This window comes from Malus domestica, chromosome 16, assembly GCF_042453785.1.
Source record: "Malus domestica chromosome 16, GDT2T_hap1".
NCBI classification, from domain to species: Eukaryota; Viridiplantae; Streptophyta; class Magnoliopsida; order Rosales; family Rosaceae; genus Malus; species Malus domestica.
Window position 1 is genome coordinate 36,213,062 of NC_091676.1, and position 51,833 is coordinate 36,264,894.

General features: G+C 38.1%; 4 non-coding genes and 1 pseudogene across 4 annotated transcripts; all 5 read left to right on the plus strand.

Moving 5' to 3' along the window:
- Positions 1-15,929: 15,929 nt before the first annotated feature.
- Positions 15,930-16,940, plus strand: LOC103404028 (beta-amyrin 28-monooxygenase-like; annotated as a pseudogene).
- A 3,498-nt stretch (positions 16,941-20,438) lies between these two features.
- On the plus strand, positions 20,439-20,525 carry LOC114822395 (small nucleolar RNA U61). The gene has a single exon (XR_003770473.1). It is a non-coding gene; the product is annotated as a small nucleolar RNA U61 (small nucleolar RNA).
- Positions 20,526-20,610: 85 nt separating this feature from the next.
- On the plus strand, positions 20,611-20,697 carry LOC114822398 (small nucleolar RNA snoR14). The gene has a single exon (XR_003770476.1). It is a non-coding gene; the product is annotated as a small nucleolar RNA snoR14 (small nucleolar RNA).
- A 74-nt stretch (positions 20,698-20,771) lies between these two features.
- On the plus strand, positions 20,772-20,867 carry LOC114822388 (small nucleolar RNA Z101). The gene has a single exon (XR_003770465.1). It is a non-coding gene; the product is annotated as a small nucleolar RNA Z101 (small nucleolar RNA).
- A 97-nt stretch (positions 20,868-20,964) lies between these two features.
- LOC114822357 (small nucleolar RNA SNORD14) lies at positions 20,965-21,090 on the plus strand. The gene has a single exon (XR_003770433.1). It is a non-coding gene; the product is annotated as a small nucleolar RNA SNORD14 (small nucleolar RNA).
- Positions 21,091-51,833: the final 30,743 nt, after the last annotated feature.

Consider the following 51,833-nt stretch of genomic DNA (forward strand, 5'->3'; position numbering starts at 1 on the left):
TAACCTTCCGTGTTGGGGGGCACCGAGATAATGGTTGATATCCATAGGGGTAAAGAGCTCGCGTGTTTGAGTACGCCTAGTTTCGTGAAGCATCTCAAAGAACTTCTCATACTGCTCATGGAGGACCTCATTCTTCATTACTATCTTGTTGTTCTGAGCTTTTAGCTCATCAACTTTAGCTTGAAGAGCAACCCTGTTTCCTTTCTTCTTTCATTGCCTCGCACCAAGTGCAAGAAGGGTGTCATTCTGCATGCTGTGGCTTCCTTCGCTCCCCATGTTGGAGAGAGATGCCTGGTCAAAAAAGAGTGTACGAATGGTGGAAACCAGCTTAACAAAGCTGAAGAAAGTGGGAATAAGTGTCGTTCCCACAGACGGCGCCAAATGTTGATGCACAAAATTAATGAGGACTTTGGTACAACAGAAAGTGTTAAGTTTGTGACCTTTGCTAGATTGCTCCGGTCACTAGTGTGGATAAGTATGTAAATGGATAGGGATAGGGAAGCAAACATATGATGTACGTAGTTCACCCAGATTGGCTACGTCTACGAAGTAGAGGAGTTCACATTAATTGTGAAGGGTTTACACAAGTACATAGGTTCAAGCTCTCCTTTAGTGAGTACTAGTGAATGATTTAGTACAAATGACATTAGGAAATATTGTGAGAGAATGATCTCTATTTATAGAAAAGAGTTTCTAGTTGCATTCTGACATTGACACATGTCGTGTTGTGATTGGCTTCTGATGTTGACACGTGTCACGCTATTATTGGCTTCTAATGTTGACACATGTCGCACTGTGATTGGCCTCCTGGTTGGAGGGAAACTCTTATGGGTCCTTGACGGTATAACGTTGACCAGTGCTTAGTAGTTTCGGGATTGGTCAAGTATGGTACAAACAGAACGTACTTTTGATCACCTAGTTAGTGATAATAGCGGCAGGCTGCCGAATAATTTTGGAGTATTGGACGTACTTTTGATTACCTGGATGGTGATAATAGTGGTAGGCTGCCGAATAATTTTGGAGTACTAGACGTACTTTCGATCACCTAGTTGGTGATAATAGCGGCAGGCTGCCGAATAATTTTTGAGTACTGGACGTACTTTTGATCACCCAATGGGTGATAATAGCGGTAGGCTGCCGAATAATTTTGGAGTACTTTTTTTTTTTTTTAATTTTTTTTTTGCTTTTGCTTTCTCTCTGTTCATTGCTTCTTCCTTTCTCTTTTTGCTTTTGCTTTCTCTTTTCCTTTTGCTTTCTCTCTGTTTACTGCGTCTTCTTTTCTCTTTTTGCTTTTGCTTTCTCTCTGTTTTTCTTTCTTTTGGCAGATGGCAGACAAAAGAAATAATAATAGATTGATTATTAAGAAAGCTTATCTTATTCCTCTCTACTGTCGGTCTGGTCTTCTTGAACTGATTTTAGGCAACTGCACTGGGGACACTCTCCTATGTCCCACTGAATCATTCCCCTTCCGCGGCATTTCGATCATGATGGTCCTTGTGCTTCCACCATCATCGCTGCAACTGCAACTGCCTAATATAATTGTAACTTTGTCATACGTCCCACCGGACACATCAGCACGCAACACAACCTTCACCTGAGGGAAACCATCCAAGTACTGCAACCCATGATACGTCTTGACAAGCCTGAATAGGATCGTACGGGCCACAAGCGACGCGGTGAAGAGATCGCTGAGGAGTACGGATCTCTTTGTGCCTCCGTGGCGGAAGAATCGTTATATGCAGAACAAGTGGTTCAGTCCTTACAAACAAATCGTGAATTTGATGACAGAGAAAGCCTTCTCATGAAACTCGGCCATTTTTGCTCATGTATATGCAGCCAAATGCCGCTGGGTTGGGTTTGACGACGCCGTTTCCAGCTCTACCATCAATAGCCGTCTCTATGTCCGTAATGGATTTGTCCCCCCAGCTATGTACCAGTGGTTTGCATGAACCAGAGTGACAGAGAGACAGAAAGAGAAAGATCTTTTGCTTTTGAGAAAGAAGAGTGGGGAGTGCGGCTTGATGGTTTGCTTGCTTGTCCAAATTCACCACCGTGGAGGCTGGCGGCCTGCTGCTGATTGGGGACATGGCCTTGCTCTGCCGCCGCAACTTTAGTAGGGCTCGGGACCCTCCAGCTCCTCCAGCTGCTGGTTGCTGGATAATCTCGCGAATTGAGAAAATGGGTTCTTCTCAAATCCTCAACACACCTGAAAGATGTCGCATTTCTTCCAATTTTTCACCGCCAATTCTGTATCCAGTGATATTGATTGTGTACATTAAGTAAGGGGGAGGCGGATCTTCCTCTTGGGTGTGAAAAAGAGAGAGAGAGAGTTTGGTTTTTTTTTGTGACTTGTCTGTAAGAGGATAACAGAGTGAGAGAGGGCTGGAGAGTTTAAGGTTTGTGAAGGTTTTCTGGAAAAGGCCAATGAGGGAGGTTCTGGGTTCTTGGGTTGTGCAGATTCACGGTGGATGAGATGAAAAAAATGAAAGAGAACCGACATAGCTTTTCATGTCGATTCCCACAGACGACACCAAATGTTGATGCACAAAACCGGGAGGTCTTAGAACAATGTAAATCCGACCGTGAATCTGTAAGAAAGTAAAAAACACAAGATGTATCGTGGTTCACCCCAATGTTTGGGTTACGTCCACACTGATGTTGATTGTATTTCTCTGTATGAATGTATGGATTACAAGTGTGAGAGGGAGTCCCCCAGAGAAAGAGAGAGTTTGAGAGAGTTTCTCTGTTTGTGAGCCTTGTGGCTTTGTAATGTGAGAGTGAGGCTTGAGGATTGTGAGGGTGAGGATGCCCTTTTATAGACTAAGGGCTCCTCCCCTTTTACATGAATCATGGGCTCAATGTCTGGAAGCCCAGGTAACGAGGCCCAATATAATATGGTACTAACATATACTACAAGGAACATAAATTTGATAAAGTATGGTATTCCAAAATATTCTCAGTAAGCATGATAATCATAAAGTGTAAATCTAATTTACTCATGCTTTTCATGCATGCATTTCTACTGCTAAAACATGCATTTTAGAAAGGGTCCACTCACAGATACTCCGTCGTCGATGAGCCGTGCAAAATAGGAATGACAGAATCACCGCTAATTGTCGCACCTTGCACAATGGTTAACTCACCGTGGTTTGGCCGGAAAACGCCTCGAAAGTGGCAATGCTCGTTGAAAAATTTGAAAAAGCTACTCCAAGCTATTTTCAACGTCGTAAATCATGAAACACGTCGGGGAAGATGATGAATAGTGACAACATTGTTAGAGAGTTCCTCAGCTTGGCACGGGGTTATCGAGCTTCTCCGCTCATGTGGTGGTGATTTGGGGTTGCTCTATGTGTGTGTTTCAGAGAGGAGAAGGAGAGTTGTAGAGAGAGGGCTCAGGTAAGAGGGGAGAGAGTTAGAGAAAAATGGAGAGAAAGTGAGAAGTAAGGGAGAGAGATAAAGTTTGATATTTTTAGAAAAGGGTAGGGGGACTCACGGGTCCAAAGGAAAAAAAAAGAAAAAAGGTTGGGGGGGAACCAAAAAAAGGAAATGGGCCCCCATGTGGCATACATAACAATGTCACTAAAGACGAAATATGAAAATATCTGAAAAACGTCCGACGTTTGGAACGTAAAATCTTCGTTATAACTCCAAATTCGAATCCATTCGCGCCTACGCGTTCGTGGTGATAAGTACGATACAAATAACTTAATTAAATTAAAACTATGTGTTTCGATGATACGATCAACGAAAGTCAACAACTATGCCTCAAAGGCATTTTGGTAATTTCATAAGTTCGTTATTTATGAAAATACATTAAATTTGGGACGGGGTTTCATAATCTACCCCCCATAAAAGAATTTCATCCCAAAATTACAATCTTAAATGAATAAGTACGGATACTGACTCCTCATTAGCTCCTTTGTTTTCCACGTCGCTTCCTTGATTGCATGGTTCCTCTACAACACCTTCACCAGCAGAATGACTTTGTTCCTCAGAGTTTTATCCTATCGGTCAATGATCGCCACTGGTTCCTCAACATAGCTCGCATCTTGACTCAATTCTAATGTTTCTAGCTGAATATTGTGAGATGGATCCGGTACATACTTCCAAAGCATGGAAACATGGAATACATCGTGATTCTGCGACAACTCTAGTGGTAGCTTTAAGCTATAAGCAATTGCACCAATCCGCTTAGTGATCCGGTAGGGACCAACATATCGAGTACTCAACTTCCCTCGCTTACCAAAGTGAACCACACCATTTCAGGGCGACAACTTCAGAAAGACAAAGTCATCAATGTCATACTCACGATCCTTGGAATGTTGGTTCACAATACTCTTATGTTGATCTTGTGCCGCTTTCAGATTCCTCTTAATCAATTGGATGTTAGTATTAGTGGTGTCAACAATTTCTGATCCCACTAACACTCATTCACTGACCTCTCTCCAACACAACGGTGTCTGGCACGCCTTCCTATACAATGCCTCGAATGGTGCCATGCCAATACTAGAGTGATAGTGGTTGTTGTAGGAAAATTCGATAAGAGGCAAGTAGTTATCCTAACTACTATTCCACTGGAGAATAGACACTCTCAATATGTCATCCAAAGTCTGAATCGTTCTTTCAAATTGACCATCGGTCTATGGATGATAGGCAGTGCTGTACCACGGCTGAGTATCTATGGAATCATTGAAAGCTCTCTAAAACCTAAAGGTGAATCTTGGATCTCTGTCTAAAACAATAGTGACGGGCACACCATGAAGTTTAATGATATTGTTAATAAACAATCGTGCTAACCTCTCCATTGTGTAGGTCTGTCGAATATGTAAGAAGTAAGCAGTCTTAGTGAGTCGGTCTACAATCACTTATATGCCATCAAACCTCGACCGTGTGCTCAGCAAACCACACACGAAATCCATAGTGATGTCTTCCCATTTCCACGCTGGTATAGGGAGATTCTGCATTAGCGCCTCAGGTCTCTATCTGTCCACTTTCACCTGCTGGCAAATAATACATCTCTTCACATACTTTGCCACATCTTGTTTCATCCCATACCAATAGTAGAACGGACAGATAGTGTGATACAATTTGGTACTCCCCAGATGCATGGCATACGCTGAAATATGGGCTTCATCAAGAATTTCCTTCTTCACCACTTCATTGTCCATAGGCATAAATAGCCTATTTCCCATCACTAAGGCTTCATCTCTCCGGATTTTCAAATCTCACCTAGAGTCATTCCGCACATGTTCCTTTAGGTCTGCACACTGTTGGTCGAGCTCTTGAGCTTCCCGAACCAAATCCACCAACATAGGCCTAATCTGGAAGTGTGCTAACAATGCTTCCTGTGAATCTGGTGTTACTGCAATGCCAGTCTCTCGAAGAGAAAACACTAGCGGAACATGGATAGCTCGGAGGGAGGCAACCTGTCCATAGGATTTCTGGCTAAGTGCATCCGCTACAACATTTGCGTGACCAGAATGATACTCAATACTACACTTATAGTCACTAATGAGTTCCATCCACCTTCTTTGCCTCAAATTTAACTCATTATGGGTGAAGGCATACTTCAAACTCTTGTGATCGGTGAAAATGCATCACTTTTCACCGTACAAGTAATGTCGCTAGATTTTTAGAGTAAAAAGCACTGCTCCAAGTTCTAGATCATGAGTGTGGTAGTTTTTCTTATAAGTTTTGAGCTGCCTGGAAGCATAGGCGATGACTTTCCCATGCTGCATCAGAACACAACCCAAACCTGACAATGATGCATCATTGTAAATTTCAAACTCACCCCTATAGTTCGGAAGAGCAAAGACGGAGGCATTAGTAAGATGCTGCTTAAGCTCCTAAAAACGCCATTCACAACTCTCATCCTACTTGAATTTGATCCCCTTCTGGGTCAACTTAGTAAGAGGCAGGGCGATTGCTAAGAAATCCTGTACAAAATGTCGGTAATAGCGAGCCAATCCCATAAAACTCCTTACTTTAGTAACGTTCCTCGGCTGTTCCAACATAGACACTGCAGAAATCTTCTAAGGGTCTACATTAATTCCCTCAACATAGACCACATACCCGAGGAAACTGATCTGGTTTAGCCAAAACTGACACTTACTGAACTTCACATACAACTGATGTTTTCTCAACCTCTCCAACACCAACTTCAAATGCTTCATGTGCTCGGCATTACTTTTGGAGTAGATCAGGATGTCATCAATGAACACAATCATAAACCCATAAAGATACAGTTTGAAGACTCTGTTCATCAAATCCATGAAAACTGGTCAACCCAAAAGACATGACACGTAACTCATAGTGTCCATACCTAATGCAGAAGGTAGTCTTCGGTGCATCTTTGTTCTGGATCAGTAACTGGTGATAACTCGAACAAAGGTCGATCTTAAAGAACACCTAAGCACCCCTCAGTTAGTCAAACAGATCATCAGTCCGAGGCAGGGGATAACAATTCTTCATCGGCACCTGATTCAATTGCCTATAGTTGATGCAAATTCTCATCGACCCATCCTTCTTCCTGACAAATAATACAGAAGCGCCTCAATGAGACATGCTGGGCTGGATGTAGCCTTTATCCATGAGCTCCTGAAGTTGAATCTTCAATTCCCTTAACTTAGCTGGTGCCATTTGGTATGGTGCCAAGGAAATGGGGTTGGTACCTAGAAGTAAATCAATGGTGAATTCGATTTCCCTCACAGGTGATAACCATGGTAAATCCTTGGGAAATACATAGGTGAATTCATTCACCACTGGCATATCTCCAGCACACAGAGAAGGTTCATCCTGCGTGACTATGTGTGCTAAGAATCCCACACAACCCTTTTGTAATAACTTAGTCGTCTGGATGGCAGAAATGATACTATTTGGGAGGATCCGTCACTCACCCTGAAATGTAATCATTGGTCATCCAAGCCGATTAAAGGTCACAAATTTCCCCCTACATTCGACATAGGCATTGTGCTTAAACAACCAATCCATTCCTAAGACGACATCAAACTCCACAAGTTTGAAAAGAATCAAATTGGCCTCTAAGGTTTCCTCTTCGGCAATAACTGGGCAATCCTTATACTCCCATTGTGCACAAAATAAATCTCCAGGTGGCAATTGAATGAACATATCAAATCCGAGCGATGTAGGTTACGGGTGTACAACCCATGCAAATGGTGATTATATAAAAGAATAAGTGGCACCCAAATTAATCAGAACATGAGCCCAGTTACCACAAACAAGTAACATACCAATAATAACTGTGGGGTCATGTTCCGCCTCCTATTAAGTCATGGCGTTGATACGCCTATGGACCTGATGTCCCGAATCATTGTTACGATCACCTCGAGTCCTAGGACCCTGACTGTTGCGGCCTGCTCGATTCCCTTGAGTACTACTACCTGAAGCTGTTCCAGAAAACTGATGTTGCTTCTGAGCAGGGACCTGAGTACTCTGGTTATTACTGCCACCATAACTCTGAGTAGTCGAATAATTACCCTCACCGTAACTCAAAGTACTCGGGTTATTTCTCCCATCGTAACCTGAACTAGAAGCAAAATCGTCATATGAAGATGAAGTATCGCAATTTTAAGCTATGTGTCTAAAGTCGCAACACCTGTAACACTCGACCATATTTGCCGCACTCGGATTATAATGGCCAAAAGATCGCCTCACCGAATCATTGCCTAAGCCCTCACTAGATGATCCCGAACACTGACCTTGTCGCTTGAATGACTAAGAGTGTCTAGGGCCGAAGGAATTAGAAGAAGCAGAAGGCTCCTTCATACTTCGAGATCAGAATCCACGACCCTACTGATTCTGGTTTCGAGTCTAGTTCTGGTTCTGAGGCTAATTTTAGCTTCGAGGCTAATTCTGATTAAGTTTGCTCCACCTCCTCTGTTCAATTCTCAAAGCTGCCTTAATCATCTCCTCGTATGAGGTATGCCTCTGTGGTGCCAGAAGCTCACAAAAGTCCTAGTTCATAGCAATCTGAAGCTAAATCATCATCTCCTGCTAGTTCCCTCATGGTGTCTTGACAGGCGCCGAAAAATGTTATCAAACTCGGTAATACTCATATTACCTTGGCAAAACTCTAGGAACTCATGTCTCTTCCTTAACTGATAACCGGGGCTCAAAACGTGTGCGCTGAAGAGTCTCTTGAACGTATCCCAAGTCATCATAGTTACGGGGGCGAGAGCCCATCACTGACTTCCACCAATATCTCGTATTCCCCTTAAGGAAGTAACCAGCGGTATTCGCCCATTTAGACTTTGGGCATCTCATACTCTCTAGGGTGTCCTCCATATTTTCTAAACAATCATCAGCCTCCTCACAGGCTCCAACTACATTAAGTTCTGTAACATCGTGGCTACGTGCAATCTCCATATATGCACGACTCGGCCTGTTACTATCAGGAAAAGCATTTCATAGCGCGGAGGTCAATTGCTAAATTCTTCCCATTAGACCAGAATGAAGTCGTCGAGGTACATTCCCACCAGTATGATCCATGATTTTGATAAGAGGCAAACAAGATTTAGAAGGACGAAAGATCATGGCCATAAGAAAGCTTATGATTACCATATGGAAGAATGAAGTCCTAAGTATGCTTTGATACCAATTTGACACACCCCAATCCCGACGTCCGAGGGACATCGGGATGGCCATATGCTAGCTGACACCCAAGGGTGATGCAACCCATTTAATGAATGCATATGCTGAGAACATGTGAAACATACATGTAAATTTCACGCGAACTACACAATGTAATATTTCAACATAAACCTTATAAAATAATATAATAATATTCAACTGCCAACAATGATAATGATAGTGATAATGCATAACATGTTTAAAGCATACATCTAATTTAGTATACAAGCGGAAGGTGTTATTATAACGATGTCAAAGCAGAAAGGATGGCACGATGTCATTGGTAGGGGAATGCCTCGTAGCTCGGATAGTAAGCCTCGTTCCTATGTCTTGAAGGGGCGCAAAACAAACATTAGTGGAACATGTTGATATATAAGTAGTACAAACATAGTTATTCAACAACGTACTAACCTCCAAAGTTTATGAAAACTAATAGCATAATATGTAATAGGTTTCCGAAAGCTCTAGTATGCCATAAAACCTTTCATAAAACATATATAGTATATAATGTGCTAACTAGTGGTATCAAATCGCCCGAAGGCTCTCCATCACGTGCCTGTAGGCAAGACATACGCCTGTAAGCAGAACATACGCCCGTAGGCAAGACCGTCACGCTCTTATAGGCAGAACCATCACCTGTAGGTAGGACATACGCCCATAGGCAGAACATACACTTGTAGGTACAACACACGTCCGTAGGCAGGACATACGCCCATAGGTAGAACATACACCTGTAGGTAGAACATACGCCTGTAAGCAGGACAGTGACCACTAGATACGCACAAAAACATTGAATATAATCTTTCCAACATAAGTACATATATCTCAAAACATCTTCAGAGTATATAGTCATCCATCATATATACTACAAAGAGTGTAAAAACATGTTCATAAATAGTATATAGTCATCCATCATATATACGACAAAGAACATAAATTCGATAAAGTATGGTATTCCAAAATATTCTCAATAAACATGATAATCATAAAGTGTAAATCAAATTTACTCATAAAACTTAACCATTAAATCATGCTTTTTATGTATGCATTTCTACAATTAAAGCATGTGTTTTAGGGAAAACGATGAGCCGTGCGAAATAGCAATGACAAAATTGCCGCTAATAGTGCACTTTGCACGAAGGTTAACTCGCCGTGGTTTTGCCGAAAAACACCTCGAATGTGGGTGCTCGCCAAAAAATTTGGAAAAGCTACTCCAAGCTGTTTTCAACGTCGGAAATTATGAAACACATTTGGGAAGATGATGAATAGTGACAACGTCGTTAGAGAGTTCCTCGGCTTGGCATGGGGTTTCCGTAGCTTCTCCGCTCATGTGGTGGTGGTTTAGGGTTGCTATGTGTGTGTGTTTCAGAGAGGAGGGGGAGAGTTGTAGAGAGAGGGCTCGGGTAAGAGAGGAGAGAGTTAAAGAGAGAAAGTGAGAAGTGAGGGAAAGAGAGATAGTTTGATATTTTTAGAAAAGGGAAGGGGGACTCACGGGTCCAAAGGAAAAAGAAAAGAAAAAGGGGTTGTGGGGGGCAGGGGGCGGGGGAAACAAAAAAAGAAATGGACCTGCATATGGCACACATAACAATGTCACTAAAGACGAAATACGAAAATATCCGAAAAACGTCCGACATTCGAAATGTAAAATCTTCGTTATAACTCCAAATTCGAATCCATTCATGCCTACATGTTTGTGGTGATGAGTACGATACAAATAACTCAATTAAATTAAAACTGCGTGTTTCAACGATACGGTCAACGAAAGTTAACAACTATGCCTCAAGGGTATTTTTGTAATTTCATAAGTCTGTTAATTATGAAAATACATTAAATTTGGGACGGGGTTTCACAATAATGATATTACTCACTAAGGCAAATTATACCATCCATTGGTATTGAGTACATCATTTATGCTTTACCCTTCCAGGGCTTACTTTAAGCAATTTGAATCCTTCAGGGATTTTCTACACTTCATGACACATTACCCTTTTAGTACTTATATAGAGCAATTTGCTCCCATGTATACTTGAGGGATTTACTTATGGAGATATGATGTGGGCGGCTCACAACCCTTCATACATAATTTTCCATTCATATGAACTCGTTTACAGAAGTATAATTTCAAGTTTTAATTAGTAACCTTGTGTCATATCATGTGAGTGCATTTCACTGTATTACAAATGCCCGTATGTAACCTCCTTGGTTCAACATGTTTTGGCTATTTGTATTATATACATATATAGGTCCATTTTTCCACGTTCTTACAAAATTGTAATGGAATTGCCCTTCTCCAATTTTGGCCAATAATTTTTCCTTTCATCGACAAAAAAAGAACGGGACTCAATATCAACACAGCTCATTGATGAATTTAGTAGCTACTTGTAAAAACTAAAATTACCGTTGGTTATCATCAACCCGTGATTCCATATTCTCATGTGCATGCCATATTCTTATGTGCATACGCATGCATAAAAGCTTTTTCATTTCTTTGGATATCCATTACCTCTTCAAGGGTATTACACTATCTCTTATAGGATAGTCATACTTTTAGAGAAAGCAGATCATAACCTCTTCTTGAGTGTTATAAAGCTTGGATTTTAATATCCACTTCTGGGGGTTGAGTGATTGGAACATATACGTCTATCATGCTTCATGCATGAGAGATCAACATTCCCATGTCCATGGATTTTCCTTTCTGGGACGTGTATCCATGTGGTGACTGTCATGCTTCCGGCATGCAACAATTATGCTTTGGGAATGCAATAGTTTAGTAGTGTCATATCCTTCTTCTTTCAAAGGATTAAATCTTTTGAGTAAGAGGGTTTACCCTTCAGGCGTGGAACAGATAAATCATTTACTGCCACATTATCTTGTCCAACAGGGACATGAATTTTTGTAGGCACATTTGCAACTAAAGTATGTGATTTTATCACTTTCGTTGCATCATTAAATGCATCTGGCATTTGATTGGCACATCGTTGCATCATCCAATTATTCTCACTTCATTTTCACATTGATTGCTTCGTGAATCAAATAAAGACAAGGTGGATACATCCGTTGTTCTTTTGGAACGGTCTATTCTCGTCGTTCTTTTGTAACGGTATTTTCTCATCATTATTCTAGAATGGTCTTTTCTCCCCCTAACGGTGAGAAAATTGTTTTATCAAAATGACAGTCCGCAAATCGCACGGTAAACATATCCCCAATCAAGGGTTCCAAATATTGAATGATAGATGGTGAATCAAATCCATAAATTCCCAATCTGCGATGATGCCTCATTTTATTACATTGTGGCAGTGCAATAGGCACATAGATAACCAAGGTTCTAAAAAACACTAGGCGCTAGTCAAGTTGTGAGTTGGGGCCTAGCGCCTAGGCGGTTTTGAGTATACTTATTATAAATGAATTAAATTTACCATATGATATAAAAACAAACATGGAAAATATGTTTTTTTTTTTTTTTTAAAGGAATGGTATATGTGATGTTAGAGTTTTAAGCATAGTACGATGTGGTCTTCAAGAGAGGAAAGTCTCAACAAAAAAAAAAGATATTTTGAATAAAATTAGTATTTAATGTTTTTTTAAATCCCTCCACCCAACCTCCTTCACATCATCCAAGGTTCCAATCTGTGGAGCCACACCAAAAGATTCATCCCACGGTTCCCACCTCTCTCACATAACCTAAGGCCCCAATCTATGTGAGACATAATGTAAAAAAATTTAAAAAAATTGAATGATAAGAGTTGGAATACACACACTAACACATTTGACGCATTGGAAAGCTGAACTCCTTTATTTTGGTTTTTTTTTTAACGTTTCTTCTTCATCCTCTCTCAATTCTTCATATTATATCTTGCTTTTGCTTTGTAAATTTCCTCCTCTAATGTGGTGCAAGTTTGCAAACTTAATTGTTCTCTCTCTCCCATCCTCTCTCTTCTCTTTAGATCTTTCATTTTCTGCTAAAGATACAACACCAATTGGAAACGAAAGATGCGACGCCGACAACCACTAAAGACCAGAGATTCAATTCGCCAAAAAAAAAAACTACCGCCTTGGCCACCACCTAGGCCGCCATCTAGGCCGCCTAGACCACCTAGAGAGTGTCTAGGTGGGTGCGTAACTCCTACCCGATTCAGTATGATGATTTGGCCTAAATCGCGGCAACACTCCATCGCCTAGGCCGATTTTTAGAATACTATAGATAACACAACCTAAAAAACTCATAAATGTGTAATGTTTGGCTGGTGCCCAAACATGAGTTGTACTGAGAAGTATTAATGGTTAGCAACATGTCTCAATGGAACTAATATTGTATCATGTAAAATGGCATGTCCCCATGTAGAAAACTTGGCAATTTCGTTTTCACGAGTAGAGCGGGTGTAATCAATTTCATCCGCTTAATAAACGTTTATGCTAAACCATTTTGAGTATGAACATGAGGAACATGGTGTTCAACATCAATGCCCAGTGACATGCAATAATCATAAAAAATTTGAGATGTAAACTCTCTAGCAAATATGCATGGATTATATCATCATTTACATGAATCAAGGAACTTCTGGTCCTTATTTAATAGTCTGTAGACGGAGACTCTTATGGCCTTTATTACAATTAAGTTGTGGCACTGCGGAACTTCAAACTTACGGTACTCATCAAGGAACTTCATGTCCGATCTTGAAGATCAAGGGACTTCATGCTCGATCTTTTTACATGATGTAACTTCGGGTCCAATCATTTTATATGATGATGATCAAGAAACTGCAGGTTTTGATATGTTCAAGGAACTTTGGGTCCTGTATATACTCATCATAACAAAAAAAAATACAATAAATAAATTAAAGCAATAGGCGATAATTCCAGCCATGGTAAATAAATTGCTTTTAAGTAAATAAAGCTTGTGACAAGGGCTTTAATTCAACTCCATTCACATAAATAAATCAAAACGTAAAGCAGCTTGTGATAAGGGTTTTAATTCAGCACTATTCACATAAATAAATCAAAACTTAAAGCAAAGGGTGATAATTCCACCCACTGTAAATAAATTACATTTATGTAAATGAAACTTGTGAAAGGGCTTTAAACTAGCACCATTCACATAAATAAATCAATAATAGAAAAGGGTGATGATTAAGTTTCCATCATTTTTTTTTCTTTTTCTTTGTATGCCACTTCCTTTTGTTTCATCCCTTTTATTTTATTTTTATTTTCACAACTCTAAGTCCTTTTAGTTACTCGGGAAGTAATAGTAACAATAAGTCTCAACTGGTGTTCCTCCTCCGGTGAGTTTCGAAAGAATCGAAACGGTTCCTATAAGTTTTGGAGTCAAGAGTAGTGCCTACAACTTATGAGAAGATCCAACCATTAGATTTAGCTCAAAGTTTAGTATGATATGGATAAGAGGATACCAAACAACTTCCGTGAAGAAATAGTTTCGATTTGAGCTACAGAAAAATGAGTTTGGGTACTCATAAGGTGGCTGTCCATTTTTTTGCGAAAATTGGAAACTGAGTTGGTGTTTTAGATATCTGCGACGATAGTACCGTTGGAATTTTATGGCTATCAGATTTTCTACAGATTTAGATTTTGAGTCTGTATCATTTTGCTTCTGCAAATGATGATATACAGTCATACAACAAGATATATAGTTGCTTTAGGAAAATCAATAGTAAAGAGATTTGAACATGAAACGAAAAGATTTTCTTATTTGTGAGATTCCAGTTGATAGAGGTGAAAGGTAGGTAGTGCTTCACCGGATTTATGGCATTGTGCTTTCCACTGACATTAGATCTTCTCGTGCTGATAATGTGTTGTAAAATCGATGGTATGTGTGCAATGGAATAAATGAAACAAGACATAATATTTAGGAGGTTCCTCTACAGTTAGTGTGACTGGAGTACGTCCTCGGGGCAGCAGTGTATTCAAGTCATTTCCATCAGTTTTCCCATTATAAGAGTTCCATTTGCATCCAGATATAGTTATTTTAATGGACATGCTATCATTAAAATCAATCAAGAACCAAGTAAATGACTTAAGGGGATCTGAACTCCCCCCATTCGAACATACAAGACTATGAACTGAAAGTCCTTGTTCGTAAGGCAAGAAAAAGAACTTAATATGGACTTAACCCATTCCCTTAATGTGGACTTAACTCATTCACGACAATCCTTTGCCTTTGATAACAAGAAGTCCGAGTAACTTGGGGTGCACAATCTTGTTCTACATCTACTATACTGAGATAGCAGTGGCACGCCTAGCACTTGGTTAGTTTTGATTGCGAGCCTCAAGGCCTACAACTACGGCCCTACCAATGCACTTTTCAAAACTAACTTTATCCTCTTCTTGCAGCACAGTAGCAGTCAAGAGCCCAACTACATATCCAAAATGCCAATCCCTTGGGGAGCTGTGCTGAAAGCCAAGGAGCCCTCTCCGGAGAAATCTTCGCCCGAACAAATATGTTATAAGCTTTTTAGCCAAAATGGTCCCTAAAATTTCCATAACTCATTACTTTGATCCCTAAGATTTGAAATCAATAGAATTGGTCCATGAGTTTATCAACCACCAATCATTTTGGTCATTCTTTGAAAAATTATGTTAAATAATGACTAAATAAAAAAAATACTATCAATTAAATAAATAATGGGCAAAATGATTTGACAAAAATTGAGAGTATTTTGGTCATTTTATCCGTATTTAATGGAGATTTTTTAAGGAATAACCAAAATGATTGATGGTGGACAAACTCAGGGATCACTTCTATTGATTTCAAATCTCAGGGACCAAAGTGAGGAGTTATGCAAATCTCAGAGACCATTTTGGCTAAAAAGCCTATGTTATATCATTCAGAATATCAATCTCTTGATCAGTATTAATTTGATGAAATTTCATTTATATAGGTCCTATTAATTTTATTGGGCGATTAGCAAGAATGGTAATTTGTTTAATTATAGTCTGAAAACACACACATATATATAGCATGTCAAAGAATGAAAACATATTAATCAAGGGAACTGTTATTAGCACTCAAAAAGTCTCATTCTACACTCCTCACAACTGTATTATTGGAATGCCAAACGAGATTTTTGGAGTGCTAATAACAATTCCCTTAATCAATTATCTTATAAATATACTTTCTAATTAATCAATTATCTTACAAACACACACGCGCGTGCACACACACACACACACACACACACATAAATACAACATGTAAATGCTACTATTATTGTATATTACATGTTTATACTTAATATTACTGCAACTACACCTCGGCGACCGCTACACGTTTGTTTCTTAGCCTCGAGGACCAAAAGGACATAGACAAACTAGGCCACTCTTTGTATCTGGCTAACGCTGGAGTCATATCGATGCCTATTGACTTACCTGGGACCCCGCTTCGCAAAGCCATCAAGGCCTCCAAACTCATCAATGGGAAGTTGACAGAGATAATAAAGCAGAGGAAGGCTGATTTGGCTGACGGCAAGGCTTCTCCAACACAAGATATTTTGTCACACATGCTCATGACATGCGATGAGGATGGAACCTACATGAAGGAATTGGATATGGCTACTAAGATTATGGGGATGTTAATTGGTGGTTATGAAGCTGTCGACGCTGTTTGCACCCTCATTGTCAAGTTTCTTGCTAAACTCCCTCACATCTACGATGCAGCCTACAAGGGTACGTAATTGCACCAAATGCTCCATAATTTAGGCACTTGGGTTAAATGACATCCAAATTACTAAAAATAATATTTACGTTTTCGTTGTTGTTGGATACTAAATCAAATACTAATTATAGAGCAAATGGAGATTGCAAATTTGAAAGCCCCAAGAGAGTTGTTGAACTGGGATGACATTCAAAAGATGAAGCACTTGGGGAATGTAGCTTAAGAAGTGATGAGATTGACACCACCAATTCAAGGATCCTTCAAGGAAGCCTCAACTGACTTTGTCTTCAATGGATACACAATTCCAAAAGGTTGAATATTATATTGGAGTTCGATCACAACGAACAAGAGTGTAGAATATTTCCAGGAACCCGATAAATTTGATTCGTCGAAGTTTAAAGGAACTGGGCCAACACCATACACTTATGTTCCATTTGGAGGAGGGCCAATGATATGCCTCGACAAAGAGTATGCTCGGTTGGAAATACTTGTGTTCATGCACAACCTGGTCTAGAGGTTCAAATGTGAGAGACTTCCTCCCCAAGAGAAAATTGTATTGGACCCATTGGCCGTGCCTACCAAAGGACTTCTAATCCACCCTTTCTCTCACAATCACATTAATTGAAACCACTGTTGGAAGTATGCCCACAAAGCCACTCATTTGATGTAATAGCTTTTTTGGAATACTTAATGTATTAAACTTTTATATGTTTAATGAAGGGCAAAGCTTATTGTTAATCATTATTTATTGTATCATGTGTTTAAGCAATAAGGGAATCCAAGGGATGTATTTGATCTAAGAGACAAGTGATCTAAGTGAGTTAGATTATCGAGACCATTCTTTTATGTTCATTCCTAAAACGTTCCTAGCCATAGGATTGCCAATTGGGCATTGACAATCCGCTAAGGTTAGTATGTGTTATGTTGACTCAAGCGTGAGTATGACTAGTCTCAAGTCATTTGGTGTTGGACACTAAGACAAACACATAGGTGCTCGAAAGAGTAATCGAGTACACTAAACTACGATCAAAAGAGAGTTCGAACATACATGTCATGTATGAACTCTAAAGTTGCAATATGCAAAGTAGTCCTTTGACCTGAGGCATCATAAATGTCTAATGGTTAGGTCCTTGATCTTTGATCATGTCAAACGGCATTCCATCGGAGTGTCCACGGCATTGTTGGGGTCAAGCTATCTAGTCATGTAGACATATGAATGCACAACAAGGGATCTCTAACCTTCCATGGTGGAAGGAGAATACTCTAAGATATGATTCTAAAGTCTTTGGCCAAAGCAAATGAATATGACTTAGGAAGTTTGTTCCAAATCATATTCAAGGGAATCATATAGGAAAGTATCACATTGGATAGTAGACATGAAACAAACTATCACTTAAACAATGTGATTAAGAGTATTGTATTAGAGAAGGACCGTATTGCATTGTAGTTGTAACTGGATAGGTTCTCCAACCAATTCTACTTAGCTTGGGTAACCATGATATTCTGCTAGGCGTCACTCATGGTTTGTGGAAGCCCTAATGGTTAGCAAACACTAATCAATAAAGGGAGAATTGAAATGTGGTTTCAATTCACAATCGATCGTTAAGAGTAACAATCGCCCACTGCCTCGTTAATTGGAAGCTAATGGATCGTACACCAAGTAAGGATGTATGTGAACAAATCAAATGAAATGGATAAACAATTAAATGGTTTAATTGAAGAATTGTCAAGATTAATTAATTAGTTAATTAATTTTACGAAAGGTTCGTGTTGGGCTTATATGTTGGTTTTGGGTTTCGGGGCTCAAAAGCGTTTTGGTCCAAAAGGCCCATTATGTTTAAGTTGTATGACAACTAAAACAAAATGGGCAAATAGCCCAATAACATCAAAGAGGCCGGCCATTAGGGTGGATGGGCAAACTTGGATTAATTACAAGTTTGCCACTCACTTGTAATGAAGTATAAATTCAACTTTATAGCTTTATTTTCATTTAGGGTTTTCTAGTTGAAATTGGGTGAAACATTTTCTCTCCATTTTCTTCCAAGAGGCCGGCCACTAAGGGAAGGGACATCTAGCAATCTCTTCTTCCCTAAGTCATCCATATCATCTTCACAAGATACATCCTTGGTGAAGAGACTTAGAGACATCAAACTTTTGGTGTTTTGGAGAACATATCCTCATTTCCTCAAATCATCAAAGGAGCACTAAAGGAGGAAAATCGCAAGGAATATTCAAGGAGCTTGGAGGTGACTTGAAGGCCCTCCACTTGGGTGAATCCCTTATGTAAACAAGGATGAGCTTCAAGGGTAAAGAAACTCTAAATCTTTACTTCTCTTTAATGTTGTTAAAGAGTTTATTGGTTCACCATATACTAGGCTTTGACAGTCATGGGTTTTATGAATTGTTTTTTAATGCATGCCTACTTTAAAGTGTTAATAGCTTGCATGAGTATTCAAATGTTCATACTTGTTCTTAGCTAGGACAAAATTTTTCCTTCAACCACCGTAACCGTCAATTTGTTTGATTACAATGAGATATTAATTTGAATAATTTGTGGTTTTTACCTTGCATAATGATGATGATGTAATAATATGAATGTGAACTACACATTCTAGCAAGAATGTATTATATGTTATGATGATTACTACTAGACAATTATCTATCTTACCAAATAAATTTGAGTAAATTACACATGACTACCTCAACTATCGGTCGAATCACTATCTCATACCATATGTTTTAAACATTGCAATATCATACCTCTACTTATGAATTTGTTGCAAAGTCAGGCCTTCATTAAATTTTCTATTAATTTGGCTGTTAAATGATAACGTGGCAAAAGTAAAGCCTACTTCTTCGCCAACTGGAATAAAAAATTAATTAATTAAAAATTAATTATTATTTTTTATTTAATAATTTTTTATTTTTTATTTTATAATTAAAATTAATTAAAAAAAATTCTCTCTCCCTCTCTCTCCTCAGATCGCCTGTCATCACTTTCGCTCACTCCCTCCTCTTACCATCCCATCCCATCCCAAACCCAGAAAATATAAAATCATACCACATCCCCACCCTCCCTAGTCTCCTCCACCTATTCTCTCTAGCCAATTCCACCATCCTCCTCTCATTCCTTTCCTGGGCAACCATTCACAAATCCGACAAACCAAAACTTTTTGCGCCTCCTTCCTTGCAAATAGGATAAAGATGAGATCTTTCACACCTCCATCATTTCGTTGCTCGGGTTGAATTGGAGTTTAGGGTCGGGAAGTAGGGGGAAGAAGAAGGAGGTTGCGAGTCAGAGTAGGATTAGGTTTGGAATGAAATGGTACGAAGAGGAGAGAGTGAGGGGAGGGAGTGATTGAGGAGGAAAGAGTGAGAGGAGGAGATGACTGGCGATCTGGGGGGAGAAGAGTTGGGGAGATTTTTTTAATAATTAATTAATTTTAATTATTATAAGTAATAATTTTTTTATAATTAATTAATATTTCAAGCTGGTTGGCAAATGAGTGGGTCGCGCTTCTGCCACGTCATCATTTTAACAGTTAAATTGACAGAAAATCTAATAGAGATTTAACATTACAATGAATTCATAAGTTGATGTATGACATTGCTATGTTTAAAACATGAGGTATGAGATTGTGGTTCACCCCATAATTGAGGTAGTTTTATATAAGTTATCTAATAAATTTTTAAAGCACTACACGCACATATATGTTGGGACAATTATAATATTGAAGGGTATTATTACACTAACACTGTATGAAACCTCCTCAGTTTGAGACATTACAATAACACCTCCTAAGATTTTAATTCTCTTTCATATAACCCTTGAGTCAACAATCAGCTAATAAATTTACTAGTCTACCGTTATAATTAAACAAAAGCCCATTTCTAAAGCCCAAGGAAATTATTTGTGCGGCCCAACGTTTCAGCCCATAGGGTTTAGAAAGAAAACTAGGGTTTCCTCCTAGGGTCTATAAATTGCCTCTTCCCGGTCTCTCTCTCCTCAACTAGAACCGTCACCTCTTTTTTCCTCTCCTCGCCTCCTCCAAATCCAGGGCCGATTCTCCATCCTTCCTTTCCCTTCATCCTTTCTGTCTTGGCATCTAATTCTCTGTATTGATGGCGTTGATGAAGCTCTTTGTGCCAAAGACGGCAGCTTTCGAGCTCCGTCGATGACGGTCACAACCCTCTAAGAAGTTCTGAGCCTCCTTCCATTCTATTGTTTTCATGTTTTAGTTGGTTTTATAGTGATTTTTTTTAATTGTTTTAGGAATTGGGTTTGATCGAAGAAAGCGAGGTGACGATAGAAATTCATGTCTGTCAATCCACTGACTGGTAACAGTGTGATGTTACTGTGAATCCCGACAGGTTCCGATCGCTTTCTTTCTAAATTTCCATTGTTTTCGCAATTCAAATAAAAACCATAGTTTTATTTTTTTGTTTGACAAGAATGTGGGGGCAGGTGATGAATCAAATTGGTATTTATGGGTAATTTGCGTCTGAAATTCATTGATGTTTTATCTATCACCTTGGAGAACTGATGCCCTTGTTCCTTTTTGTTTTTTTACTAATTTTACTTGTCTGCTTCTTTTATAAATGCTAATTATTAAATCATTGTGATATTTTTATGAAATTTGATAATTTATTGTCTGTGATGACAAATCCGAAGGCTTGTTTCTCAAGAACATTCGCAGTGGCCGACTAAGAGCTTTCGCCTTTCGCCGGGCTTGAGAGCTTATGCTGCTTTTCTCCTTCCTTGGATGTCTGAGACACTAACTTTGATAGATGCATATAACTACAATGTATGTTGTTTAAGTAGTTTAAGATTTGAACGTCATTAATGATTAACTCCCACTTGGATTACCGAATTTCCTCATCAAATTATCTTCAAAATTCGACAAAAAAACTATCTTCAACTAATCTCACGAGTTTTTTCATGGTGTTTTATGATTTTTTATTTTTATTTTTAATGTGGTGCATATGTGTATGCAGTTGTGTATAAGAATGTGGTAGGTTGTGTAAATTTTTGTTATTTATTGGAATTTAAATGTTTTAAGCTTAAAAATGCCCATAAAAAAATTAAGCTAAAATTCTTTGTAAATATGCTCTCTTTTCAACTCTAGGTGGTACTATTTACGCAGATCACAACGATTTCTAATGAGGATTATGAAAGAGGCATGGTTCTGTATATAATATGGAGATTGCTATTCAAGTTACTATATGGTGAAAAATCGGGTTTCTGTTCAAATTTAAGGTCTCTTTGGTGTTGCTCAAACATTAGGCTACGTCAGACCTCCACCAACAAAACCAAAGTTTTATTTTACCAAGTGGGATTGGCTTTATAAATTCTACAACGGCATTGTGCTCTATTTGGTGTTATATTTTCTGTTAGATTCAAGGATTAAAAAGTCTTTTTCTGTAGTCCATTTTTAAGTCTTCGTAGGACTTTGTCCCACATATGGAGTGGAGAAATCTTTCATGTTCTCTACATAAGTTCACCTGGAATTCCCAACAAATAAGGTTGTGACTTGTAGCCATTTCAGTAAAAAAATTGTCAACGGCCTCCGATAAAAGGGCATTATTTTTTCAAGTACTGGAACAATGAAGTTTAGACACGTAACATCGTGATGTGGTTTTTTTTTTTTTTTTTTGAAGTAATTGAGACCGTTAGGCCATCTTTTAAGGTTAGGTCAGAGGGTTTTGAAATCTGGGAGGGTCCTACAGAATCGAAGAGGGTTGGAGGGTTGGTTGCATGCAGCCAGCCTGGGGTTGGCAATTTTTTTATTTTTTTTAATGTTTTGTTATTTTTGTCAGTTATAACCGACAGAAATAATATATACTATATTATTAGTGTCGGTTATAATCGACACTAATAGCAATGTTAATATAATATAATAGCAATGTTAATATAATATCAGTTTGAATAGTGTCAGTTAAAATCGACACTAATTTGAATTCTAATTTGAATTCCAACGGCTAGCTAGTCACTAGTCGTTGTATTCAATTTTTTTTTTGTTTTTATGAATTTAAACCTTTGTTTTTTGTATAACTAACTTTTTTTTCTATAACTTATATTTTACAAAATTTGGTTCATGTTTTTTTTAAATTTTATTTTTTTCCTATAACTTCTATTTCACAAAATTTGTTTCATATTCCATTTTTTTCTATAACTTCTATTTCACAAAATTTATTTCATATTTTTACCGAGTTGGGGTCGAAGTAGTTGTTCAACAGATTAGCATGCGTCATCGCTCTGTGTCGTGGTTTGTAAGAGCGATCAGCAATAGAGCCATCCCATTGAGGTTGTTCCTCAGTTGGCTGACACATCATGGCTGCAGCCATGGTTGTTGCTATGTTTTGTTTGTTGCGTCTTACTTGAACTTCTTCATCAAACTCCTCATCTTCTCGTCTCATTTGTGCCCATTTTGCTTTTCTTTTGGAATTGGATGAGGACTCTCAGTTGGAATCTAAGGAGGATTCAAAGTTGGAATTCATTGCAAACTTGAATTGAAAGAGATTGAATTGAAATGGATTGAATTCAAAGTTGTGTGAATTATATCCTAATATCCATCCTATTTATAGCAAAAAAAAAAAATCAAATCCAACAACTAGCTAATATCCATCCTATGTTTGGCCTTATGGCCCTTTGGCCCTCGGTTGGAGACGATTTTTTGTGACAAGGCTAAAATGAGTCATCTGGCCCTCTAGCCCTCGGTTGGAGACAGAGACAAATATGGTCATGTAATGTTCATTAAAATATTAATATCTTGGAGAATCTTGGGGGACCAGAGGGGCCATCGGTTGGAGATGGCCTTAGATGTTTAAAAAAAATTTGACTTAGCAAGTTTAAGTTTTAACCCAGAAATAATGTTTTTGTTCCTACTCTTCTAAGTTAAATTTTTAGCCGAGATTATTAAACAATGAATCTAGGATAATTTATTTTTAAAGTAACTTAAAAAATTAAATATTTAGACTATTTTAATTTAATTTTATGAACATTTTAATTTAAAAATATTTAAATTTTGATAAATATTGAAAAATCACTAAATCGACATCATAAAACTCGTGTAACACTATGAAAGAATATGAAACACATGAGCGAATTATTTTTAATTACTTTAGCTATTGAATTTAAATTTGAACCATTAGATTTTTTTTTTACTGTTAGATTTGATCATATTAGATTTTAACCGTTGGATTCAATGAATTTATAAATATAAATCTAAAAAAATATACACATATATAGTGACCCAGTCCACTAACTTAAGAGAGAATTGTGGCTTAAATTTGCTCTAGAAATGAGTTTTGGGTTAAACATATATTTTCCCTAAGACCATCTTCAATCCTTGGTCTAAAACCTAAAATTTTTAGCCTAAAAATTTAGGTTTTAATTTAGAAACAGCTTTTCTGCTCCAACCCTTATGGCTTAAAATTTTAGTCCTAGATTATTAAAGAATGAATTTAGACTAAATTTTTTTTTATAGTAACTTTTTTTTAAATAAAAAATTATGTAAACTATCCTAATTTAATTTTATGAACATTTTATCTTAAAAATATTTAGATTATAACAAATACTAAAAAGTCACTAACCGACACTATGTGACACACCCCGAACTAGAAAGGTCAAAGCATGCTGGCCATTACCATGAGGTGACGTAACCATAAGGGTAAGTGATGTAAAAAGTGAGTAAATTTAAAACTTATTAGAACTAATTATACTAAATAGTGAAAGAGTGCGCAATCGTAGGAAAAAACCCACTACAATTATTCAGAACTGTCGAGAGGTTCCTCGAGTGCCACAAAGAGTACATCTATCTAGGTCCTGGAGGGGCAAAAAACAAAGTTGAGTGGGTCAACAAAACAATGCTTATACGAAATCCTTTATTTTCGAATATACTAACCCCTTACCGTAAAACAAGTATAGTTTCCTTAAAACATACTACGTAGGTATGTAAACGATAAAACAACAATATTATAACCAGAATATGCCAAGTCATGATGTATCAAATGCCACAATAATATAATCATGTGATAATCAAGTATAGCTAAGTGCTCATCTGTCTAGGCTGACACACGAGTTCGAACAGATAATTTCTGACACAAACAAGACTAGGTGTAATCAATATGCTCTAGTACTACGATCACGTGAAGGCTAGTGCAGAAGCACGGTCACATACAAGTCAGATTGCCTAATGCAATCTACCCGACAGGACTGACACCTAACTTGGATCCAAGACGAGCGAACGATGCGATGTGAACATACACGTGAAGGACTGGCCCTGGCCCTAGCCCTGGGGCAAGTACTAACACCAGTGTAGCAAGATGAGCATGTACAAATATATATATATATATATATGAATGTCATGACAGTAATATCCCAACCATATAGCAGCATTTATCACAATTAATATCACAAGAACAATACTTGGCAAAATAAGCGTAAAAGTGAAGTAAATACGCATTTATGAAAACTATAAATATGTATAGGTATAAAAACAAACTGCCCACTCACAAGTACGTCGCTGGGTCGTAGTCCCCGAGCCTAGCTTAGCCTCGAACGTCATCGGGATACGTTTCCCTTGACGCCGTCATGAATATTCCGTCAGAGTTCCGTCAACTCTGACGGAATATTCTGTCTTCTTTATTCGGTTGTCCTCGCCGTCGTCGTCATCCGCCGCCGTCTGCAACTCAACTTCATCGGATTTCTGGAAAAATTTTCAAATGCACTATTGTCTATCATTTCTCAACCATTTTTTACGTACTTTATATGGATTTAAAGCACATGAAGAGTAGAATCACGTTATACCTGTTTGGAGTCCAAAAAGTGGACGAAGGTCACCGGGAAAAGCCTCGAAAGTTCCGACCAAAAGTGAACTCTTCGAAACTCAATCGTTTCACTTCCAAATTTCTCCCAAATTGTTGTAGGAGCCTTGAGGAGTTGCATATAAACTTCCCCAAGCTTCAGAACTTCCTAACTAGCTCGAAAACATGTCGAACTCAGTTTGCCCGAGTTCAGACCTCACGAGTTCCACGTTGAAAACTCGTCCATTCTCGGTTTCAAGATCATGGTTATGTTTGTGAGGATGAGATGAACACGAAAATGAGGTCCCTGGGTTCGATCTATGAGCTTTGAAGCTCGTTTGAGGGGTTGTAGAGAGAAGAGAGGGAGAGAGGGAGAGAGAGAGAAGGAAGAGAGAGAGAGAGATCATTTTTCTGATTTCTAATTGGGTGCCGTGTAGAGGGAAGGGATGGGATTGGTGAGAGATTTGAGGGAGCTGATTTGTGAGAAAGTGAAATAATGGGGGATGGTGCACGATTTAAGTTAAAAGGGTAGATAGGGATAGGATATCAGATTTTCTACTGTAAGGGAAATCGAAATCTATCCAAAGTAGAAATTTCTACACTAGTAGAAATTTTCGTACACTCATAAGAACGTGTACAGTTTAAATGCAATGACGAGAAATTAAATAAAAGTGATATAAATACGTCCATGTCACTTGCCAATAAGGGCATAACCGTCAATACACATACTAAGGGAGAAATTACATAGGAAAATTAGGGACGGGTCGTCACAATCTACCCCCCTTATAAAAATTTCGTCCTCGAAATTTCAATACTGACTACAAATCAAAGCCATAAAACAGACGTGGATACATATCTCCCATACGCTCTTCAGTCTCCCAAGTAGCTTCCTCGATCGAGTGGTTCCTCCACAAAACTTTCACCATCTGCACGGTCTTGTTCCTAAGAACCTTATCCTTTCAATCAAGGATAGTCGCTGGAACCTCATCATAGGTCAAATCTAGATTGATCTCTAGTGGCTGAGGAGGGATCACGTGTGATGGATTAGAGACGTACCTTCGTAACATCGATACTTGAAACACATTGTGCATTATCGCCAACTCTGGTGGCAAAGTAAGTCGATAAGCAACTTCACCAACTCGTTCAACTATCTGGTACGGTCCAATGTACCTAGGGCTGAGTTTCCCTTTCTTGCCGAATCGCACAACACCTTTCCACGGTGATAATTTCAAGAATACCCAATCACCAACCTTATAAACTCTGTTGGTAGAATGTCTATCTGTGATACTCTTCTGCCGATCTTGGGCCGCTTTTAGGTTAGCCTGTATCACCTGAATGTTCTGTGTCATCTTATCCACGTTCTCAAGGCCCACCAAAACCCATTCACTGACCTCGAACCAACAAAGTGGAGTACAACACGGTTTCCTATACAACGCTTCAAATGGTGCCATACAATACTAGAATGAAAGCTATTGTTGTACGCGAACTCTATCAACGGTAAGCACTTATGCCAAGCGTCTCCAAACTGTAGAACTGAAAGCTATCTTTGGAACATTGTCGCTTCTGATCTTCAATTGGTAGTAACCCGATCTTAGGTCAATCTTCGAGAACACACAAGCACCTTTAAGCTGGTCAAAGAGATCATCAATACGAGGTAACAGATAACGGTTTTTAATCATCACTCGATTCAACTGTCTATAGTCAATGCATAACCTCAAACTTCCGTCTTTCTTCTTTACAAACAGAACTGGAGCTACCAACTCTTGTAACTGAGTTTTAAGTTCCCTTAACTCTGTAGGAGCCATACGGTAAGGTGCAAGGGAAATAGGATTAGTACCTGGAAGTAGATTGATGGGGTAAGCCAGGTAATTCCTCGGGAAAAACATAGGAAAAGTTCCTAACTACTTCGACGTCCTCCACAGATGTAGTAGTCTCTTCTGATAGCACAACATGAGCTAAGTAACCTTGACAACCTTTACTCAACAGTTGTCTTACCCTCATGGCCGTGATAACTCCTTGCTTTAGACCACTATGTTCACCAACAAACGTGATAGTAGGCATGCTCGATCGGTGAAAAGTAACAACCTTCTCATAACAGTCTAACCTGGCACGATTGTAGTGTAACCAATCCATGCCTAAGATAACGTCAAAATCAACGATATCCAAAGCAACAAGATTAGCCGACATGACTACATCTTCGACAAGGATGGGACATCCTTGATATTTCCAACTAACATAACAGATTTCAACTCTAGGCATCGAGAATTCCAACTTGTAATCGAGTGAAGTAGGATGTGGTTGAGTCGTTTGAGCAAACTTATGGGAAATAACTGAATGTGTAGCACCAGAATCAATTAAAACTTTAGCAAAATGGCTTAGAACATTCAACGTACAAATGATCAAGTCTGGATTAGCCTGAGCATTCTGTAAGGTGATGTTGTTGACTCTTCCCTAAACTTGCTGCCTACCTCCACAACCCTTGTTTGCTTGAGTCTGATTACCTCGACCCTGATTACCTTGGCCCTGATGGGGTGGATTTTCCTGTTTTCCTGAACCTCCACTACTAGACGCTATGTCTAGATTCTAATACTGCACTCCAGTATACATATGTGCTCCACCGTTTTGATACGGCATATAGTCTCCCTGAAACTGCGGATAACCTCTATGAGTCTGCTAATAGCCTCCCTGATAATAGGGAACCTCAGGTGTGTACTGGTATGGTCCTTCCTGATTTGGCGCTACGTCCCATTGGTAGTGGAAAGCTCCACCGTGGCCTATTTGCTGACGATTACCAGGTGCTAGAAATTGCTGTAAGGGGACTACAAGTGGTAGATTAGCAGTTTGATTCTTCTGATTCTAAGGACAATTATAGGCCATATGGCATGTCTGTCCGCAAGTAAAACATCATCTGCTTCCTATCCTACACTCGCCATATTGACGGGTGTTACACCTACGACAAAACTGAACACCAAAATTGATGGATTTTCCTTGATTCTGAAAACGAGAACCACCAGTGGATCTGCCTCCTCTCTGAGGTGTACAGGAATTAGAACCCTCGGTCGACGATCTAGAGCTGTTTCCACTCATTTTAAAATTCTGAGTCCTTATCCGGCCAAGTGATGATTGCCTTCTGTTACTGTACCTCTGGGCATTCCTGCCAACATCCTCATCCCCATCATCAAGAGCATTTTCCGAATCTTCAATCCAAAGAAAGACCTCGAAGAATTCCTGGTAAGTAGAACATGGAGTAGAGGTTACTATAGTACGCCATTTCTTGCAACTTCCCCTCTTAAATAAACAAAGCATCTCCCGGGGATTATCAGCTATCTCGGGGTAATAACAAGATAAGTTTATGAACCCTTGATGATACTTAGTGGCTGACATCTTACCCTGCCTCAGATCTGTGAACTCATTCTTCTTACTATCCAAATACTCCGGAGGAACAAATCTGGTTTGAAATATCCGCTTGAAAACATCCCAATTTATAGCATCTTCATCAGATAATGATTTCTTCTCATGATCCCACCAAGATTCTGCTCCCAACCGAAAGAACTAGGTCGTTGTCTCGACCCATCTCTCTAGGGAAAGATTACCCTGCCTAAGCATAACCCAAAAGGTTTTCTCAACATGATCAAACTATATCGCTGACTTCTCTGATCCCTCATTACCAAAGAAATCATTAATCTTCAGGTGAGATACAATATCCAAAGTATTCCTTGGGGCAGGATGGAATGAAGACTGAATAGCATTGGCAATAGCCTCACCAAATTGTCTAAAGTCCGGAAAATCATTCTCAGCTGAAGTACATGGCTCCCTACGAGGTGGCATGGTTCTGACATAAGAAAACAATAGTTAAAACACATTAGGAAGTGCAGGACTATATAAATGTATGTTCTGATACCAAGCTGACACACCCCGACCTAGAAAGGTCGAAGCATGCTGGCTATCACCGTGAGGTGACGTAACCATAAGGGTAAGTGATGTAAAAAGTGAGTAAATTTAAAACTTATTAGAACTAATTATACTAAATAGTGAAAAAGTGCGCAATTATGGAAAGAACCCACTACAATTATTTAAAGCGTAATAGAAAATGAGACTACAAAATAGTAGTCAAAGTAACTAAAGTACACTTATTACATAATAGTGATAAGTTCGTACGTCTAAACAGAAGAGAATGTCAGAACTGCCGAGATTCCTCGAGTGCCATAAAGAATACAACTATCTAGGTCCTGGAGGGGCAAAAAATAAAGTTGAGTGGGTCAACAAAACAATGCTTATACGAAATTCTTTATTTTCGAATATACTAACCCCTCGCCGTAAAACAAGTATAGTTTCCTTAAAACATACTACGTAGGTATGTAAACGATAAAACAACAATATTATAACCAGAATATGCCAAGTCATGATATATCAAATGCCACAATAATATAATCATGTGATAATCAAGTATAGCTAAGTGCTCATCCAGCTAGGTTGACACACGAGTTCGAAAAGATAACTTTTGACACGAACATGACTAGGTTTAATCAATATGCTCTAATACTACAATCACGTAAAGGCTGGTGCAGAAGCACGGTCACATACAAGTTAGATTGCTTAATGCAATCTACCCAACAGGACTGTCACCTAACTTGGATCCAAGACGATCGAACGGTGCGATGTGAACACACACGTGAAGGATTGGCCCTGGCCCTAGGGTGAGTACTAACACCAGTGCAGCAAGATGAGCATGTACAAATATATATAGGAATGTCATGACAGTTATATCCCAATCATATAGCAACATTTATCACAATTAATATCACAAGAACGATACTTGGCAAAATAAGCGTAAAAGTGAAGTAAATACGCATTTATGGAAACTATAAATATGTATAGGTATAAAAAAAACTATCCACTCACAAGTACATCGCTGGGTCGTAGCCCCCGAGCCTAGCTTGTCCTCGCCGTCACCGTCGTCCGCCACTGTCTGCAACTTAACTTCGTCGGATTTCTGGAAAAAATTTCAAATGCACTATTCTTTATCATTTCTCAACCATTTTTGACTTACTTTATATGGATTTGAAGCTCGTGAAGAGTAGAATTGCGTTATACTTGTTTGGAGTCTAAAAAGTGGACGGAGGTTGCTGGAAAAAGCATTGAAAATTCTGGCCAAAAGTGAACTCTTCAAAACTCGGTCGTTTCACTTCCAAATTTCTCCCAAACTGTTGTAGGAGCCTCGAGGAGTTGCGTAGAAGCTTCCCCAAGCTTCAAAACTTCCTAACTCGCTCGAAAACACGTCAAACTCAGTTTGTCCGAGTTCGGACCTCACGAGTTCGACGTTGACAGCTCGTCCATTCCCGGCTTCAAGAACATGGTTATGTTTGTAAGGATGAGATGAACATGAAAATAAGGTTCTTGGGTTCGATCTGTGAGCTTTGAAACTCGTTTGAGGGGTTGCAGAGAAGAAGAGAGTTTCGAGAGGGAGAGAAAGAGAGTTCCTTTTTCTGATTTCTGATTGGGTGCCGTGTAGAGGGAAGGGATAGGATTGTTGAGAGATTTGAGGGAGTTGATTGGTGAGAAAGTGAAATATTGAGGGAGGGTGCACGGTTTGGGTTAAAATGGTGGATAGGGATAGGTTTTCAGAGTTTCTAAGGGAAATCAAAATCTATCCGAAGTAGATATTTCTACACTGGTAGAAATTCTCGTACACTCATAACAACGTGTACAATTTAAATGCAATAACGAGAAATAAAATAAAAGCGATATAAATATGTCCACATCACTTGCCAATAAGGGCATAACCATCAATACACATACTAGGGGAGAAATTACATAGGAAAATTAGGGACGGGTCGTCACACCATAAAACTCGTTAAACACTATGAAAAAATATAAAAAAAAATGAAAGATTTTTCTTTAATTACTTTAGCTGTTAGATTTAAATTTGGACCGTTATTTTTTTTTATCGTTGAATTTCATCAAATTAAATCTTAACTATTGGATTCAATGAATTTATAAATATAAAACTAAATAAAATATACATATATTGTGGGTCAGGCCCACTAATCGTGGGCTAAATTTGGCTTCCATTTGAGTTTTAGATTTTAGGCCACATTTTAGCCTTGGGTTGGGTTGAGTTTTGGGGGGTGGGATATAAGTGGAAATTTGAGTTTTAGCCCACGGTTGGAGAACGCCTAAGGGTTAGAGCAAGTTGGGAAGGTTTAGAACCTACAATTTTAGTTTTACTCCATTGGAGTAGTGTTGGAAATATGCCATGAAAGTCAATCTTTGAAAAAAACCTTTCAGGACAATAAATGGATGTATAGATGACTCTTATACATCAAATGCAAAGATACTATTTAGGACTATCTCTATAAACGATATATGTCCTAAATGGTGAATCCATGGACAATGGATCGATTAAAGAAGTAATCTAATGAAGTTAGACTACATAGACCTTCTTCACATAACCATCATGTCCAAAAGGTTCATGGTCATAGGATTGTCGGAGGGATACTGACAATGCATAGACCGGTACATACTATGTCCGCTTCAATTAGAAGGATGGAAAGTCTCATCCCATTCGTGTAGTGACACTAAGACAAGTATGTAGGTGCTCATTAAGGGAATGAGTTCACTGAACACAATCGAACGAGAGTACTTGCATGGAGGTCTACTCACATGTCAAGCAAGTAACTCTAATAGTTGGAATAATGTAAGTAGTCCTTTGACCTGAGGCATCATCGTTGTCTTGTGGTTAAGTACTTGATCTTTGATTATGTCAAAGTCACTCCATCCGTGGGTGTCCACGGCATAGTCGGGGTTAAGCCACTTAGTCATGAAGGCAAGTGAATGCGCAACAAGGAATCTCTAATCCTCGTTAAGAGAGGATGAATACTCTAAGATATAATTCTGGAATCTTCAGCCGAAGTATCGAGCGTTATAAAGGAAAGCGTTCCTATACGACTCAATTGAATCATATAAGAAGGAATAATCACATTAGGGGTTTGACATAATATATCCATACCCTAGTGATATGATTGAGAGTATTGTTTTAGAGAAGGATCGAATTGCATTGTAATTCCAACTGAATAGGTTCTCTGAACAACTTCTACATTAGCTTGGGTAGCCATGATATATGGTTAGATGTCACTCATGGCTTGTGAGTTCTTCTAGATGATTAAATGTAGTCGTCAAAGAAGAAGGTGAATTAAAAGTAAGTTTTAATTCACTAAGTGATTGGATTAAATATAATCAATTGGATTGGTGCCAATCACCTCACTGCCTTGCTAATTAGAACCTAAAACGATTGTTCACCAATACAATCTTGTAGTGAGTAACTAATGGATGATGGGAATAATTAATTGGATTAATTAAGTGTTGTGATTAATTAGAAAGTCTAAAGAAATCATAAAAGCAATATAAGATCGTTTTGGGCTTAAAGAAACGTTCGGGTTTAATTGGGCCCATTGGGCCTAAACCCATTGGGCTTTTATTCAAGCATTGGATGACTTGAAATAAATAAAAGCCCAAAGCCCAAACAACACAAAGGGGGCCGGCCAAAGGAGGGAGAGAAAGGTCAAATGTTGACTTGTTTCTTTTTGGCTATAAAATGAAATTTATAGAAAATGTTTCATTAGGGTTTTTGAAGTGTTAAAAGAACAAAAGAGAAAAAGAAAAATATCTCTCTAACACTCAAAGGGCCGGCCACCATAGGAGGTTTTTAGCTAATCATCTTTTCACCCCTTTGGTTATTCCTTCATCCTTCTCACTACACTAGTGGGTGAGGATCTTTAGAGGTTTTCATTTTTGGAAACTTGAAGAGAACCTAGAAGCACTCATACTAAACAAAGTGGAGGAGGCAAGGAAGGAGGCTAGGCTCAAGGACTTCAAGGAGCAAAGGGCTTGGAGGTGGTCCATCCTTGGTCTAAGATCTAGATCAAGAGGTATAAAACTACTCCTAAACTTTGTTCTTATATAAATTTGTTTTTGATGCATCTTACATAAACCTATGCATCTTGAAGGGGATTTACATGACTAGAGCTTTGATAATATATGTTGACATGCTTCCGTTGCTTTCGTATATAAATTTTGAATTGTATATGCATGCTAGTCACTAGAAATCCCACATGAATCTCATAGAATTCCCTTCAAGTGGTATCAGAGCCAAAGGTTTATGTATGATGTGTCCTTTTGGATTTTATGCATATGGGTTTTAATTTTATGTATGACATGTTATTGCTTCATTCAAAGTGTGTTTATCTTTTGTTTTTCAATAGTTGAAAAATATGAATCAATAGTTGAGAAAGATATGTATGCAAAAGGTGTTTTGTATGCATGAATGAAGAATGAGTTTAGAACAAATTTTGGGGTTTTGAGTCATTGGGAGGGCACGGCAAAAAAGGGGATTTTGGCTATGTGTTTGTGTTTTTATTTTGAATCACACACACACACTTTAAAGCTAGAAAGTAGAGTTCTTGTCACTTTTGTTTTGGGTTTGAAAAATCACCAAGAATATACAAATCTTGAAAATGTGTTCATGGTTTTGTTCTTGGTGTTCATGGTTTGGGTTTTGGTGAAAATGGTTTTATTTGGATTTTATGCATTTTTTTGTGGTTTTGGATGATGTACATACCATCCATAGCCATCTCAAAATTTATTAAATCCTAGACTTGACTAGGAGAATTTCCATCACCTTTTTCTCTAAAGTCTTTAAAGCAAAACCAAGTGACAAGCAAAATTTAATTTTTCTACTTTAACTTGGTTTAATGCAAGATGGGTGAGACTTCCCATCTCCCCTTAATGTGGCCGGCCTCCCCTAGTGGATTACCCACTTGTGGGGCTATTTTGTAATCTTTGAAAAGTTGATATTTACTTTCAAGTATTTACGGTTTGACCCCTAACTTTTCATATTTGCATTTAGGCCCCTACTATTTTGAAAAGTTAAAATATTTGATTTTAATTTTATTAGTTGTTTAAACTCATAATAATATTATGCCCATATGCACTAAATCTAAATGTTTATGTTGCATTCCATATGATTATTTAATGTGATTAAGTAGTTAGAAAAATTGGTGACTATGGACTTATGCCTTAAACGATAATTGAGCTATGAGATAAGGCGCTAAACTCAAATTGTTTGAACCTTGGGAATGTGTTTTAATTACTGTTTCAATTGGACCTTGTCACCTTGGACATTAATCTATCTCTCCCTCTTAGTATGTGTAATTTGTAGGAATTTGTACAAATCGGTTTGTAATTCTTATTACTTCTTAATCTCTTTTAGTTAGTTGCTTCCCTCTAGTGCTAGACTAGAGTTTCTTTAACTATTGGTAAGGAGACATGATTAAAAGAGGGTTTTTGACATGAGATTAAAGATTAAATGGGTCCAACGCCCTAATTAGCAATGAATGATCGTCTTTCATTTCTAATGGCTCAATGAAAATGTTTTAATTGGATTGAAAAGCACGTAATTAAATTGACACAACCTCCCCGAGTTCTTATTCAACAATGTTGGCTCGTTGTTGCAATAACCTAATAAGTCCATGGTCATCCAAGAGCCTAAGATAACTATAAAGTCCAAATTCAAAGGAATGCAAAAACCGTAGTAGAAGTAGTTACTTCCAATATTTGAAAAAATTCGTTTTTGATATTGATTTGTTTTTCTTAAAACAAATAGTGGGAGTATCATACGCTACTAAACTATAATGAATACAATTATTAGTTATATATATCTCCAATATTTTGAAAAATGTTTTGATATTGATTTGTTTTATGAAAACGAATAGTGGGGGATATCATATGCTACTAATTTCATTAACTTTGGACTAGTAGTTATAATAGGACATAATTTATTTTAATATGTTTAAATAAATAAAATTGATGAGACCTTAAAATCCCTCAACCAACATACAATATTAAGTTGAAAGCGTAAGAATGCTTTGAACACTTTTTCGTGGCCTTCCACCGTGGTAGGCTCCAATCGTTTATGACTTGTACACCGCCTTCACCGTATCATGGGGGAGTGCAAAGTGCATGCTTATACTTAGGAGGAGTCTATATAAACATTTGATGAGGTGAAGGTAGGCAACAAGTGTGGCCAACATCGTATCATCGTGAGGTCATACTTGAACCCCTATCTAAACCGGCATGGTGGGTCGAAACTTAACTAAGAGAAATGGTGCCAACATCGTATCATCGTGAGGCATGGTTCTCTAGAGGCCAAAAAGATGGGTAATCACAAGAGGTTGTTGTGAATGGGTAGTAATACCCTCTCATTATTATTTTTGCTAGCCGACATCGTATCATCGTGAGGTGGGCTTGGTAATAGTGAGCCTCCCATAACCCGCTAGGAGCTTTCATTGAAATCTCCCGGATTCCATCTTGAGGGATATGGAATTTGCCAAAAATGGTGGGTGGTGTCATTCGGTTTAAAGACCCGAATCGTTTGACTTAATCAACAATCAAACTAATTATTTTATTGTTTATGTATTTAGATATGGTTGGAAGCACACTCGCGAAAATACTCGACAAACATTGCCTAGAGGGGCACAATTTCCCATCATGGTATCGTAATGTCAAGATTCTCCTAACATTGGAGAAGATTGTTTACGTGCTAGACAAGGCCCCACCTCACATACCTCTCGGCCTTGAGGCCACTGAGGATGAACGTGCTAAGTATGACAAGCACGTTGAGGATGATACACAAGCCAAGTGCTATCTGTTGGCTTCCATGAATAAGGAGCTACAGAGACAGCACGAGGGCATGGACAGTGCATCTTCCATCATACTCCATCTTACGGAGTTATATGGTGAAGGGACGCGCAACCGTCGCTTTAGCACTGTTAGTGAACTTGTGAAGACCAAGATGGTCAAGGGGGCTCCAGTGCATCAACATGTACTGAAGATGATAGGACTCATTGAACAATTGGAGAACCTAGGTACTCCACTTGACGGGGAATTGGCCCAGGACTTCATATTGGCTTCTCTTTCTGATTCATTCTCGCAGTTCGTAATGAACTACAATATGAATAAGATGGATAGTACTCTCTCTGAGTTACTAAACATGGTAGTAACTGCCAAGAAGACTATGAAGAAAGAGAACGTTGTAGGGACTGCTGCAGTAGCCTACAACAAGCCATCATCTTCCAAGGCCAAGCCGCAAGGCAAAGGCAAAGGGAAGGAGAAGAAGTCTCCCACTCCTAAGCCGCAAGGAGGAGTGAGGAAAAAGAAGGAAAAGGAGCCCAAGGGGACTTGCCACCACTGTGGAAATGAGGGGCATTGGAAGAGGAATTGCAGGTTATACCTAGCAACTCTTAAGGACAAGCTACAAGGTATGGTTTATGTTCTTATCTTCAATTCTAATTGTTAGATCTTCTAAATATTTATATTTGATATAAAGAGCTAATCACTTATACAATTATATATAGGTGGAGGAGCCAAGTAGAAGAGGAACAAGCAAAGAAAAGTGTGGAGAAGGGTTCGGCCACCATGTTTTTGCTTACTACTTAGGAAGTTTGTTAGGCATTTAAAGATAGTCTTTAAACTTTCTTATTTTGTTAAGAACTTATTAAGTGGCTTCATATGATGGAAGACCACTATTAGTGCCTAAATGTATGAAGGTATTTAATTAGTCTCTAAATGTATAGAGCTAATTCTTTTTGTATTAAACATTATGAATGTTTGAATTATCATATTAATGTAATGTGATGAATGCCTTCTAATATATTATTTCCTTAAAGTAGTGTTATGAATTGAATATTGTCTTGTTGTATCCTAGTTCAGATACAAGATTTATATCACTTATTGTAATGTGATAACCAAACTTTAGACTTATCAATTATGGATAGATCTCACATGTAGGACATAGAAGGATACAATGAATCTTTAGATTTGGTTCCAATTTTCTACCTATGAGTTCTATAAGAATTGACAAAGATCTAGAGATTCCTTTCTTGAAGAAAAGGAAGATCACATTATAATGATATAAGTAATAAGAAAAACGTTTCTTATATGGTTATCACTTAAACCACAATAATCAAGATCACTCTTGATTCAATTAGTAGTTTTGAACAACTAATTGGGCATTCTTTAAATTGTTTTAAAATGTCAATTGTGTTAGTGATTAAACCAAGAAAGAAGTGTCTAATCTATAAAATGTTTAAAGACTTTAGTCACTTAATAACGAGACATTAACTTAGTGAAGATTGAAACAAACGAGCTTGAAAGTTTTTAAAGATACTACACAATGTCCTCTACCCGTATACTCCACGTTTATACATTTTGAATGTATGAAGTGATTTCTCATTAAAGTCATGAGAAATAGTGGGAGGTGTGAAAATGGATATAAACTCAAATATGATTGGTTTATAGTTATCTAAAGAATAATAGTACTTGACTATTATTAAGAGTTTGTAATTTTAATTGTTAAAGGACTCAAGCTCTTCAAACGTTAAAATTCTATGTTGTGTAACATTCTAAAGAATAGTCTTTGAATGTTGGTTTCGTCAACCTAACATAAAATGGTTATATGTTGGGAGTTGTCCATCATTCTCTTTTATGAGAACAAGCTAATAACAAAGCCCATGGACAAATTTGATGAAACAAAAAGGGAATAGTTTCAAAATGAGTCACAACATATAGTTTAACAACAAGACAATCCAAATTCAACATCTTATGTAACTATAACGCTCTATGTAGTTTTGATAAAGAATTATATCAACCACCTGGAAGGAATGGTTGAGTTTCTATATCCTTAGTAGGAGCCATGCTTCCACTAAAGACTTGGATAATTCTTATATGACTACATTAAAGGTCTTAGTATGACTAAAACTTGTAGTATGGTGTATGACACCATATAATTTAAATGAATAGACTTGACAAAGCAAGTCACACATTTCAAAAGGAATTACTTGAGAAGGAATTCTTTTGTGTATGATTCGTTTAAATAACTTGTGTTAGCTAGAGTTGTTGATAGTCTCAAAATAGTTGAGACATCATCAATAAGCTAATGGATCTTAATGATTGTCAATAGATCCAAGACAAGTTAGTGGGAGCAATATGCATTCAAATCAAGAAAATATAATTGTTAAGTTTTTGAATGAATGCTAAGTTACAACAAGGCCAGTGGGAGTGATGTCATAATTTGAGCAACAAGATATGAATAAAGTCTATTTGATAGACTTGATAGAACATAGATGTTACTCGAAAATTGACAAAACATGACACGGTCAATTTTGAAGTATAGACTTGAAATTGGACTTATTGATATAGCAAGGCTATCTCAAGGATGTTATTTGGGGAAATTAAATCTCAAATGTTGAAGATTTAAGAAAGCATTTTCCTATATGATAGAAAATCACTTTCGTAACCCTTATAATGAATGTGTCACAAAATCACAAAAGGGACACATGTATGGACTTGTGAGTAGATATCCAAAAGTGAAGAACCACAGGGGTTGTCACTTTAAGATATTACTATATCCCAGGATCAGAACCAAAGCAACTGATAGAGTATTATTGCCTTTAAGAAAGGAACATCAGAGTGGGACTCTGGAAGCGTGCATTCACGTAGGTTATAAACCAAAGTGAAAATAAGCCATTTTAACAAATGGAGCTTCATAATGGATGAAGTACTAATCATATGAATGTATTGTAAGTATTGTACTACAATGGTCTCAAGGTTGGAGCAAAGTTTGTATAAAGTATACAAACAAAATATATGACGATATATTGTTTTAGAAACTGCTTCAAAAGGTGCTTTGAATGGAAGGGGTTCTTTTAGAACCAATGATTGAATCCAAACCATAAGGTCGTTAGTAGGACACTACGACGTAATGGGGCGATAGCTCAAGCCATGGAATCAAGGTCTCATCAAAGTATTCGAACACAAGAAAGAGACATCATCAAATGTTTTGGAAACATTTGATAAGTGAATCCCTTTTAAATAAAAAGGATTAATACATAACCAAGTTAACCTACGAGCATAAGCTCTCTCAACTAGCATGTATAAGATACACTAGTGATTGACTTTAATGCAAGTGGGAGATTGTTGGAAATATGCCCTGAAAGTCAATCTTTGGAAGAAACCTTTCAAGACAATAAATGGATGTATAGATGACTCTTATACATCAAATGGCAAAGATACTATTTAGGACTATCTCTATAAACGATATATGTCCTAAATGGTGAATCCATGGACAATGGATCGATTAAAGAAGTAATCTAATGAAGTTAGACTACAGAGACCTTCTTCACATAACCATCATGTCCAAAAGGTTCCTGGTCATAGGATTGTCGGAGGGATACTGACAATGCATAGACCGGTACATACTATGTCCGCTTCAATTAGAAGGATGGAAAGTCTCATCCCATTCGTGTAGTGACACTAAGACAAGTATGTAGGTGCTCATTAAGGGAATGAGTTCACTGAACACAATCGAACGAGAGTACTTGCATGGAGGTCTACTCACATGTCAAGCAAGTAACTCTAATAGTTGGAATAATGTAAGTAGTCCTTTGACCTGAGGCATCATCGTTGTCTTGTGGTTAAGTACTTGATCTTTGATTATGTCAAAGTCACTCCATCCGTGGGTGTCCACGGCATAGTCGGGGTTAAGCCACTTAGTCATGAAGGCAAGTGAATGCGCAACAAGGAATCTCTAATCCTCGTTAAGAGAGGATGAATACTCTAAGATATAATTCTGGAATCTTCAGCCGAAGTATCGAGCGTTATAAAGGAAAGCGTTCCTATACGACTCAATTGAATCATATAATAAGGAATAATCACATTAGGGGGTTGACATAATATATCCATACCCTAGTGATGTGATTGAGAGTATTGTTTTAGAGAAGGATCGAATTGCATTGTAATTCCAACTGAATAGGTTCTCCGAACAACTTCTACATTAGCTTGGGTAGCCATGATATATGGTTAGATGTCACTCATGGCTTGTGAGTTCTTCTAGATGATTAAATGTAGTCGTCAAAGAAGAAGGTGAATTAAAAGTAAGTTTTAATTCACTAAGTGATTGGATTAAATATAATCAATTGGATTGGTGCCAATCACCTCACTGCCTTGCTATTAGAACCTAAAACGATTGTTCACCAATACAATCTTGTAGTGAGTAACTAATGGATGATGGAAATAATTAATTGGATTAATTAAGTGTTGTGATTAATTAGAAAGTCTAAAGAAATCATAAAAGCGATATAAGATAGTTTTGGGCTTAAAGAAACGTTCGGGTTTAATTGGGCCCATTGGGCCTAAACCCATTGGGCTTTTATTCAAGCATTGGATGACTTGAAATAAATAAAAGCCCAAAGCCCAAACAACACAAAGGGGGCCGGCCAAAGGAGGGAGAGAAAGGTCAAATGTTGACTTGTTTCTTTTTGGCTATAAAAGGAACTTTATAGCAAATGTTTCATTTTGGTTTTTGAAGTGTTAAAAGAACAAAAGAGAAAAAGAAAAATATCTCTCTAACACTCAAAGGGCCGGCCACCATAGGGGGTTTTTAGCTAATCATCTTTTCACCCCTTTGGTTATTCCTTCATCCTTCTCACTACACTAGTGGGTGAGGATCTTTAGAGGTTTTCAATTTTGGAAACTTGAAGAGAACCTAGGAGCACTCATACTAAACAAAGTGGAGGAGGCAAGGAAGGAGGCTAGGCTCAAGGACTTCAAGGAGCAAAGGGCTTGGAGGTGGTCCATCCTTGGTCTAAGATCTAGATCAAGAGGTATAAAACTACTCCTAAACTTTGTTCTTATATAAATTTGTTTTTGATGCATCTTACATAAACCTATGCATCTTGAAGGGGATTTACATGACTAGAGCTTTGATAATATATGTTGACATGCTTCCGTTGCTTTCGTATATAAATTTTGAATTGTATATGCATGCTAGTCAATAGAAATCCCACATGAATCTCATAGAATTCCCTTCAAGTAGGTCTTAGGTGAGTTTGCACATAAATTTTTCCTTATTATTTCAACATTTAGACAAAATCAGCATGTTTGTTTATTTTGAAAAATGAAAAGTAAAAGAAGAAAATACTGGAAGTAAAATGAAAGGAAGAGAACTAAAGAGGGAATGGCTTGGAGTCTTGGAACAACGAAAATCAAATGGCACAAAGGTGGTGTTATCCAAAACCTATCTTTATTTCTCATACACCTTTATAAATTTACAGCCATTGAATTGAATGAATTGAAGAAGATCAATTGACAAAAATTAACAAGGATGTGGGAGGTAAAGAATGGTGTGTAAGTAGCACCACCATATGCCTTTGAGGAACTCTGCATGATTCAAATCAAAGGCTTGTACAAGGGAGGTCTTCATCCACGAGCAAATTTGGTACGTGTATCACCCCTTCCTTGGCTAAGAAGACACCAAATGTGTATCTCAGAACATCAATCAAGATCACTCTATGTCTACAAGATCTATTTTTCCGTTACTCCAAACATAGGTCAAGAAAAAAAGCAACCAATTAGATCTAATTCTTGTCACAATTTGATCTAATTCTACCCTCACTTTCATTGACCAACAAAGAACAGACTATTGGTATAAATTAAAGTATATGATCAACATTTATATTTTGGGAAATCTATTAATATTGGGCACTTTTAGGCCCACACAATTGTGCAAGTCGGAAAAGAAGCCACAAAAAGTCAAATGTAAAATCAAAGTCCAAGGGAGACCAAGAAGCCCAAGGTTCAAGGAGCTTAAAAGAAGATACTCCCGAGGGCTAAAGCCAACAACTGACTAGCTTAGCCCGACTGAGTTATGTAAAGTGCTTATTATTTACGTTCTAGTACTACATCACGTGAAGCTGACGCTACGCGCATCACATACGAATCAAAACAACAAACCTAGAGACAGGCTGACACCTAACTCTAGATCCAAAGTAAACGTAAACGATGCATATAAGCATACACGTCAAGCTAGTCCTTGGCTTAGGACATTACAACTAACTAATAAACAACTTGCACACATGTAACAATGAGCAGATATAATGAATAAAGATGTCATGCCATATTTTATACTCGCAGTTAATAAAAATATAAAGTGTAGAAAATCTAATAAGAAGCTAACCATGGCATGTTACATCAATTATGTAAATGAATAGTTATGTGAAAAAAAAAATCACACACACACACACACACACACATATATATATAACCAAAAGACCCACCCACTCACTGGTATGTTGCAAGGTCGTAGTCGCTTTACCTATTATGCCCACGGTACTCCTCTAGGTGGTCCTCTCCTATACGGGAAATTACTGTACTAATAATTAAACAAATAATAATTGATGCAAAAGACCTAATTTCCCTTTAGTTTGCTCAAAAAATGGAATTTGGAGACAATTGGCATTCAATTTGGAAAAACAAAGTGCGGAAACGGAATTAGCGCGTCAAAATACCATAGGAAGGGTCCCAGACAATTTTTCAAAAAGTCAACTTTGATCAACTAACTATCAACAGTTAACTTTAACAGAATATTCTAAGGGGAATATTCCCTCAAATTTCAGAATTGGATTTGGGCTAGAACAAAGGCCCAAAGGTTTGGGCTCATGCCATTTTTTAAAAAAGGATCTGGGCCGGTTTCCCAAATCTGGGTCGGCTTTGGCCCACTGATTCAAGTATGGGCTTGGGTCGGTTCAGGTTTGGGCCCTTTTTTTCTCCCTGCTACAGATTTTTGTCGGAAAATCTGGGGAGGGTTCAAACCATCCGTTCAGAGCCATTTCACAACCAAAATTCGCCCATAATATATAAAAATGAAGCTTAGGACAAGAGGACTAAGATTACTATTTCAAGGCCAAAAGTTGGTCGGAGATCATCGAAAAATGGCCTGAAAGTGGCGGCCCGAGTTGGAGTTCTCCGTTTTTGTCTGTTCGAAGTGGGTTTGGGCATGCAAGCTCAAACTCGTGGCCTAAGGGTAGTAGGAAGTCATCCTACACCTTCAAACTCAACCACAACAACAAGGTTTCATTGGGTTTAACTTGGAAAAACCTACAACTTGCCGGAAAACATGGTGGGTTAGGAACCATACTTCGAAACATGTAGAAACTTGTATGTATGCTAGTAAACTACACAAAAAAACTCAAGGGAGAGCTTGAGGGTGGAAATCTTGAGCTTACCTTGGTAGGATAAGTTTCCATTCGTCGGAGTTCGTCAAACGACAAAACGGAACCTTGTTTTTGTTCGAGTGTGGCACCATCGTGGAGTTGCAGAGGGTCCCAGATAAATTTTGGGAGAATTTGGAGGTGTTGGTGGAGCTTTAGAGTGATGGTGGATGGTTGGTGCGTGTGTCCGAGAAGGAGAAGATGAAGATAGAGTGACGGGAAATGAGAGAGAGAGAGATAGAGAGAGAGAGAGAGAGAGAGAGAGAGAGAGAGAGAAGAGGAACAGGCTAGAAAAAGAAAGAGAGAGTGAGAGGGAAAAGGAATAGAGAGAGGGAAAAGGAAAAGAGAGAGAGAGAGAGAGAGAGAGAGAGAGAGAGAGAAGAGGAATCGGCTAGAAAAAAGAAAGAGAGAGTGAGAGGGAAAAGGAATAAAGAGAGCGAAAAGGAAAAGAGAGAGAGAGAATGTGTGTGACCGGCTAAAAAGGAAAAGAAAGAGTGAGTGATGTGAGAGAATTGATGGAATGAAATAAGGGGGTTTTTAAAGCCCAAACAAAATAATTTTTTTGTTTCCACTTGCACATGCACAGTCTACACAAAGCCTATTTAAAGCTGTTTTCAAATTTCCCACACCAGACCAAGGCAGTGGTACACACTGCACGAGGATGGTTTTTAAAGTTTGAACTTATTTCAGGTGAATTTACATTGTTTTGAACATATCTTGGTCGTTATAACTCCGAATTGAATTCAGTTTGCGATCATATGTTTGTAAAAATAAGTATTGTTAAGAAATAGTAGAATAAGAGTGGGAAAGTGAATAGAAAATTAAGGTCCATGTGGACGGCTTATGTGGCATCTCAGAGGTAATTTAGAAAATTCATTGATACCGGGAATAAAATACATTAAGTGTCGGGACAGGATGTCACACAACGGTCAAAATTTAGGTTAACATAACTCTGATCCGGAGGATGCCCTTTAATAATCATAGAAGTATCATCAGTATTCCTTTCTCAAACCTTTACAATTGGCTTTAAGATATCACTCACCAATAGATATAACCAATAACTTAGATCTCGCTGGGATGGGCATCATTTCTGAACACCATATTATTATGGTCATTCCAAATTTGCCAACAAATGAGCAAACACAAGCTTAAACCACTAAGAACTTCCTTATCAACATGCTTTAAAGAATTTAGCCAGTATACTTCAGAGTGAAAGTTAACATTAGTGAAATTGCCCAACTTAATTGAACAAAGGTCCCAAATCAATTGAGTGACACCACAATTAAAGAATAAATGCACGTGGCCCTCGTATGTTGAATTAGAAAAGGGACACACCTTATCACTATTATTCACAATATGGCTTAATCTTTTCTTAGTCTGAAGTCTTTCATGAATGAAAAACTATGCAAGCTTCTTAATTTTAGGAGGAATATTAAGTTTCCACATCTTATTAATTAACTTATGCTCTGTAGATTGAGTCAACGTCCCTTTTTGAATCCAAGTAACTGATTTAATAGAGAACTTACCATTTGTATTTGGACCCCAAAGTAGCACATCTTTGGAATCTTGCAAGGGAATTATGATAATACATATTGTTGGTACCACACATATTGGGCCTCAGACTTTGATACATTAGGCCTCATTACCCAGCCCATATGATTATGTAAAAGGAGGAGCCCCTTATTCTATAAAAGGGGACTCCTCCCCCCCTTACAAAGGGGACTCAGAGAACCCAACAGAGGGCAATACCCTCACAAACTCTCCCAAACTCTCTCTTTCTCTGGGGGACTCCCCCTCACCTTTGTAACTCATATATACAGTTAGAGAGAAATACAATCAACATTAGTATGGACGTAGCCCAAACATTGGGGTGAACCACGATACATCTTGTGTTATTTACTTTCTTGCAGATTCACAGTCGGATTAACGTTGTTCCAAGACCTCCGGTTTTGTGCATCAACATTTGGCGCCGTCTGTGGGAAACGACACGAAAAGCTATGTCGGTTCTTTCATTTTTTTCACCTCCACCGTGAATCTGCAGAAACCAAGAACCCAAAAGTTTTCTAGAAAATTCAACTTTTCAATCTTTTCAATTAACGTCCTTTCATTTTGGGGGATCAGCTCTTTATTATATCTCAGCATTTTCCAATTTAATCCCACAATTCAAAAAACTTGGTCTGAAAATTTCTTCAATTGGGTTGCTGAACAACAATAACCTCTGTGACCATACTGTCGGTGCTTACATTCCCCAAAGACGACACAATCAGCCTCTCCTCCGAGCTCAGCGGTAACACCAAGAAGGTCGTACTCTTCTGGATGCACGAACCCCCAACCCGCGATGCCACTATCATCTGCCAGGCACTGACCACAGAAGGCGTATGGACCTTAGAGCAGCCACCGAAGTCATCTGCTTAAGAACCTCATCTCAGATCTTCCACTTCAAGAACCCTATCTTAACTTTAGCTATGGAAAACTCGTCAGGCATAACGCTGACCAGATTCGTGACTCGCTCAAGCAGATGAGCTAGCTCGGTTCCACCAGCCGCGGGTCGTCGTCGTTCCAATTCCAGATAAGCCTCCCAGATTTGCCCATCAGTCACTGCAAAGCCAAAAAAACTCGGCCTCTCTCTCTCTCTATAATTTCATCATCGTCGTCTTCTCCACTAAGCTGCATCCGTTCCCTGCAAAAAACGTTCGCCATATCCATCCGCTTGCCATCACATTCCTTCTGTGCCAGAGACAGGAGATAGTTGTTTACAGTACCACAACCGACCATCTTCCCACTAACGTGCATCTTTGAGGGATTTATTTTCACAAGTGCGGAAAGAGTTTCTAATGCAGCTATAAAGACCTTGAGATCCGTTGATGCAAGCAAGTCAGGATCCATTGATGCAAGCAAGAGCTCGAAATGCTTTAAGCCATCAAATGAACTCTTGTTATTGCAGTTTTCTAAAATTGTTTGCATCACTCTCGAAATTTGTAGCACTGCATGCTTTGGAAATGGACTATCATCTTCTAAGATTTTATCCGACAACAATAGATCATTTCTACAAGACAAGTATGTCTTGAAATATGTATCAAAATGCAGAAAAAAAAACGGCCTTCAATGGTTACTGGCAACATATACTATTCATTTCGTGCTCTGGTGAAAGGAATGGCTTTGAATAAAGGGTTTCCTCTTAGCCCAAGGCAAGAGAAGAGAATAAAATCTAAGAGATTGAGATTTGACTGGGTAAGACCATAAGTGGGTAGGTGCACATGCATGACAGCATGACAGCAGCGCAGAGACAGTAGGCGCAGTACGCACCAACAATCTGCAATTGTCGACCACCAACATGAAAAAAGACAACAGAATAAATCATTTATTCACAGACGGCACACGAAATTATTGAGCAACTAGATCCACTGATCAATATTGTTGCTGATTAAAGAAGTCTACCAACTTATAGATTGATGAGCCACGTGCTCATTGTAATCTCTTGTTTGACCGGACACCCACTTGCTCGGACATTTACTTATTGGGACACCTATGTGCCCGGACCCAACTCGATGACCCTACAGATAGCCCCAACTCGATGACCCTAAGTATGGCCCCTACTCAAAGACCCGACTTGCGGACCCAATCTGCGGATCTGACACATAGACCCAATATGCAAACTCGACAAGCGGATCCGAGTCATGTTGAGAATCAACTCATACTGAGTGCATGTCAACATAAAGTAGATACTTGCAATGAGGAATAGCACGAGCTGAGCCACCACACAGCGAGCATAGCCTCTAGCCGAGCCGCCTCGCAACGAGCATAGCCTCAAGCCGAGCAAACATCTCGCCGCGAGCATAGCCTCTACCCGAGCAGCCTCGCAACGAGCATCGCCTCCAACTGAGCAGTCTTGTAACGTGTGATACCTCTAGCCGAGTATTGCTTTATGTTGAGCATTGCCTTGGGTTGAGTACTGGTTCAAGACATCTAGCCACTTCGGCCCCTACATGGATTGGATTTGAACTCTTCAGCCAAAAGACTCTTTTGACTGAAGACTTGGGGGACTACTATTGGTAACACACATATTGGGCCTCAGACTTTGATACATTGGGCCTCATTACCCAGCCTATATGATTATGTAAAAGGATGAGCCCCTTATTCTATAAAAGGGGACTCCTTCCCCTCACAAAGAGGACTCGGGGAACCCAACAGAGGGCAATACCCTCACAAACTCTCCCAAACTCTCTCTTTCTCTGGGGGACTCCCCCTCACCTTTGTAACCCATACATACAGTTAGAGAGAAATACAATCAACATCAGTGTGGATGTAGCTCAAACATTAGGGGTGAACCACGATACATCTTGTGTTATTTACTTTCTTGCAGATTCACGGTCGGATTAACGTTGTTCCAAGACCTCCGGTTTTGTGCATCAACACATATTTTCTTCACAATTTCAATATTACTAACCATTTGTGGTAGCTTTCTCCTATTCCAACAAAAATTATCAATAAAGTCACTAACTTTTAAGTCCTAATTAATATTTTGATTGTCAATATTGGGTAAGAGATGGAACAACGAGTAAGGAAAACCTAATTGTGAGACCAAAACAAAATGTCCTTATGTCCATCTCATACCCTTAAGAATAACATCCCTACTTTTCAAAATACACTTCCCATCAAAAGAATGATTTTGTCTAATGTTCTTATCTAGAAAATGTTCCTTTCTAAGATACTTACTTTTTACTAACTTCACCCACCAGTTATCCTCCTTAGTCATCACCTTCCAACCTAATTTAGTGAGACAAGAGTTATTAAAATGATCTAGTCTTCTAACTCCTAGACCGTCCACTTTCTTAGGAGCACAAACCGAATCCCAAGCCACTGGAAAAAATTTCCTGTCCTTACCCCAGAAAAAATCGCTACACTCTTTATTGAGCTTATTGACAATCTTGTTAGGAAACTTAAAGCATGACATAACATGATTGGGCATACAAATTAGAGTTAATTAAAATAAGCCTCCCTGCTCTCAAAAGAGTGCTTGCTTCCAACCAACTAATTTTTGCTCGACCCTCTTATGTAACTCATTTCCATTAACTTGGTCTTTCCAAAAAACAATATTATGGATACCTAGATACTTACCAATAGTAGTTTTATGTTGAGTTTGCAATATATTAACAATATCAATTCTAATTGGAAGAGGTAGTATTCTTGGAAAAATACAAGGACAACTTATGAAAATTATTTGTTGACCTACCATTTTAGAAAACATATTAAGGATTTGAAGAATATTCCTCGCACCCCTTGGCGTGACCATAGTAAACCGGAGACAATCATCAGCAAACACTAGATTTGAGATTTTAAATCCTCTAGGTGAGGATAAATTACCAATGTTGCTTCGGATTATTTGTTTGGGTATTGATGTGTCTAATTAAAGGTTCCATACAAATGGTAAAAATATAAGAGGACACGGGTCTTGTAACATCCCACTTCGCCCAGAGGAGTGAATCATGTAAGCCTTATATGTATATTCCCATTTCTACCGAGTACAAGGCCTTTTGGGAGCTCACTAGCTTCAGGTTCCATCGAAACTCCGAAGTTAAGCGAGTTCGCGCGAGAGCAATCCCATGATGGGTGACCCATTGAGAAGTTCTCGTGTGAGTTTCTAGAAACAAAATCGTGAGGGCGTGGTTGGGGCCCAAAGCGGACAATATCATGTTACGGCAGAGTCGAGCCCGGGATATGGTGAGGGCTCGGGCCGGGATGTGATAGGTCCCCTTGTCTAGTTCCCCGCTTCGGATAAAAATAACAATGAGATCGCCCATTTATAAGCATAGAGAAGGAAGGAAAAGTAATACATTTCATAACCAACTCAACCCAACGACTATCAAAACCAAATCTAAGAAGAACATACTGAATGTAATCCCAGCTTAAGAAATCATGTCTTTTCCATATCCAGTTTGATACCCATAGCTCCAGTTGTTTCTTTCATCCTATTGAAACCTTCTAACATTTCGTGAGCAATAAGAATATTATTCTGAATGGCTCTTCCCAAAGCAAAAACACCCTGATTTGGAGAGATGCAAAGATCTAACAGAGGTTTTAGTCGCTTAATGATGATCTTTGTGATAATTTTATAACTAACATTACACAAACTAATAGGCCTATAGTTATTAATAGTTTCCAAATTATCTATTTTAGGAACTAAAGCGATGTTAATATGATTTATGAGCATTAAGTTGGATCCATTCTGAAGAAAAAAAAAATCTTCAACCAAATAGGAAACAGAGTCCCTAATTTGGTCTCAGCAACCATGAAAAAAGGCCATACTCAAACCATCAGGATCTGAAGCCTTAAGAGCTCCACTACTACTCACACCATCCCAAATTTCCACATCTGTAAGAATGGATAACAATCCTAAATTTCCTCATCTGTAAGAATTGATAACAAACTTTCATTATGATAATTAGAAATACAAGGTTGAATGATATCCACTAAATTACTTAGGTCAGCACCCGAGGGAGGTCTATCACAAGAAAACCGCTTTTTAAAATTGTGCACAAAAACCTGTCAAGGCCCTAACCAACGGACCACCAAAACTCATTCTCATCTTTGATTTTTGTAAAATTATTCATTTTCTTACGAATATTAGCCATAGCTTGAAGAATTTAGTATTCTTATCCCTAAATTGCAACCAATTAGCTTTAGCTCTCTGAGCCCACATAAAGTAACACATGCTTCAATTCATCTCGAAGAGATTTTTCTTTCATCAAACCAACAAAGTTGTTACTCATAATTTGCTTCCCAAGCTCATCAATTTCATTTAACAATTCTTTCTTTTTCTCCTTTAAATTGCCAAAAGTATCCTTATTCCATTTATAAACTAGAAATTTAAACTTACCAACACACATTCTGAATTTATTGATTAATATTAGGGTCACAAGGCCAAGAATTTTGCACAAACATTTTAAACTAAGGATGATTAAGCCTCATAGCCTCAAATTTAAATGAGACATAGTTATTATTCTCCACACTAGAATTTAGAGATAATAAAATAGGTTTATGATCAAAACCAAAAATAGGATAGTTATGCAAATGATATTCTGGGAATATATTTAACCATAAAGGGTTAGCCACCACCCTATCCAATCTCTGAAAAACAAATGTATGATCCGTATGACAATTAGTCCAAGTAAAAGGAACTCCAAACGCATTTAAAGATAAAAGATTGCCACGATTAAGAAAATTGATAAAATTGTTGGGTTTGATTACCTCCAAGCCCACCAAGGATTTAAAGAAGTTGTCATATGTCAAAAATAGTCTCTATCTTTTTAACAGTGTCTCCATCTTTGACGGCCAAACGTCACAACCCCTTTTACAGAAGTAGTCATATATGTAAAGGGATCCTCTCTGGATCCCTTCCATCGAATCCACCAATTCAGGCCCTGAAAATTTGATCCAACGGTTAAAAACAGGGGGTCCCTTTAAAAATTATAACAACATTAGCCATTGGATCAAATTTCAAGGGCCTAGATTGGTGGATTTGATAGATTTGGTGGAAGGAATCCGGAGAGGATCCCTTTCCGTCATATATATGTTGATGTTTCTTCTGTTTATCTTGCATTTGATTGCATGGTTTTGGTGATGTTTCTTGTATAAATTTGGTTTTTGGAATGATGGATGGAAAATAGCGAGGCAACCACAAAAATTCATGAAACTTCATTCCGTTTAAACATCATTCCTCCCCTTGTTAAATGTTTTAATTAGACAGGTGATGATTCTCCAAGGGTGAGTTCGGTTTCAATTGGTTAGGTTTTTTTCCAAAACCGAAACCAAATCGAAATTTTGGTTCGGTTCGGTTCAATTTTTTTTTATTCGGTTCGGTTTAATTTTGATTTGGTTTTTTTCGACTAGGTTTCGGTTCGGTTTTTTTTTTATAAAACTTTTTTATTTTTTAAAATTTGAAAATTGGTCTGTGCTCTACAACTTTGCTTACAGTTTTTGCCATTTCAAAGAAAGTAAAGGAAGAAAAAAAGAGAAAGAGAAAGAAGACGCAAGAACAAACAAAGAGAAAGAAGATGTAGGGAGAAAAAAAAAGGAAGAAAGCAAAGAGTCGGATGGGGAGAAAAAAATGGAAGAAAGAAGAGGGTTGGGTGGGAAGAGTGGGGAGAAGAAAGGACTTAGACTATGGGTTAATGGTTGCCCTAAAACAAAAGCTTAAAACTTGGGTCTAAACTTAAATTGGGCTTGGAATATAAACATTCCAATATTAAATAAATAAATATATTTAATTGTATTTAATTCGGTTCGGTTTGGTTTGGTTTTTGAATTATCAAAACCGGAATCGAAACTGAACCAATAATTTTCGGTTCGGTTCGGTTTTTTTTTTGTTCTGATTTTTTCGGTTTTGGTTCGGGGTTCGATTTGATTTTTTTCGGTTTTCAGTTTTTTTAACCCACCCCTATGTTTCTCATTGTTATCAATGAGTATTATTTGCATCTGAAATCATATCCATTGGTGTTTATAATTCGGACTCATGCCCTATTCTTTTAGTTAATCTTTTTTTTAATGATTACTTTTATAATTTGTTCTTTCGTAGAAATATTAAAAATATTTGAATTTCTTATTTTCAGTTC